This window comes from Tursiops truncatus, chromosome 1, assembly GCF_011762595.2.
Source record: "Tursiops truncatus isolate mTurTru1 chromosome 1, mTurTru1.mat.Y, whole genome shotgun sequence".
NCBI classification, from domain to species: domain Eukaryota; kingdom Metazoa; phylum Chordata; class Mammalia; order Artiodactyla; family Delphinidae; genus Tursiops; species Tursiops truncatus.
The window spans coordinates 155297875-155353937 of record NC_047034.1 but is presented as its reverse complement, the minus strand read 5'-3'; the positions used below and the strand labels follow the sequence as shown (position 1 = coordinate 155353937).

The window sequence follows — 56063 nt, the reverse complement described above, 5'->3', positions numbered from 1 at the left end:
TCTGGATCAGTGGGGTCTGCAATCCCGATCTTTCTCCGGGCACTTGTGTATTGGAATTCTCTGGGAGGACAGCATGTAGACCCCCCCAGAGCCCTTCGCCGGGGAAGGCCTCCCTGGGCTACAGGGCAGTGCGGGCGGGCGGGCGCGCCCCCGACACGTCCTCTGGGCGCTGCCCCCTCAGGGCGCGCGCGCCCACCCCCGCCCACCCCGCCTCTGCCCCACGCCGGGCCGGGTGGACCCGGCTTCCGGGGCTGTGCACGCCCCCTCCGTGAGCCGGGACCCCTGGCCGCGCGCGCCCCGCGCCCTCTCCCCGCCCGACGGGCGCGCGCGCTGGCTCCCGCTCCCGCTCCCGCTGGCGGCGGCGGCGGGGATTGTTTTTGTTGTCGCTGAGGCCGGAAGAGCCGCGGGAGCCGGGTCCCTGTCCCCGGGCCGGGCGCCGCCGCCGCCCCTTGCTCAGCGCCCGCGTCTCCGCGGCGCCCCCATAGCGCCAATATTCCGGAGATCAAGCGTTACGCCGCGGCGGCGGCGGCGGCGGCGGCGGCGGCGGCGGGGCCCGGAGCGGGAGGCGCCGGGGACCGCGGCGAGGCGGCCCCCGCCGCCGCCATGGAGGCTCTGGGACCCGGTGAGGAGGACGCTCGGGCCGGGACCAGGACCGTACCCGGGGACGGGTGGGCGGGCGGACGGGCTGGCAGCTCCCCGTGGCCCCCATCGGCTTGTGCGTACCTGGGTTGGGCCGTCAGGCCTGGGGGAGGGGGACCCCATTGCACAAGGCGGAGGGAGCTGACCCTGGCCTCGGCCGGGGGGGGGGGGTTCCGCGCCCCAGCCTGGAGATCTGAGCCAGTTCCCGAGGTCTAAGGAAGGAACGAGGTCACGGAGGAAGGTGACCCGCGTCCCCAGGTCTCAGGGAGACCTGACCCAACCTCAGGGAGGTGGTTTGTGCTCCAGGGTGGAGGCGAGGCCAGTTTGGGCTTCAGAAGGGACGCGATCTGTGCCAGGTGCGCAGTGGAGGCCTGGCCCTGACCGGACCAGACCAGCAAGGACTCCACCATCTACTACCAGGGGTATTCTTGGCTTGGGGCCGCACCCCTATTTTTCTTTGCACTGAAAGACAGTCCAGAGCCCTCAGATAAGGAAGAAAGAGAACTTCCCCTAAACACTTCTCATTAGCCCCGAAGGCCAAGGGGCAAAGTGTCCACCCTTTCTCAAAGGCCCTGACGTGTCGGGGAATGTGGCCTTCGGCCTCTACCTGTCAGTCTGTGCGAGAGACCCAGAGTGGTCTGTCGTGGCTCCTCAGTGACAGGCGAGTTACCAGCCAGAGGCTCCAGCTCCGGCTTTAATACTCTGAGTATCTTCTAATTGGGTTAGAAGTAGTTGTGAGGATCAAATGAAGGAGAAAGTGCTTTGGAAACTGTATTATGAATGGCCTCTGGTTATCTCCTCGACTCTGCCCAAACAAGAAGAACCATTCCAAGTTGTAACAAATGCCCTGCAGATTGGAGTCTGCTGCTCCCACCTGGAACCCCAACAAGTTTCTGATGTCTTGGCTAAGTAGGGCAGGGTTTAGGGGCTGTGTTAGAATTAACTTTAATATCATACCTTATCTACATAGTAGTCTTAGTTGTAGAGCATTTCATTTTTTTAGTGCATAGAAAACTCAGTCTACCGTTTGAGTTTGGAAACTTTTCAAGCTTGTTTACTTGAAACTTGTTTACATAGATGAATTATTCAACTCCACTTTAATTTGCTGCTTGGAGTATTTTTTTTTAAGTCTTTATTGAATTTATTACAGTATTGCTTTTGTTTTATGTTTTGGTTTTTTTGGCCATGAGGCATGTGGGATCTTAGCTCCTGGACCAGGGATCCAACCCCCCACCCTCTGCACTGGAAGGCGAAGTCTTAACCACTGGACCGCCCGGGAAGTCCCTAGAGTTTTGGGATTCTTTTTAATTAATTTATTTATTTTGGCTGCTTTGGTTCTTCGTTGCTGTGCATGGCTTTCTCTAGTTGCAGCGAGCAGGGGCTACTCTTCGTTGTGGTGTGTAGGCTTCTCGTTGCGGTGGCTTCTCTTGTTGCGGAACATGGGCTCTAGGCACTCGGGCTTCAGTAGTTGTGGCCCGTGGGCTCTAGAGCACAGGCTCAGTAGTCATGGCGCACGGGCTTAGTTGCTCCGAGGCATGTAGGATCTTACCGTACCAGGGCTCGAACCCGTGTCCCCTGCATTGGCAGGCGGATTCTTAACCACTGCGCCACCAGGGAAGCCCCTTAGAGTATTTTTTAAAGGACTTCGTAGTCAAATTTCATATGCCTTTTAAAAATAAATTGGTTTTGTCACATTAATATTATTTGATAAACCTCAGTGTATTACACAGGGTTACTTCAGCTATGTCCCCCGGCTAAAGGCATGATCAGGTCTTTAGGAATGTAACAGACTTCTGTTCAAATCCAATCTAGTAATTTAATAGTTGTATAACCTTGGGCAAATTACTTAATTCCTTTGAACTTTCATTTCCGCATCTATAAAAAAGGGTAATAATAATTATGTGCTGCAAGATTGTTGTGAGAATGAAATAAGGTAATGTATGTGGGAAGTCTTGTTGTAGATAGCAGTGCATTGGAGATACTCAACAATTATGTTTCTTCCCTCCCTCCCCTGCTAGAAAGTCATAATTGAATCAACTGTTGCATTTATGAGCTGATATTGAAAGAGACTCTGTAACTGTGTATACAAACCAAATTTCATGGAAAAGATCAACCTGGTGGTGTTAGGAACATCCCAGGGACTCTCTTTTTGGTTTGATTTTAGATTTTGCAGGACTTATCATTTCACCCAGGATTGAGGAAAATTAATTCTCACTAACCACATTCATAATACACTAATGAATAAGCCACGATGTCACGTAGATCTTTTCCGTTGACTGGAATATTTTCTTGCTTGCTGTCTAGCAGACTCCTTTTCTGGTGTCACAGTACCTTGGAAACCCAGTTAAAAACAAGAAGCTGCTTGCTGAGCATGGAATTAGAGCAAAGGGAGTTGATAGTCTTGTGGAATGTTTCATCCAGGCTAAGAACCTAGAGAAGCTTTCCTGCTTCTTTGTTAAAGCACATGGATCTAGTGCTCTGTTCTCTCCTAGCTTGAACAATCATTGAAGCATGTTTAGTCTTGCTCTGCTCTCCCTCACGCAATTTCGATTTCTGACAACAATAACTTGGAAATAAATATATTTAATTATATTACCATTTATTTTGCTTATATTAATAGTAATATTGATTTTTACAGTGCTTTACAGTTTGGAAAGTGCTTTCTTAGCTGTTAGCTCATTTAATTCTCTGTGAGGTAGGCAAGGCAGGTATGATCCCCATTTTACAGATGAGAAAATAGGATCAGAGAGCTTAAGTGACTTTATCAAGGTCTCAAGGCTGAGTGGTGAGGATGAGTCCGGGTCACCTGACTCCTCGTCTAATGCCCTCCTCTTCTATTAAGCTGACTTCATCTACTCTGTATTGAGTCATATTTGTTACCTTTTTGGAAGATGTCATTCTCTGACTTTGTCACTAAATTTTGGAGATGCTCCCCACATGAAGACCTTTGAGCAATAACTATAACATTTATGCAAGCTCAGTCATAATAGCTAACATTTATCGAGTGCTTCCCATTGTGAGGCACCGTGTTAAGCCTTTTATATACATTGTCTCATGAGATCCTCACAGTAGCCTTATGAGATGGATGCTATTATTATCATACCTCCTCCATGTTATAGATAAGGAAACTGATGCACAGATTGGCTAAGAAACTGGCCCTACGTCATGCAGTTAGGGAGTGGTAAAACCAGGAGTTCCAGAGCCTCAGCCACTGTGATTTATTTCTTCGTAAGTCGTTTGATAAATTCAAAGAAACCAGCTTTGGGGATGAACAATTTTAGAATATATCTTTCTGAGTAAGACTTCTAAACTTATTAAAAGGAATGATCACTCACCTTCTAACTTTTCTCTCTTGCCATGGAAAAGACACACACTCTGCTTTTCTCCACTTCTTAGTCCCTTTCCTTCATTTCTTCTGCCTCTGCCTCTTTAAAGGGCATCAAGTACTTTAGAGAGGTATAGATGCCATAGGATTGTGAAGTAAATTGGAGAAGAAAAAGCCCTGAACTGGGAGTAAGGAGACCTAGTCTAGTCATACGTCCTTGGGCAAGTCACTTGATCCAAATTTCTGTTTGCAAATTTCTGTCATAAAGCTGGATTTGCGATACAAAGATTGCTTAAGCATATCTTGGAATATGCAGGGCTGACTTTTTTATGTGATTTAATTGGGTTAATTCAGTATGCCTGTCTACCTCTGATATTATTTATTATCTACTTCTTACCTTGTTTATAAATGCCGTATCGCACCAAGAGTAGATCCCCTTGTTCACCAGAAGTGGAACTCAACTCCAAGGAATAATAATATTTTTAGTATAAATTAAGTGCTTTTTTGTTTTAATGAAAAGATAATCGTCAATTCTTTTGTTTTAGAAATGACTAGGTTTCTATTTAGTTTCTACCTGGATCTGCTACAGGGATTATTGGTACTGTTCTGTTCAACATTTATTGAATTCCTACAATGTGCTCATCATTGAATTAGGTATTGAGATAACAACGAACTGGAAGTCCATTTCTTCTAAGAGTTTACAGTCTAGTGAAGGAGACAGTAATTTAACAAGCTAGGTACTTGTCCTAAGTGCTCCCTTATACAGAAGTTCTTGGGAACACAGAACATGCATCCTCCAGCCTGGGAGATTCTGGAAAGGCTTTCCAAGGAGGTTGCACTCAACCTGAGTTTTGAAGGATGAGTATAATTTAGGGGAAGAAGGAACAGTGAATTTAATACGTGAAAAGATTTTCAGTACTTTAAGAATTAGTATGTAGTGATCTGTCAACACAAATTTCATTAAAGTGTTTGCTTTGATTTTCCTAAGTGATATTGGACCAAAACAGCTTCTTGCTGCAAAGTTTTCTCTCCTTACTGAATTGTCTTTGTTCTTGGTGAAATACCATTGCAACAAGAAAACCTGTTGTAACTTTCCTTTGTAAACACAGCTCACTTTACTCAACACATATGCACAGCAGAAAAGATGTTTATTTTTTAGACCAGTGTCCATTTGACATTATAATCAAAAAGGAGTAAGATTTTCTGTAGACAGATATTTCCCAGACTGTGTTTCCCTAAATCCTTATCTACTGAGTATTGATAGATGTTTGATTTTAAAAACAGAGAGAGGGACTTCCCTGGTGGTCCAGTGGTTAAGACTTCGCCTTCCAGTGCAGGGGGTGCGGCATTGATCCCTGGTCGGGAGCTAGGATCCCACATGCCTAGCGGCCAAAAAACCAAAACATAAAACAGAAGCAATATTGTAACAAATTCAATAAAGACTTAAAAAATGGCCCACATCAGGGGCTTCCCTGGTGGCGCAGTGGTTAAGCATCCACCTGCCAATGCAGGGGACACGGGTTCGAGCCCTGGTCGAGGAAGATCCTACATGCCGTGGAGCAACTAAGCCCATGTGCCACAACTACTAAGCCTGCGCTCTAGAGCTCGCGAGCCACAACTACTGAAGCCTGCGCACCTACAGCCTGTGATCCGCAACAAGAGAAGCTGCCACAACGAAAAGCCTGTGCACCGCAACGAAGAGTAGCCCCTGCTTGCTGCAACTAGAGAAAGCCTGCGCACAGCAATGAAGACCCAACACAACCACAAATAAATAAATTAAATAAATAAATTTATATTTAAAAAATGGCCCACATCAAAAAAAAATTTAAATAAATAAATAAAAACAGAGAGAGAAAGAGTGTGTGTGTGCGGGTGTGTTCTAGGGAAAAACAAGTTAGGTAAATGATGAGTTAAAGTTTAACAGGTTTATTTATTACATGACTTCTTAGAGAATTTAACACGATAATATACATTGGAATTTTAAGCAGGGGAGGGAATATGCAGTTTCTTTAGCTTATGGAATCCTTTCTTTTTATGGAATATCTTGTGAACCATCAGTGGAATAATTTGGAATGACTGCCGTATCTAGACCAAGGTTTCTCAGCCTCAGTACTGTTTTTTTTTTTTATTTTATTTTTTTAAAATTTATTTATTTTTGGCTGTGTTGGGTCTTCTTTGCTGCGCACGGGCTTTCTCTACTTGTGGCGAGCGGGGGCTACTCTTCATTGGGGTGTGCAGGCTACTTATTGTGGTGGCTTCTCTTGTTGCAGAGCACGGGCTCTAGGCATGCGGGCTTCAGTAGTTGTGGCACATGGGCTCTAGAGTGCAGGCTCAGTTGTGGTGCACGGGCTTAGTTGCTCCACTGCATGTGGGATCTTCCCGGACCAGGGCTCCAACCTGTGTCCCCTGCATTGGCAGGCGGATTCTTAATCACCACGCCACCAGGGAAGTCCGAGATGGTTTTATTTTAAAATGCATATAATTTTGTAAGCCTAGCTGTAGATCTACTGATGCTGATAAAAGGTTTTAGACAGTAGATTGCCTCTGAGGGTTCATCATACTGTGTCTAATGTTGACATCCCCCATATTCAGAATAATAGCAACATGGCAAAATATTTAGAAATCTAGAGAGTCTTAGGTCAAAAAACTTTTGATCTTTGTATATCAGAGTATGTTCAGTGAATAATAAGATCTCAATAATTGTAACTATTTTTATTTTGTTTTGGTCGTGCCACGTGGCTTGTGGGAATTTAGTTCCTGGACCAGGGATTGAACCCGGGTTCTTGGCAGTAAGAGTGCAGAGTCCTAATCACTGGACCACCAGGGAATTTCCAATTGTAGCTATTATCATCATCATCATGATCATGAAGGGAATATTATCCTTCACAAACAAATAGCACATCAAATATCTTTCATTCTCTTCAGGACCTCCAACCAGCCTGTTTCAGCCGCCTCGTCGTCCTGGCCTTGGAACTGTTGGAAAACCAATTCGACTGTTAGCCAATCATTTTCAGGTTCAGATTCCTAAAATAGATGTGTATCACTATGATGTGGATATTAAACCAGAAAAACGGCCTCGTAGAGTCAACAGGTAAGGATTAGAAAGAGTAGGCTTCTTATACATTAATATTGTTTTTTACATCTTTATTGGAGTATAATTGCTTTACAATGGTGTGTTAGTTTCCACTTTATAACAAAGTGAATCAGTTTTACATATACATATGTTCCCATATCTCTTCCCTCTTGCATCTCCCTCCCTCCCACCCTCCCTATCCCACCCCTCCAGGCGGTCACAAAGCACCGACCTGATCTCCCTGTGCTATGCAGCTGCTTCCCACTAGTTATCTACCTTACATTTGGTAGTGTATATATGTCCTTGCAACTCTCTCACTTTGTCACAGCTTACCCTTCCCCCTCCCCATATCCTCAAGTCCATTCTCTAGTAGATCTGCGTCTTTATTCCTGTCTTACCCCTAGGTTCTTCATGACATTTTTTCCCCTTAAATTCCATATATATGTGTTAGCATATGGTATTTGTCTTTCTCTTTCTGACTTACTTCACTCTGTATGACAGACTCTAGGTCTACACACCTCATTACAAATAGCTCAATTTCGGGTTTTTTTTATGGCTGAGTAATATTCCATTGTATATATGTGCCACATCTTCTTTATCCATTCATCTGATGATGGACACTTAGGTTGTTTCCATCTCCGGGCTATTGTAAATAGAGCTGCAATGAACATTTTGGTACATGACTCTTTTTGAATTATGGTTTTCTCAGGGTATATGCCCAGTAGTGGGATTGCTGGGTCATATGGTAGTTCTATTTGTAGTTTTTTATGGAACCTCCGTACTGTTCTCCATAGTGGCTGCACCAATTCACATTCCCACCAGCAGTGCAAGAGGGTTCCCTTTTCTCCACACCCTCTCCAGCATTTATTGTTGCTAGATTTTTTGATGATGGCCATTCTGACTGGTGTGAGGTGATATCTCATTGTAGTTTTGATTTGCATTTCTCTAATGATTAATGATGTTGAGCATTCTTTCATGTGTTTGTTGGCAGTCTGTATATCTTCTTTGGAGAAATGTCTATTTAGGTCTTCTGCCCATTTTTGGATTGGGTTGCATGAGCTGCTTATAAATTTTGGAGATTAATCCTTTGTCAGTTGCTTCATTTGCAATTATTTTCTCCCATTCTGAGGGTTGTCTTTTGGTCTTGTTTATGGTCTCCTTTGCTGTGCAAAAGCTTTGAAGTTTCATTAGGTCCCATTTGTTTATTTTTGTTTTTATTTCCATTTCTCTAGGAGGTGGGTCAAAAAGGATCTTGCTGTGATTTATGTCATAGAGTGTTCTGCCTTTGTTTTCCTCTAAGAGTTTGATAGTTTCTGGCCTTACATTTAGGTCTTTAATCCATTTTGAGCTTATTTTTGTGTATGGTGTTAGGAAGTGATCTATCTCACACTTTTACATGTACCTGTCCAGTTTTCCCAGCACCACTTATTGAAGAGGCTGTCCTTTCTCCACTGTACATTCCTGCCTCCTTTATCAAAGATAAGGTGACCATATGTGCGTGGGTTTATCTCTGGGCTTTCTATCCTGTTCCATTGATCTATCTTTCTGTTTTTGTGCCAGTACCATACTGTCTTGATTACTGTAGCTTTGTAGTATAGTCTGAAGTCAGGGAGCCTGATTCCTCCAGCTCCGTTTTTTGTTCTCAAGATTGCTTTGGCTATTCGGGGTCTTTTGTGTTTCCATACAAATTGTGAAATTTTTTGTTCTAGTTCTGTGAAAAATGCCATGGTAGTTTGATAGGGATTGCATTGAATCTGTAGATTGCTTTGGGTAGTAGAGTCATTTTCACAATGTTGATTCTTCCAGTCCAAGAACATGGTATATCTCTCCATCTATTTGTATCATCTTTAATTTTTTTCATCAGTATCTTATAATTTTCTGCATACAGGTCTTTTGTATCCTTAGGTAGGTTTATTCCTAGATATTTTATTTTTTTTGTTGCAGTGGTAAATGGGAGTGTTTTCTTGATTTCATTTTCAGATTTTTTCATCATTAGTGTATAGGAATGCCAGAGATTTCTGTGCATTAATTTTGTATCCTGCTACTTTACCAAATTCATTGATTAGCTCTAGTAGTTTTCTGGCAGCATCTTTAGGATTCTCTATGTATAGTATCATGTCATCTGCAAATAGTGACAGCTTACTTCTTCTTTTCCGATTTGGATTCTTTTTATTTCCTTTTGTTCTCTGATTGCTGTGGCTCAAACTTCCAAAACTATGTTGAATAAGAGTGGTGAGAGTGGGCAACCTTGTCTTGTTCCTGATCTTAATGGAAATGCTTTCAGTTTTTCACCATTGAGGACAATGTTGGCTGTGTGTTTGTCATATATGGCCTTTATTATGTTGAGGAAAGTTCCCTCTATGCCTACTTTCTGCAGGGTTTTTATCATAAATGGGTGTTGAATTTTGCCGAAAGCTTTCTCTGCATCTATTGAGATGATCATATGGTTTTTCTCCTTCAATTTGTTAATATGGTGTATCACGTTGATTGATTTGCGTATATTGAAGAATCCTTGCATTCCTGGAATAAACCCCATTTGATCATGGTGTATGATCCTTTTAATGTGCTGTTGGATTCTGTTTGCTAGTATTTTGTTGAGGATTTTTGCATCTATGTTCATTAGTGATATTGGCCTGTAGTTTTCTTTCTTTGTGACATCCTTGCCTGGTTTAGGTATCAGGGTGATGGCGGCCTCGTAGAATGAGTTTGGGAGTGTTCCTCCCTCTGCTATATTTTGGAAGAGTTTGAGAAGGATACGTGTTAGCTCTTCTCTAAATGTTTGATAGAATTCGCCTGTGAAGCTATCTGGTCCTGGGCTTTTGTTTGTTGGAAGATTTTTAATCACAGTTTCAATTTCAGTGCTTGTGATTGGTCTGTTCATATTTTCTATTTCTTCCTGATTCAGTCTTGGCAGGTTGTGCATTTCTAAGAATTTGTCCATTTCTTCCAGGTTGTCCATTTTATTGGCATAGAGTTGCTTGTAGTAATCTCTCATGATCTTTTGTATTTCTGCAGTGTCAGTTGTTACTTCTCCTTTTTCATTTCTAATTCTATTGATTTGAGTCTTCTCCCTTTTTTTCTTGATGAGTCTGGATAATGGTTTATCAATTTTGTTTATCTTCTCAAAGAACCAGCTTTTAGTTTTATTGATCTTTGCTATCATTTCCTTCATTTCTTTTTCATTTATTTCTGATCTGATTTTTATGATTTCTTTCCTTCTGCTAACTTTGGGGTTTTTTTTTTTTTGTTCTTCTTTCTCTAATTCCTTTAGGTGCAAGGTTAGGTTGTTTATTCGAGATGTTTCCTGTTTCTTAAGGTAGGATTGTATTGCTATAAACTTGCCTCTTAGAACTGCTTTTGCTGCATCCCATAGGTTTTGGGTCGTCATGTCTCCATTGTCATTTGTTTCTAGGTATTTTTTTATTTCCTCTTTGATTTCTTCAGTGATCACTTCGTTATTAAGTAGTGTATTGTTTAGCCTCCACGTGTTGTATTTTTTACAGATCTTTTCCTGTAATTGATATCTAGTCACATAGCATTGTGGTCGGAAAAGATACTTGATACAATTTCAATTGTCTTAAATTTACCAAGGCTTGATTTGTGACCCAAGATATGATCTATCCTGGAGAATGTTCCATGAGCACTTGAGAAAAATGTGTATTCTGTTGTTTTTGGATGGAATGTCCTATAAATATCAATTAAGTCCATCTTGTTTAATGTATCATTTAAAGCTTGTGTTTCCTTATTTATTTTCATTTTGGATGATCTGTCCATTGGTGAAAGTGGGGTGTTAAAGTCCCCTACTATGAATGTGTTACTGTTGATTTCCCCTTTTATGGCTGTTAGTATTTGCCTTATGTATTGAGGTGCTCCTATGTTGGGTGCATAAATATTTACAATTGTTATATATTCTTCTTGGATCGATCCCTTGATTATTATGTAGTGTCCTTCTTTGTCTCTTCTAATAGTCTTTATTTTAAAGTCTATTTTGTCTGATATGAGAATTGCTACTCCAGCTTTCTTTTGGTTTCCATTTGCATGGAATATCTTTTTCCATCCCCTTACTTTCAGTCTGTATGTGTCTCTAGGTCCGAAGTGGGTCTCTTGTAGACAGCATATATATTGGGCTTGTTTTTGTATCCATTCAGCCAATCTGTGTCTTTTGGTGGGAGCATTTAGTCCATTTACATTTAAGGTAATTATCGATATGTATGTTCCTATTCCCATTTTCTTAATTGTTTTGGGTTTGTTATTGTAGGTCTTTTCCTTCTCTTGTGTTTCTTGCCTAGAGAAGTTCCTTTAGCATTTGTTGTAAAGCTGGTTTGGTGGTGCTGAACTCTCTCAGCTTTTGCTTGTCTGTAAAGGTTTTAATTTCTCCATCAAATCTGAATGAGATCCTTGCTGGGTAGAGTAATCTTGGTTGCAGGTTTTTCTCCTTCATCACTTTAAATATGTCCTGCCAGTCCCTTCTGGCTTGCAGAGTTTCTGCTGAAAGATCAGCTGTTAACCTTATGGGGATTCCCTTGTGTGTTATTTGTTGTTTTACCCTTGCTGCTTTTAATATGTTTTCTTTGTATTTAATTTTTGACAGTTTGATTAACATGTGTCTTGGCATATTTCTCCTTGGATTTGTCCTGTATGGGACTCTCTGTGCTTCCTGGACTTGATTAACTATTTCCTTTCCCATATTAGGGAAGTTTTCAACTATAATCTCTTCAAATATTTTCTCAGTCCCTTTCTTTTTCTCTTCTTCTTCTGGAACCCCTATAATTCGAATGTTGGTGTGTTTAATGTTGTCCCAGAGGTCTCTGAGACTGTCCTCAGTTCTTTTCATTCTTTTTTCTTTATTCTGCTCTGCAGTAGTTATTTCCACTATTTTATCTTCCAGGTCACTTATCCGTTCTTCTGCCTCAGTTATTCTGCTACTGATCCCATCTAGAGTCTTTTTAATTTCATTCATTGTGTTGTTCATCGTTGTTTGTTTCATCTTTAGTTCTTCTAGGTCCTTGTTAAATGTTTCTTGCATTTTGTCTATTCTATTTCCAAGATTTTGGATCATGTTTATTATCATTATTCTGAATTCTTTTTCAGGTAGACTGCCTATTTCCTCTTCATTTGTTAGGTCTGGTGGGTTTTTATCTTGCTCCTTCATCTGCTGTGTGTTTTTCTGTCTTCTCATTTTGCTTATCTTACTGTGTTTGGGGTCTCCTTTTTGCAGGCTGCAGGTTCGTAGTTCCCATTGTTTTTGGTGTCTGTCCCCAGTGGCTAAAGTTGGTTCAGTGGGTTGTGTAGGCTTCCTGGTGGAGGGGACTAGTGCCTGTGCTCTGGTGGATGAGGCTGGACAAAGATCTTGTCTTTCTGGTGGGCAGGTCCACGTCTGGTGGTGTTTTGGGGTGTTGTGGACTTATTATGATTTTAGGCAGCCTCTCTGCTAATGGGTGGGGTTGTGTTCCTGTCTTGCTAGCTGTTTGGCATAGGGTGTCCAGCACTGTAGCTTGCTGGTCGTTGAGTGAAGCTGGGTGCTGGTGTTGAGATGGAGATCTCTGGGAGATTTTCGCCATTTGATATTATGTGGAGCTGGGAGGTCTCTTGTGGACCAGTGTCCTGAAGTTGGCTCTCCCACCTCAGAGGCACAGCACTGACTCCTGGCTGTAGCACCAAGAGCCTTTCGTCCACATGACTCAGAATAAAAGGGAGAAAAAGTAGAAAGAAAGAATTAGTAGAAGTATGAAGAAAGAAAGAAAGAAGAAAGAAAGAAAGAAAGGAGGGAAGGAAGGAAGGAAGGAAGGAAGAAAGAAAGAAAGAAGAAAAGAAGGAAAGAAGGCAAGAAGGAAAGAAAGGAGGGAGGGAGGAAGGAAGGAAGGAGGGAAGGAAGGAAAAAAGACAGAAAGAAGATACAGTAAAATAAAATAAAGTATAATAAAGTTATTGAATTAAAAAATAATTATTTAGAAAAAACAAAGGGACGGATAGTACCTTAGGACAAATGTTAGAAGCAAAGCTATACAGACAAAATCTTACACAGAAGCATACACATACACCCTCACAAAAAGAGGTAAAGGGGAAAAAAATCATAAATCTTGCACTCAAAGTCCACCTCCTCAATTTGGGATGATTCGTTGTCTAAAGGAGGGAAGGAAGGAAAGAAAGAAAGAAAGAAAAAGAATGAAGGTAAAGTATAATAAAGTTATTAAAATTAAAATTAATTATTAAGAAAAAAATAAACAATGGACGGATAGAACCCTAGGACAAATGGTGGAAGCAAAGCTATACAGACAAGATCTCACACAGAAGCATACACATACACATTCACAAAAAGAGGAAAAGGGGAAAAAAATCATAGATTTTGCTCTCGAAGTCCACCTCGTCAATTTTGGGATGATTCGTTGTCTATTCAGGTATTCCACAGATGCAGGGTACGTCAAGTTGATTGTGGAGCTTTAATCCGCTGCTTCTGAGGCTGCTGGGAGAGATTTCCCTTTCTCTTTGTTCTCACAGCTCCCAGGGGCTCAGCTTTGGATTTGGCCCTGCCTCTGCGTGTAGGTCGCTGGAGGGCGTCTGTTTTTTGCTCAGACAGGACAGGGTTAAAGGAGCCGCTGATTCGGGGGCTCTGGCTCACTCAGGCCGGGGGTGGGGGGGGAGGGAGGGGCACGGAGTGCGGGGTGAGCCTGCGGCGGCAGAGGCCGGCGTGATGTTGCACCAGCCTGAGGCGCGCCGTGCGTTCTCCCGGGGAAGTTGTCCCTGGATCCCGGGACCCTGGCGGTGGCGGGCTGCACAGGCTCCCCGGAAGCGGGGTGTGGATAGTGACCTGTGCTCGCACACAGGCTTCTTGGTGGCGGCAGCAGCAGCGTTAGCGTCTCATGCCCGTCTCTGGGGTCCGCGCTTTTAGCCGCGGCTCGCGCCCGTCTCTGGAGCTCCTTTAAGCAGCGCTCTTAATCCCCTCTCCTCACGAACCAGGAAACAAAGAGGGAAGAAAAAGTCTCTTGCCTCTTCGGCAGGTCCAGACTTTTTCCGGACTCCCTCCCAGCCAGCGGTGGTGCACTAACCCCCTGCAGGCTGTGTTCACTCCGCCAACCCCAGTCCTCTCCCTGCGCTCCTACCGAAGCCCGAGCCTCAGCTCGCAGCCCCGCCCGCCCTGGCGGGTGAGCAGACAAGCCTCTCGGGCTGGTGAGTGCCGGTCGGCACCGAACCTCTGTGCGGGAATCTCTCCGCTTTGCCCTCCGCACCCCAGTGGCTGCGTTCTCCTCCGCGACTCCGAAGCTCCCCCCCTCCGCCACCCGCAGTCTCCACCCGCGAAGGGGCTTCCTAGTGTGTGGAAACCTTTCCTCCTTCACAGCTCCCTCCCACTGGTGCAGGACCCGTCCCTATCCTTTTGTCTCTGTTTTTTCTTTTGCCCTACCCAGGTACGTGGGGGAGTTTCTTGCCTTTGGGGAGGTCTGAGGTCTTCTGCTAGCGTTCAGTAGGTGTTCTGTAGGAGTTGTTCCACGTGTAGATGTATTTCTGGTGTATCTGTTGGGAGGAAGGTGATCTCCGCGTCTTACTCTTGCGCCATCTTCCCCTCGTCCTCTCTTATACATTTAAATACGTGTAATTTATTTATCATGAATCGTATTGTTCTCTAAACTCTTTTAACATGTAGGCTTTTTTTTTTTTTCTCTAAGATGTTAAGTTTCTTGATAGCAGGTTTGCTGTCTCATACTTGGTTGTCCTCCACAGATTCTAGCGGAATGCAGGATACATCACTGTTTAGTCAGTAAATACTTAATGAATGAAGAAGAAAGGTCACTCTTTCACTGTCCAAAGGTAGCAGAAATTTGTAAAAATAGGTGAAGCCACTGGTGTCTATGGAAAATAGAACTATGTGGAAATTCAAATTTTATTATCATGTGTTGGTATTGGACATGAGAAAAATATAAGTGTAAAGACAGAAGAATCATCTTGGGGTATTGAAGAACATAAACTGAGAAGCTCTGTTTAATTCTAGCATTATCCAGGAGGGGTCTAGATAAGATGATTTAAGCATTGTTGTCTGTATGACAGGAATTTACCAATAGTGAATATAGCCCTATAGCAGATATTTTTACAGTGTGCTGAGATCACCCACTTTACTTTTCTCTGTTTTCACGCTGTGATATTCAGGCAGTCCTTAATATTATAGTTCTTGCCTTTCCAAGGATGCTTTTGCTGTAAAGTGAAGTATTTCTTTGTGGCTTGGTTTTTTTTTCTCATTATAGATCAATTATTTGGCTTTCTGGTATAGTTCAGTCTCATGCAAGCCCTTAATGGTTTGGCTGTTGTATAACTGAAATCAATAATAACAGAGGCGGTGGCAATGGCTAATATTGATCCATTTGACATATATTCTGTTGGGTGCTCATTGTGTATCAGGTATTGTTCTATGTTCTGGGAATACAACATGAACAAACAGGCAAAAGCTCCTACCCTTGAGGAACTTATATTCTAATGGGGGAAAAGTCCAAAAATAAATGAATAAGCAAAGAAAACATATTATTTGTTAGTTGATGATAACTGTTGTGAAGAAAAATAAAACAGGGATGGAAGATAGGGATGGAGGATGGGTCACTGATTTTACATATATATATATATATATATATATATACACACACACACACACATACATATAGTATATATAGTATTTATGTATACTGTAAATACGTATATATTTTGTATATATGTTACATATATATTACGTAAGATGTTTGTGTGAACGCACGTGTGTGTATATATATGGGTACGCGCACACACATAATGTAATATTTTAATAGTATAGTTAGGGAAGAGCTCACTGAAAGGTGACATTTGAGGAGAAACCTAGAGGAGGTGAGGGATATCTACATGACGAGAGTCCCAGGCAGAGGCAGCAGCTTGCATGGTATATTCAAGGAATAGCAGATAAAGCCTGTATTGCTGGAGTGAGTGAGGGGGAGAGTGATAGAGAAACTCCAAAGGGCCCTATCATGCAGAGTCTTGTAGGTGGTCATAGAACTTTAGTGTTTACTCTGATTAGATGGGGTTTGAGTAGACATTTGGTATGATTAACTTAGATTTTTAATGGATCATTTTGGCTGCTGTGTTGAAAACGAACCCTAGCAGGTAAGGGTGAAAAGCAGGGAAATCAATTAGGAGGCATGTGTAATGATTCAGGTGAAAAATGATGGTGGCTTGAACTTGGGTAGTAAAAGTGATAGTGATAAAAACTGGTCAGAGGGCTTCCCTGGTGGCGCAGTGGTTGAGAGTCCGCCTGCCGATGCAGGGGACACGGGTTCGTGCCCCGGTCCGGGAAGATCCCACATGCCGCAGAACGGCTGGGCCCGCGAGCCATGGCCGCTGAGCCTGCGCGTCCGGAGCCTGTGCTCCGCAACGGGAGAGGCCACACAGTGAGAGGCCCGCGTACCGCCAAAAAAAAAAAACAAAAAAAAAAACTGGTCAGATACTACAAATATTTTAAAGGTAGTGTCAGCAAGATTTGTTGATGGATTGAACAGGAGGTATGAAAGAAATGAATCATCATTGATTCCAGGGTTTTTGTCCTGAGTGGATGGAAAGATGGAGTTGCCATTTATCGGGATGGGGAAAACTATGGGAGAAGCCAACAGGGTTGACAGATCAAGAGATCTGTTTTTTCGCCATGTTAGGATTGAGATGTCTATTGGACATCCCAGTGAAGATGTTGAGCAGGAAGTTGGATACATGAGGTTGGACTCAGCAGAAAGGTCCAGGCTGGAGACAAACATTTGAAAGTCATCAGCATATTGGTGGTAAAGCCATGAGACTGGGTGAGATCATGTAGGAAGTGAGTGTGATTAAAGAAAATAAGATTTCAAGACTGAGTCCTAAGGTAACTCAATACTTACAAATGGGGAGATGAGGAAGAATCAGCAAGGAGACTGGCATGGAGAGGCCACTGGGATGAGAGATAACCAGGGCAGAGTGAGGAGGCAAGGGAAGAAGATGTTTTAAGCTGAAAGAATTGATCATCTAATGTTCGAGGAGCATTGAATTTCGCAATGTGGAGCTCACTGGGGACCTTGATAAGAGTAGCTTTGGTGGAGGAAAAGCCTCATTAGAGAAGATTGAAGAGAGAAAGGAGAAGAGCAATTAGAGACAGCTCTGTCAAGGGATTTTGATGCAATGGGGAGCAGAGAAATGGAATGTTCAGACGAGGAGGAAATGGGATCAGGAAATTTCAAATTTTTTTTAAGATGAAGAAATTATAGCATATTTATTTGCTGAAGGCAGTAATTCAGTATAGTGGAAAAATTTGATGATTCAGGAGAGAGGAAGATTCCTGGAGTGTTATCCTTGAGCATACCAGAGTTAAGCAGGCTAGTTAGCAGCCATTTAGTCTTGTCCAGAGCATCCACAAGACATTTGGTCTAAGTCAAAAGGTCCCTGAAATTTGGTCCTATTCAAAACGTCCATGAGCATATTTGGCCCATGCCAAATTTTTGTTTTGGACAGAAGTGAATATCAAGGACCTTTTGGTGTGGACCAAATGTCCCTATGGACATTTTGGACAGGACCAAATATGACCAAATATCACCAAATATCGAGGACCTTTTAGGATGGACCAAATGTCTTATGAATGTTTTGGACAGGACCAAATGTCCTGCAAGCAGTAGGCTTATTGCATGACAAGCACTGTTCTAAATATTCTGTGTCTATTTATTCACTTAATATGACAACTTTTGTGGTGGGTGTTATGATTACCATAATTTTACAAATGAAGAAACAGATGTGAGAGATTAAGTAACTTGTCCAACGTCATACAGCTCTGCCACTTAATCATTGTGTGACCAGGGGCAGTTTACTTGCCCATTCTGAATTCAATAATTATTGCCCTGCTTGTCTCACAAGGTTGTTTTGAAGGTTAAGTGAGAATAGAGGTGAAAATATGTTTTTTACTGTAAAACTTTATGGTTACATTTTAAGAAAGTAAGATAAGAAATTACCCTTCCAGTCTGAAAATATACTGTTCTTTTTTTTTTTAATAAATAAGCACAAGCCTCTTGTGAGTTAACAACAGCCCGTATTTATTTATTAAATATTTATTTATTTATTATTTTTGGCTGTATTGGGTCTTCGTTTCTGTGCGAGGGCTTTCTCTAGTTGCGGCAAGTGTGGGCCACTCTTCATCGCGGTGCACGGGCCTCTCACTGTCGCAGCCTCTCTTGTTGTGGACCATAGGCTCCAGACGCGCAGGCTCAGTAGTTGTGGCTCACGGGTCCAGTTGCTTCGCGGCATGTGGGATCTTCCCAGACCAGGGCTCGAACCCATGTCCCCTACATTGGCAGGCAGATTCTCAACCACTGCGCCATCAGGGAAGCCCCAAATATACTGTTCTTAAGTCAGCTTTTTAAAATTGGGAATGTATGAGACTATATTTCTCCATCAGTTTTTTTCAGTTGCATGATTTGGTTTGAAAACATATGACTTTCCCACAGATTTCATTTGTAGTAATATTAATGCCTTAGCGAGTTGTGATGTATTTTTTTTTTGATAGAAACATGGATATATTTATTTGATAAAGAACTTTGTTGTGATGTATTTTAAGGTACAGTTCCCCTACATGGGGCTCAGTAATGTTGGTAAGACATAGCACCTGACTTTTCATTGACGCTAGCATTCCAAAATCGCACAGACCCAGATCTGTCCATCTTAAACTGTAGACTCTGGTTCCCCCACAGCTGCATTTGTTTCAGAGCCTGCATACAGTGTGATCCGGCGTATATGAAGAAACATTTAAATAAAGCTATTCATGCTCTATTGAGAGAAAGGCTTTCTTTCTAAACAGAAAGAAACTACATTGGTAATCTTTACAGAATGAGGACATTTTACGACATTCCCTTTTCTCTACTGCTTGGAAGCAGTTTGGAATATAACAAGACAGTATGAAGAATAATAAATTTCTAGCATTATCAAAGGGGTTGACTTAGTCCTTTGATTTTGATGCATCTTAGATTTATTGATCCCCAGATTTCTGAATTCTGCTCACTCTTTTCCAAAACCAGTATACTTGAATAAGGATGTTTATTTGATAACACACTTATCATTGTTCAGTTATGAACATGCCAAACTTAGATACCTAAGACAGGTTATTCTTATAAGCCTCTATTTATCATAGGAGAGGATTTTGGAAAGCAAGAATTTGAGAGGATGCTATAAAGTTTATTCTCTTTTTCCTTTTATTCCCTCCTTTTTGTTGTCATCTCATGATTGCTTTTGTTCACTTGCCTACCTTTCTTTAGTTAACTATTTTTCTAATTACTTGAGTCAGTTGTAACTTTAACTCTTATTTTTTCCAAGGAGTTTTGAACTGAATTTAGTTGATTAAGGTATGGTGATAGTTTCCTTACTGTTCACCACCGCTTCTCAGAGCTAACCTACACTATCTCCATTACTGTTAAGGGACGTAGTAGATACAATGGTGCGGCACTTCAAGATGCAGGTATTTGGTGATCGGCAGCCTGGCTATGATGGCAAAAGAAACATGTACACAGCACATCCACTGCCAATTGGACGGGAGAGGGTAAGTGTTAACGGCAAGAAATATTGATTAGACTTATGTCATTTAGTGGTAATTACATAGGACAACAGTGTTTCCCTTTCTAATAACAATTCAACACTTAAAGTTGTTTGTCATGCTGATGATAGATTTGTTATTCTGTCCATATTCTCTTGTCCCTTAGTTAACCAATAACTGAGCATTAGAATTTAGGTTGGTTATGTCATCTTTACATATATTCCAGATTTCTCACAGTGTTAAAGTGCCACCTGAATCTGAAGAGTGGAATTTTTATAACTTGTCGAATTTGCCTGCCAACTTGTAGAATATTATATAACACCCACTTATGAAAATATTTTTAATACCACAATAACCTAAGACATTTGTTTTAAAAATTTAAAAGCAATACATAAATATATACTCATTATAACCTTATTCAGACAATCTAGAAATGCTATGGTTTCCCGCCTCCCAACTTGCCTGTACCCTCAATCCCATTTTCACTTTCCGAGGAAACTGCTATAATAGTTCAGTATATATCCTTTCATATTTTTTTTATGCCTTAGCTATTTATGCATATTTATATATATTCTTTTTTTTAAAAAAAAATTATTTGTTTATTTATGTTTTTGGCTGTGCGCGGGCTTTCTCTAGTTGCAGTGAGCTGGGGCTACTCTTCGTTTTGGTGCGTGGGCTTCTCATTGTGGTGGCTTCTCTTGTTGCAGAGCATGGGCTCTAGGCATGTGGGCTTCAGTAGTTGTGGCACTCGGGCTCAGTAGTTGTGGCTTGCGGGCTCTAGAGTGCAGGCTCAGTAGTTGTGGTGCATGGGCTTGGTTGCTCCATGGCATGTGGGGTCTTCCCGGACCAGGGCTCGAACCCATGTCCCCTGCATTGGCAGGCGGATTCTTAACCACTGCGCCACCAGGGAAGTCCCCTATATATATTCTTATTTGTTTGATATTGTTCTATGATTTATTTTTTCATTTAACAATATGTCTGGGAGATCTTTCCATTTCTGTACATTTAAGTCTACCTTATTTTTTATTTTTTATTTTTTTTGCGTTACGCGGGCCTCTCGCTGTTGTGGCCTCTCCCATTGCGGAGCACAGACTCCGGACGCGCAGGCTCAGCGGCCATGGCTCACGGGCCTAGCCGCTCCGCGGCATGTGGGATCTTCCCGGACCGGGGCGTGAACCTGTGTCCCCTGCATCGGCAGGCGGACTCTCAACAACTGAGCCACCAGGGAAGCCCTACCTTATTTTTTTAATTCAATTTTTTTATTGTGGTAAAATATATATAACATAAAATTTACTATTTTAACCATTTTTAAGTGTACAATTCAATGGCATTAAATATATTCACATTGTTATGCAACTGTGACCACTAGCCATCTCTAGAACTTTTCATCATCCCAAACTCAAACTCTGTGCCCATTAAACAATTACTCCCCATTTTCTCCTCCCCTATCCCTGGTAACCACTATTCTACTTTCTGTATTTATGAATTTAACTATTCTAGGTACCTCATATAAGTGGAATCATATAGTATTTGTCATTTTATGTCTGGCTATTTATTTCACTTAGCATAATGTTTTCAAGGTTCATCCATGTTGTAGCATCTACCTTATTTTTAACTATTACATAATATTCAATATTAAATTATTCCCCTACTGATGGAACATAGGTTGTTTCCAGTGTTTGGCAATTATAGAAAGTGTTAAACATCCTTATGCATATACCATATGAATATTCCTGGGATGTCTCAGCCTTTGTAAATATGTATGTGTATGTATTTTATGTATTTTTCCTTAGGTTGATATGGAAGTGACCCTTCCAGGTGAGGGTAAAGACCAGACCTTTAAAGTGTCTGTTCAGTGGGTATCAGTTGTGAGCCTTCAGTTGCTTTTAGAAGCTTTGGCCGGGCACTTGAATGAAGTCCCAGATGACTCAGTTCAAGCACTTGATGTTATCACAAGACACCTTCCCTCCATGAGGTTAGTTTGAATTCCTTGCCACAAATGTCAGACTTTTTTTGCTAGGTTGCATTGGAGACATTGAAAGGTTTCTGCACAAGTCATAGTTCAAACTTGGTTTCAGTTTACAAAATTGAGAGTGAAATGAAAGACTCAAGTTTTTACTGTGAAACATGCAAACTCTTGTTTCTTCAGGTACACTCCAGTGGGTCGCTCCTTTTTCTCACCTCCTGAAGGTTACTATCACCCTCTGGGAGGGGGAAGGGAGGTTTGGTTTGGCTTTCATCAGTCTGTGAGACCTGCCATGTGGAATATGATGCTGAATATTGATGGTAAGGTGGAACTCTCTTTACCCTTTACTCTTTTGGCTGGTTTTTTGGTCTTTCCTCTTTCCCTGAAGCTAAGTATCCTTCTCTGTTTGTTAGTGTCTGCAACTGCTTTCTACCGGGCTCAGCCTATCATTGAGTTCATGTGTGAGGTTTTAGACATTCAGAACATCAATGAACAGACCAAACCCCTAACAGACTCCCAGCGTGTCAAGTTTACCAAAGAAATCAGAGGTAGGTATTTGCATTACTGTGGTCTTGGAGAGGCAGCTCAGCATGGTGCAAGGAGCACGGTCTTGCAGTCAGACACACCTGGGCTTCCATCCCATTCCTGCCAGTTCTATCATTGGGACTTTGGGCAAGTTATTTAACCACTGTGAGCCTTAGTTTATTCATCTCTAAGATAAAGATAATGTGTATCTTGTAAGATTGTTGTGAGAATTAAATGCAACTAAGTGTATAAAGCTTCTTTATACAGTAGCACAGTACCTGGTACATGTCAGGAACTTAGTAACTGTTACTTTTACTTACTTGAAAACTTCCATTTTAATAAAATAACACAAGTTCATTTATTATCAGAATTTCTTTGCTTCTTTACCTGTTGTTAGCTATCTTCTCTCATTATACCATAAGCTTCATTAGGGCTATCTCCAGACCCAAGAATAAGCACCAAAACGTAGTTGATGCTTGATAGATACTTATTGAATGAAGTAATACATCAAAGTAGGTTGCAAGTCTTAAGTCATCTGGGTTCTAATTTTTTCTGCTTGGCTGAGGCTTTTTTGCCTATGCATGATGAAATTGTTCCCATATCCTTGCAACTTTTGTCCTGTACAATGCTATGCCTTTCTGAAGACAACCTTCGAGTATTTTCTTGTCACTGTGATTTTAATTAATACTGCTCTTTTGACTGTTTTGACTTCAGGTCTTAAAGTTGAGGTGACCCACTGTGGACAGATGAAACGAAAATATCGAGTGTGTAATGTGACTAGGCGGCCAGCCAGTCATCAGACGTATGTTAACCACATCTAAAATTGTACCATTATATTTTTTGTAACAAAGGAAGCTACTATAATAATTTGAGAAATTGGTATCCCATATTGTAATTTAAAAAAATCACCTAGATCTTCACTTTAAAGCACCGAAGCTTTAAAGATGTTTTAAGGGACTTCCCTGGTGGTCCATTGGTTAAGACTCCACACTTCCACTGCAGGGGTCTCAGGTTCAATCTCTGGTCAAGGAACTAAGAGCCTGCATGCCACATGCCACACACAGCGCGGTCAATAAAATAAAAAATAAAAAAAATGGAAAATGTTTTAAATATTTTTGATAGAAATATTTATAAAACATATTTCATGCCTTTAATTCATTTCACCTCTTTTTTTTTTTTTTGTAAATGTAATTATGATCCAGCCAGTTTTTCTTTCTTTTTTTTAAAAAATATTTATTTCTCTATTTGGTTGCACCGGGTCTTAGTTGCAGCTCGCCGGCTTCTTTAGTTGTGGCACACGGGCTCCTTAGTTGTGGCCTGTGAACTCTTAGTTGTGGCATGCATGTGGGATCTAGTTCCCTAACCAAGGATCGAACCTGGATCCCCTGCATTGGGAGCACAGAGTCTTATCCACTGTGCCACCAGGGAAGTCATTTCACCTATTAAACAGAGTATGCTAAACATAGATCAACTTTTATATAATGATGCAGAGTCATCATTATGAACATCATTTATTATAGTGTTGTAATTCTCAATGCATGGCCTGAAGGATCTATTAAGGCCTGTAAGTCATAAAAGCTGTCATGGGAAGATACATATTGCCTTGTGCTTTATGTGGATTTTTCACCCCCCTTTTGTAGCTAGCTGTCACTTCTTCCAGCTGTCAGTGTGTATGGTATGCCTCCAGCAGCACATTTATTTATGCTTACGCAATCTCAGTTTTCTAATCACCCAGCTTGTAGTCCACTGTGAGCTATACCTAATGAGAAAATATATATTAAAGTACTTTTTAAATTACCATATATGTAAGTTTTAATCTTGTAATCAAGATCATTAAACTCATGTCTGACATAAATATGAATATTGGCTTTTCTAAGTAAAGAGCATAAACTTAACTGTATTAACTACATTATTTTCCTCACTCAGAAGACTTTTTCAAACAAGTGTACATCAAAATCACCTGGAGCGCTTTGTTCTAGATAACTGAAAATTTGGGGTGGCCTCTGGATAAATGTAGTATATAAATTCAGTCTGATTTGAAAAAATTCTTCAGTATGAACTCATGTACACATCACATGAATTTCTTGACTTGTAAAGTGGTGTTCCATATACTCTTCATGTTATAGCATTGACTTCATTCTCTAAGGAAAAAAATGAAGTCACTGTTGAGAATTATAGCATTTGTTTCAAAAAGACCTGTCTTTCTCATTATTTAATTACTTCACAGTACCCTGTAAGAATAACTATACTTATAGAACTATATAATCTTTGCATGAAAATTAAAAGCACATAGATTTAAATATCACATGCGTGATCCTCACTGCATTATTACTTTGTGGGCCATTAACAGCTAAGAAAGCAAGATTAAAGTAATTATTGTGCCAAGTGTTTGAGATAATTTGTCCGCTGGAAGAGCGAAATCAGGAGAGTCTCTTAAATCATGCTCCCCAGTCTATACCAAATATCTTGACACAGTCTCAAGTTCATGTATCTGGTCTTGTGGCCTCCAAATCCACATGTGTTTGTCCTGGTTTGGGGATCTGAAGATGTGGCCCCAGTAACTGTGCTACATTCATTTTATCAAAAGTTATCTTAAGTTATCATCTGTGGATGACCCAGGACCTTATTTGAATTTACTCATCTCTAAGAAGCCAGCAAGAGATTGTATTTGTATCTGTAGGTGTTAACTGACCTCTCTAGTAAGTCTGTGTATTTTCTGGTTCTGCGGCTTCTTCTTGATTTAAATTCTTTTTCCATTTTAATTAAAAATTTTCTTATCTTAGCTTCAACAAACAAACATGTAAAATTCCAACAAAATCGCTCTCCTGATTAAACCCTTAAGTGAAAATGGCCAAATAAAGATTGACCTTTTTTTTTAAGTGGCTGGTCAAGGTAGAAAATGTTAGTAGGCTTTTGTTTGTTTGCTTATTTGAAAAAAAAAACACAAAGAACTTGAAGAAATTTCTAAAAAGACATTCTCTTTTATAGTTTTCCCTTACAGCTAGAAAATGGGCAAGCAATGGAATGTACAGTAGCTCAATATTTTAAGCAAAAGTATAGTCTGCAACTGAAATACCCCCATCTTCCCTGTCTCCAGGTGGGACAAGAACAAAAGCATACATACTTGCCACTTGAGGTAAGCTAAACTAAATTTTCTTTTGCCAATCTGCCAATCTCTTGAATGTGTTTTTTAAAAAAGAAATGTTCTAAACTGGTGATAGAATTTAATATTAATCTCTAAAATACTTTGGACAGATAACTTCACCATATAACAGAATTTTCATTTTTTTGGAAATGGAAGATGTAAGGTACAGTTCAGCAAAGGCTTAAGATGTCGAAGCCCATTACACAAACTAATTCCTCTTTGCCTCTTGGTAGGTTTGTAATATAGTGGCAGGACAACGATGTATCAAGAAGCTCACAGACAATCAGACTTCCACGATGATCAAAGCCACAGCAAGATCTGCTCCTGACAGACAAGAAGAAATCAGTAGACTGGTCAGTAAGGCATGGTCTTTAAGATAAGCTAGCTTTCAGATGGGAAAAAAACAAAAAACAAAACAAAAACAATAGAAAATGCCTGATGGGACACAGTTACTCTTTGGTTTTTATATATGCAGGCTTTCCTGTTCTTTAGGTGAAGAGTAACAGCATGGTGGGCGGACCTGATCCATATCTTAAAGAATTTGGTATTGTTGTCCACAATGAAATGACTGAGCTCACAGGCAGGGTACTTCCAGCACCAATGCTGCAATACGGAGGCCGGGTAAGCTTTTTATTTTATTCAGCAAGCTTCTTCCAACAACCAATCAAAAAGGGATGAATCCAGGGTTTTTCCACTACACCACACTGAATTTACTCATAGCTTTGCTCATTACTGCTTTTTGTCTTTTGGCTAATATCAAATAGAGTTTTGTTTATCCCCTCATCAACTTTAAAATGGCCTTAGATTGTAATGTCTTTTCTCTTTTCTTTTGTTTCTTTTTTTGTGTTTTTTTTTTTTAAAGAATAAAACGGTAGCCACACCCAACCAGGGTGTCTGGGACATGCGAGGAAAGCAGTTTTATGCTGGCATTGAAATTAAAGTTTGGGCAGTTGCTTGTTTTGCGCCTCAGAAACAATGTAGGGAAGATTTACTAAAGTGAGTATCTTCATATTTTCAGCTTAGTAATATCCCTTCCAGATATGAAAATATCATCTTTATGTGAATGTGCTGTGTACACTGGCACTGAATCCCAGACTCCTATAGTGACACCATCTGGCTATAGGAAAAAGACCTTGTTCTTATAGTAAATCGCAGACTTGGGAATTATGTTAAGAATCTGACTCAGCTTCCTACATTTAGAGCAGAAATTTGTGACTAACAAGGCTGAAGCAGTGCCGATTGGCAAATTCTTGAGTTCTTAGAGAAGCTTCCTTTGGGGTTAATTGTATCTTTTCAGCTAAGATAAAAACTAGTTCATTTTTAATCATTACAGTGTACTAGAGAGCTTGTTTTACTGCAGGGTCACTGACTAAGATCATTTGTTCACATCTTACAGATGCAGTTATCTATATACAGGAAGTTAGTGAAAAGGGTGGAAAAATCACGACGGGAAAAGGGAACTGGGGTGAAAGAAAGGAATCCTACAAAACATTGGCAAATGCAGAAAACAAATCATTCTGAAAGCTTCCTACAAATCCAAAATTTAAAACTTGACCATGAGTTTTGCTTTTTCTTAAAGTGATGATTTCTTTTGACATTGTTATTGAATCAAATCTATTACAAGTTTGAATGTCATCCTAAATATGGTGATTTTGTGACAGTGTGTTTCTGTGTTCTCAGTTGAACACAAGCTTACCCAACTATTCTTGTACCTGGCTTACCAAAATACACGTTACCTGAAATTTTGACCTTGCTTTTTTCTTCAGTCTGGAATTACTGACTTGAATGTTTAAAAAAATCTTTGAACAGGAATGCTATTCTAGGCCCTGAGGCCCAGCTGAGGCACAATTATTTAAAAATTCAAAATGATAATCTGATAGTTTAATAATACAGAGTCTTCTGCCTTATAATTACAGTGATACAACTTCCAGGCTATTTTTGGCAACCAGTTAAAGATGGGGTTTTTTTGTTTGTTTGTTTATTTGTTTCTAAATTTGGCTAAGAATTTACCGAACTGAAAGAAATATCTTAGAGGGAAATAAATGCTAAGAATGTGCCCTGAAATGAAAGCACTGTGCCACCGGTTCTATTTTAACAGGAGTTTCACTGACCAGCTCCGTAAAATCTCTAAGGATGCAGGAATGCCCATCCAGGGTCAGCCATGTTTTTGCAAGTATGCACAAGGTGCAGACAGCGTGGAGCCCATGTTTAAACACCTGAAAATGACATATGTGGGCCTACAGCTAATAGTGGTTATCTTGCCTGGGAAGACGCCAGTATATGGTATGGACCCCTTTAATGTTGAATGAGGGATGATTTCAAGTAGTAGTTGTAGCAGTCAGGATAAACTAGGTTATGCTGCAGTCACAAACAATCCCGAACTCTCAGTGGCTCAAAGCAACAAAGTTTTATTTTTTGCTTTTGCTATGTGTCCATTGAGGGTGGACTGCAGCCTCTGCTCCATGTCATCATATCATTTTCACTCTGGAACCCAGTCACTATTTGGGATGTTGCTGGCTCCACGGCAGAGAGAAAAGAGAGCCTGGAGGGTTCTTAACTTCTGCAATTTCTTGGTCACAGCCAGCTATATGGCCCACCCAACCTATGTGGGGGAAGTGGGATGGTGGGCAGGAAATGCTGTGGTAATGAGGGTAGTGCCATTTTACCGTCGTCCCCAAAACGGGGAGAACTGGAATGCCTGGTGAAAAGCATTTAGGAATATCAGAGTGGGGGGAGCCTACCACTTCCAGAATAGGAGCTGCTTAGTTTGTATCTCTTATAAGAAGAATGATACAAAGTTGTTTTGGCTATCATCTAAGTGAAGGATTTGGAAACTATGTAGACCAACCATTTGAACTTTGTAAAATGCCTTCAAGCCTCTCTATATTTGTTTCTTTTGTTAGCTTCTCTTTATCTGTAGTGTTTGGGGGAGGAGGGGAAGGAAGGAAAAAAAAATCCCTTAGAATTCAGAGGGCTGGTGTGTGTACTGAGAGGGAGGAGCTGGGGAGATTGATTTCTTTGCCAGACCAGTCCTGTGGGAAAAGGAACCTCAAGGGACTTGAGTGAGTGGTGAGTGGCGGCAGGCTGCATGCTAGAATAAAGGAAGTGGACTGGCTTCAAAGCCTGCAGGAGGGAAGAAAAGGGTAGGGAGAGAGCCTTCCAAACAAAAAAATTGCCCTGGGGGTTTAGCAGATGAAAGGACCACACAGGAAAAGCATCTAGCACAACGTTCAGTATATAGTTGGCACTCTGTGAATGTTAATGTGTGTGGGGGGGTGTTTCCCTCTACTTTTAGTAATCAGGAGAATATATCAACATTTTTAAATTAATTAATAAACTTATTTTTGTAGCGGAGGTGAAACGTGTTGGAGATACCCTCCTGGGTATGGCTACACAGTGTGTCCAGGTAAAAAATGTAGTGAAGACCTCACCTCAAACCCTTTCCAACCTTTGCCTGAAGATAAATGCAAAGCTCGGAGGAATTAACAACGTGCTTGTACCTCATCAAAGGTAAGATCCTGAACTCTTTTTCCATTTGTTTCTTAAGCTCTAACTTACATAATTTACAATAAAGCACACAAATCTCAAATATACATCTTGGTTACTTTTTCTTATATATGTATGCACTCATGTAACCACCACCCAGGTTAAATATAGAACACATCCAGCACCTCATCAGGCTTCCTCGTGGCCCTTCCCAATAGATAACCCCCAAAGGTTCTGACTGTTCTGACTTCCAGCATCATAGATTAGTTTTGCCTGTTTTTCTTCTGGCTACACCCCGCGGCTTGTGGGATCTTAGTTCCCCCGAGCAGGGATTGAACCTGCGCCCTTGGCAGTGAAAGCTCAGAGTCCTAACCACTGGACCGCCAGGGAGTTCCCTAGTTTTGCCTGTTTTTGAACTTCATATAAATGGAACCATACAGTATGTACTATTTTGTGTCTGTCTTCTTTTGCTGAATATCATGTCTATGAGATTCATTCCTGTTGCTATTTTAAGTAGAAGTTTATTTTTTGTTGTGTATTATTTCATTTTATGAATATACTACAAAATTTTAGATATTCTTATACATTTATTATACAAGTCTTCTACATTTTTGGTGGAATTAAGTACTCTTTCTCTTGCAAGAGTGGAATTGCTGACTTATAGAAAATATATGTATTTAGCATTGATAGATACTATCAAATACAGTAGTCCCCCCTTATCTGCAGTTTCACTTTCCCTGGTTTCAGTTACCTGCAGTCAACCTCTGTCCGAAAATATTAAGTGGAAAAATTCCATAAATAAACAATTCTTCAGTTTTAATTAATTAATTAATTTATTTATTTATTTATTTATTTATGGCTGAGTTGGGTCTTTGTTGCTGAGCATGGGCTTTCTCTAGTTGCGGCGAGCAGGGGCTACTCTTCATTGTGGTGTGTGGGCTTCTCATTGCAGTGACTTCTCTTGTGGAACACGAGGTCTAGGTGCATGGGCTTCAGTAGTTGTGGCACGTGGGCTCAGTAGTTGTGGCACGTGGGCTCCGTAGTTGTGGCTCGTGGGCTCTAGAGCACAGGCTCAGTAGTTGTGGCACGTGGGCTTGGTTGCTCCACGGCATGTGGGATCTTCCTGGACCAGGGTTCAAACCCGTGTCCCCTGCATTCGCAGGTGGATTCTTAACCACTGCACCACCAGGGAAGTCCCAATTCTTAAGTTTTAAATTGCATGCCATTCTGCGTAGCCCGATGAAATCTCGAACTCTCCCTCTCCATCCAGCCCTGGACATGAATTATCCCTTTGTCCAGTGTATTTAGGCTGTTTATGCTACCCATCCATTAGTATAGAAAAGAAAACCAGTAGATATAGGATTTGGTATATCCACTGGGCATCTTGGAACACATACTCTGCAGATAAGGGGGGACTACTGTAGTTTTCCAAAGTGGTTATACCAATTTATATTTCCACTGAGAGTTCTAGTTCTCATATTCTTGCCAACACTTGGTGGTATCAGTCCTTTTAATTTTAGCCATTTTGGCCGGGGGTAATAGTATCTCATGATGATTTTAATTTGCAATCCTCTGATGACTAATCATGTTAAGCACATTTTCATATGTTTATTGGCTAAGTGGACATCCTCTTTTGTGATGGGCCTGTTCAGTCCTTTGCCCATTTCTTAGATTGGGCGGCTCCTTGTTAATTTGTAGTTTCCTTGTCTGTTGAGATAATATCTGACTTGTCTACTCTACGATGTTTTTATGTGAAAACCTGTATGTGGAAGTGATTTGGGAAGTTAAATTTTGTCTGTGATATTAGTCATTTTCATACTTGAGAAGAAGGTGAATTTGAGTGCTTTACTCTTATACAGTTGTATCACAGTTCTCATTTTTGTCCTTGAATGAAACTTCTAGGTAAATAAATCCTTCCTGCAACATTGGTAGATGAGGTATACAGACCATGGGGGAAGTTAACCTAAAGCATGATTTAATTTTACCCCAAACAATGTAGCATAGTGGCATAGAGTACAGACCTTTTTGTCTGGCTTCCTGGGTTTGGATTCCAGCTTTATCACTTCCTAACTGTGTAATCTTGAGCAAGTTCCTTATCCTCTTATATCTCATTTTTTAAACCTGGAAATCTGAGATAATAATTGTACTACCCTCATAGAATTGTTGTGAGGACTAAATGAATTCATACGTGTAAAGTCCTTAGCACAGTGGTTGGTACATAATATATGTAAGCTGTTATTATGTTCTGTGTATGTACCTTATGTATATACACTTGCTCTTATACCTACTATGCCAAACCCATGTTGTATGATGATATATAGAGAGAGAAATACAACCCAGGCTCTGCCCACATGGAACCTCATCTTTAGTACCTATTACATGAGATTGTCAGATTTGGGATGCCTCCTAGATATACTTTAAAAATCAGGCTTCCTTGGTGGCGCAGTGGTTGAGAGTCCGCCTGCCGATGCAGGGGACACGGGTTCGTGCCCCGATCCGGGAAGATCCCACATGCCGCGGAGCGGCTGGGCCCAGGAGCCATGACCGCTGAGCCTGCGCGTCAGAGCCTGTGCTCCGCAACGGGAGAGGCCACAACAGTGAGAGGCCTGCGTACCGCAAAAAAAAAAAAAAAAAAAAAATAATTTACCAGAGAAGTAATATATGCATGATATTTTTCTCCTTAATTCCATAGATAAATTAGTACCAAATAAACGAATTCATTATTTTAGCAAATATTAGTTGAGTGCCAACTGTGAGCAAGGCAGTGTTTTAGGCACCAGGGATACAGCAGTGAACAAGACAAAGCAAAACAAAATTCCTGCCTTCATGGAGCTTACATTTGTGTGTGTGTGTGTGTGTGTGTGTGTGTGTACACAATAAATAAAATAAATAAGTAAAATATGTGGTAAAAGTGATAAATACATGGAGAAAATAAAATAGGGAAGGAGATAGACTTTATTCTCTTCCCTAAGTCTCATATATTGGGGGGTTTGTCCCAGTTCCATGTACATTGTGCAATTCAGTATCCATTGTAGAAATCCCAGGATCCCGAGAAAGCCTGTTCTGGGAAAGTTTTCCCTTTACACATAGAGATTTTGTTAAATTTGGGTTGGGTCCTCTTCTTGACTCTACCCTTCCCACTATTGCAGAAGAACCATGTTGGCTTCTTTAGTCAGTTCAGATTCGTTGTACTGGGTGGCACAGATACTCAGTGGGCATTAGAGTTCTCTCCCAATGGGCACGTCTTTATTCTCATAAGATTATGCCTGTGATTATGTCTGGTGATCTTGCTAAACAAAAACATTTTCATCCATATGTCTGAGTGGCAATGTCTCCTTAAATCTGAGCAGGCCCTCGGTGTTCCAGCAGCCTGTCATCTTCCTGGGAGCGGATGTCACGCACCCCCCAGCAGGGGATGGGAAGAAGCCTTCCATTGCTGCTGTCGTTGGCAGTATGGACGGCCACCCCAGCCGGTACTGTGCCACTGTGCGGGTGCAGACGTCCCGCCAGGAGATCTCCCAGGAGCTCCTCTATAGTCAGGAGGTAATCCAGGACCTTACTAACATGGTTCGAGAGCTGCTGATCCAGTTCTACAAATCCACACGCTTCAAACCCACTCGGATCATCTATTACCGTGGAGGGGTATCCGAGGGACAGATGAAACAGGTACTCTCTTAATCCCATAGTTGCCTTCTGGGGCTTCTAGGTATCTGATGGAGTTTCCTCCCATCTGCCACTCCAAGTAAATCAGATCTGAGAGATGCCTGAGAGATTGGCAAGTTCTCAATTAAACATCATTTTATTTCTAACTCCTAGGTAGCTTGGCCAGAACTAATAGCAATTCGAAAGGCATGTATTAGTTTGGAAGAAGATTACCGGCCAGGAATAACCTATATTGTGGTGCAGAAAAGACATCACACACGACTCTTCTGTGCAGATAAAACAGAGAGGGTAAGAACACATAGGATAAGCTTTATTATCTGATGCAAGTGAATATGTTTTCGGTTTTTTAAAAATATTTATTTATTTATTTTGGCTGTGCCGGGTCTTTGTTGCGGCATGCAGGATCTTCATTGCAGCATGCGAACTCTTAGTTGCACATGCATGCAGGATCTAGTTCCCCGTCCAGGGATTGAACCCAGCCCCCCTGCATTGGGAGCGCAGAGTCTTACTGACTGGACCACCAGGGAAGTCCTGTGAATGTGTTTTTGAGTAGGCATACATATAGTTTTTTTTTTTTAAAGCAGAAGTGCCTAATAATAATTTAATAAGCATACTAACTCCAGTTGAGCTTAGATGAGCAATTTTGAATGATACAGGTTTCAAGACTGAATATTTCTCTTATGTGACAGCAATACTGGTTTCTGGAGTTTTTAGAGGGAGAAGTTAAAAAAAGCTATGTACACTATGGTGATACAGGAAACCTCCAAAGGGAAGGTTTACTACTTGGACTTTATTGCCATTTGCTATTTTTTGCTACCAGCGCCTAAGGCATGGTTCTAGGGTATAAAGAAAATTTCTCTTCCAAATGATTTTACATCAGTGCAGGGGATTCTTAGGGTACACACTTTGAATGCCTGTGATGTCACATTTACTAACCATGGGCAGGTTAACTTCTCTAAGCCGTAATGTTCTAACTGTAAAGTGTGGTAAGAACAATACCTATTTCACAGGGTTGTTGTTAAGGATTAACTTAGTAAATGAATGTTAATTTTGGGTACAATTTCCAGCATTTGATAAAAGGCATTTTGTGTAACCTTTTTATAATCTGTTATTAATGTGTAAACTAGGTAAATTTTAGGTACACAGTGTTGGATGACTTTACTTCTATGATCTTTTCTATGACATTACTTCAACTTTTTCAGGCCCTCCCTGATCCACTCCCAGAGAGACCAGTTCTTTCTGTTTCCTGATCTTGTCGCCTTGTGGGTCACTCCCACTGTTTTCTAGTACACGCTTAGTTTGTTTTATTTTTTTAAGGATTAGATTTTTCTTTTTAATTAATTACTTTTTGGCTGCGTTGGGTCTTTGTTGCTGCACGCGGGTTTTCTCTAGTTGCGGTGAGTGGGGGCTTCTCTTCGTGGCAGTGTGTGGGCTTCTCATTGCAGTGGCTTCTCTTGTTGTGGAACACGAGGTCTAGGTGCGCGGACTTCAGTAGTTGTGGCGCACAGGCTTAGTTGCTCCGCGGCATGTGGGATCTTCCTGGACTAGGGCTCAAACCTGTGTCCCCTGCATTGGCAGGCGGATTCTTAACCACTGCACCACCAGGGAAGTTCCACATGCTCCCACATTAGAGTTTCTGTCTCTAATCCAAGGCTGAGCTGTTTCTTCTTGTTTTCTGAATCATTAGAGAACTAAGGTTTTACCCTTGGGCCACAGGTCCACCAATCAGCTCAGATTCAAAATACTGTCTTCCAAATTGCCAAACTCTGACTTGGTAATACTTCTTAAATTCTGCTAATTCAAATTCTCTGAGTTCTTGACCGAGCTCTGGGCACAAAACATCCTGCCATCCCCTCCTTAACTGCATAGTCATACCCCATCCCGCTGTTGACTTGCTATCATGTAACTTTAGGACCTGGACTCTCTTTCTAAACCCCCAAGCTATCTCATAGCTTTGTTCTTGACCATCCAGTGTCACTCCTGACCTTTGAAGATTGACAGTCCCAATCCTTGGTCTACTTTGCACCCCTGACACCAGCATCTTCAATTCTCTAAACATGCCTCTTGCCAGTCTCCAACTCTGAATTAGTGTACTTGCCCATTTCTTTTGCTGCTAGTCTTAGGCTGATTGAGGTTGCTGAGGAAAAAAGTCATTTATTTAATAATGAACCATAATACAAGTGCTTGACAGCAAATCTCAGCCAGGCCTTTGATGCTGCAATTTCTTTTCATTTATCGTATTCCCCATAACATCTGTTCTAAACCTTTATACTCTTCTCAAGTCCCCAACCCCATCCATGAAGCATTCGTTGCCAACAATTTACATTGCCAACAATAGAATAACCTTCTGTTTCCTCCAGAAAACAAAATGGAGAAGGCATGAATTTTCCTGGCTTCCTCCCCTTTACTTTCAAATTTAGCTAAATCTGTGTTTTCTTATTTTCTTCCTTGAATCTCAGAGGCTAATCTCTCCACCTATGCTTTTTTTCCCTCCACCTATGCTTTTGTTTTTAATGCTTTCTGCCTTCTTTAGAGCCTCACTTCATCAATTATCCTTTTTTTTTCAAAATTTCAGTTTTCCCCATTCCGTTGCTTCCCTCTCCTCACCTTTTAAAGTTTCTCAACTCTTCCTCAGTCTCTCTCAAAACTTCCCTTCTCCCTCAATCTACCTGCCATTTTTTCTTTCCTCCCTTTCATGACCAAACTTATAGGAAAAAAAGATTTGATTTTCTTTTTGTATCTTCTCACATAATACTTCAGTTCTCTGTTGCCTGACTTTTATTTCACTGACTCCACTGAGGTCGTTCTCTCAATGACTTGCTCATTTTGAATCCAGCGATATCTTGTCAAATTCCCACACTGACCTCTTTGAAGCACTTATGGATGTTTGCCTTCTTTGGCCTTAGCAATATGATTTTCCAGGCTCACTACCTACCTCTGTAATTAGGCTTTCTTTGACTCCTCTTCTTCCTCTGTCCATTAAACATTGATGCTTCCTGGCATTTCATATTTCTCTCTTCTCTTCTCAATTTCAACTCCCTTAGTCTCACCGACTTTTCCAGATTCACGTACTTGCTTATAGATTCCTAAATCTGTATTTCCAGCCCCAGATTTTCTATGCAGCTCCTGATCTGCACTTCTGTCTACCAGTTTACTTAGATGCTCTGTAGGCATTGTATCAGTCAAGATAGGCTAGGCTATGCTGTGGTAACAAAAGACTCCAAAGTCTTAGTGGCTTACTAAGATTTATTTCTTGTTCACATTACACATTCATTGTGGCACTGCTACGGCTGGGACCTCGCTGTCCACCCTCTGGAACCTAGGCTGACAGAGAGGAAGCATCTGTCTGGAACTTCACCAGTCATTGTAGTAGAGGGGAAAAAAGATACATGACAAGCCATATGCTGGCTGTTAAAGCTTCTGCCCAGAAGTAGCACATTTCACATCACATTTTATTAGCCAAAGGAAGTTACATGGCCACTTCTGAGTTAATTGGGTAGGGATGTATAATCCTCACCCAGGGAGGGGCATGGGAATATTTGGCACCAGTGATACAATCTACCACAGGCATTTCAAGCAAAGCACATCTAAACCTTCTCCTTATTGTTTTATCCACATCTAAAAGCTATTCCTCCCCCAATTTTACTATTCTTCTATTGCTTGGCATCACTATATATTAGTCAGCCAAGTGAGAAACTTCAGAGTTGTCTTTAAATTCTTCTCCTCTCTTCCTGTCCCCGCTTCCCATGTTCAGTGGGTCAAACAATTCTCTGTGTTCTGCCCTGAAATCTCTTGGCTCAACTCTTCCTCTTGTGTGTTCCATCTGCCCTAGGCAGAACTCTTCAGCACTGCAGGAGACTCCTCGCAGTCTCCCTGTCTCCATTCCTCCTTCACAAATGCATCCTCCACCTACTGTCAGGGCTAGGTTTTTTTGGTTTGTTTGTTTGTTTGTTTTAAATTAGATCTTTCTTTTTTTTTTTTTCCCTCTTGCGTCTCCCTCCCTCCCACCCTTCCTATCCCACCCCTCCAGGCAGTCACAAAGCACCGACCTGATCTCCCTGTGCTATGCAGCTGCTTCCCACTAGCTATCTACCTTACGTTTGGTAGTGTATATATGTCCATGCCTCTCTCTCGCTTTGTCACAGCTTACCCTTCCCCCTCCCCATATCCTCAAGTCCATTCTCTAGTAGGTCTGTGTCTTTATTCCTGTCTTACCCCTAGGTTCTTCATGACATTTTTTTTCCTTAAATTCCATATATATGTGTTAGCATACGGTATTTGTCTTTCTCTTTCTGACTTACTTCACTCTGTATGACAGACTCTAGGTCTATCCACCATATTATAAATAGCTCAATTTCGTTTCTTTTTATGGCTGAGTAATAGTCCATTGTATATATGTGCCACATCTTCTTTATCCATTCATCCAATAATGGACACTTAGGTTGTTTCCATCTCCGGGCTATTGTAAATAGAACTGCAATGAACATTGTGGTACATGTGTCTTTTTGAATTATCGTTTTCTCAGAGTATATGCCCAGTAGTGGGATTCCTGGGTCGTATGGTAGTTCTATTTGTAGTTTTTAAAGGAACCTCCATACTGTTCTCCACAGTGGCTGTATCAATTTACATTCCCACCAACAGTACAAGAGTGTTCCCTTTTCTCCACACCCTCTCCAGCATTTATTGTTTCTAGATTTTTTGACGATGGCCATTCTGAGGGCTAAGTTTTTAAAATACAGATCTTATCCTGCCACTCCACTGCTCAAAAATCTTCATGTTACCCCTGTTGCCTACCAGATGCTTCCTTATGGTGCTCGGTGTTTTCCCACGGTAGCCAAAACACATTTAGTTTGATCTTTCACCATGCCCCCATACACCTTCCATTAGCAATGTGACTATTTCCATTTCCCATATACATTGTGTATTTTTATCCCTGGAATGACCACATCCATCCCACCTTTTTTTCCCCATTATTTTTATAATAAGATATAATATAGACACAGTAAAATTCACTATTTTTAGCATACTGTTCTGCATGTCTTGACAAATGCATACAGTTGTGTAAAACTACCACCTTAATATATAGAATGATTCTGTCACACATAAAAACTCTCTTATGCCCTTTTGTAGTCAACCCTTTCCCTTACCTACAGCCCCTGACAACCACTGATGTATATTCCGTCCCTATAGTTTTGTTTTTCCCAGTATGTCATATGAAAAGAAGTCATAGCCTTTGGTCTGGCTTCTTTTACTTAGCATAATGCATTTGGGATTCATCCACGTTATTGTGTGTATCAGTAGTTTGTTCCTTTTTTATTGCTGAGTAGTATTTTGTGATGTAGATGAACCACAGTTTGTTTATCCATTCCTGACTGCAAGGGGTATTGGAATGTTTCCATTTTCATTCTATCCCCTCCATCCAACCTGTACTTATCCTATAAGGCATGGCTCAACCATTTCCTCCCACCAGCTTTTCCCAGTGCCTTCCATAAGGCCCTTATTACATTGCATTGCAGTGCATTGCCTGTGACTTTCATGAAGAGCAGGAGGGCAGGTTCTTTAGTTCTCTCTGTGACTCTGTCTCTCATCCCCAACATCTGTTGCAGAGCCTTGCACGTGGTGCTCAAGCAATAATTATTGAAATGAACATGCCTGGACCCCCTTTTCCCCAGGGCAGCACCTCTTTAGGTTCTCATCTGTAGATTCCAAGAGATTTTTAAAAAGGGATTCTATGGTCAAATAAGTTTGGGAAGTGCTGTATACTCCATCTCCCTCTTAAAGATTATACGTTACTAGATAAAGGTTCTGAGAAGTCATACAATAGAAAAACCTTTCAACTGTGGTTTAACCCCATATCACTCAAATTTATTTGACCATGAAACACCTAAACACATCCTGCAGAACTAATATTTCTAAAGCATACACTTTGGGAAACAATACTAGAATGATTGTAGCTCAGTTACATTTCCTCTTGTCCAGCTAAGTACCCCAGGTCACATATGAATTTCATGGAATGAGACTTTTCTATACTCATGTGTGTTGTTATTATATGCATTGGTGCATGGTCTTCATCTGAAGTTAACAATAGTTAGAATGGAGCCAAATAAATTCCCATCAAATCTGTGCCAATATGCTAAATGTACTACCTCGTGTGGAACCCATGTGTACAGCAGAAGTGGATGAAAACTGACCAAATAGCAAGATTTAATTCCTTTCCTTGAAGTTCTCCTCTCTGCTTTTCTAGAAGTTTGATTTTAGAATTTGGCTCTAGAAGAACTTTAGAATTTTAAAAGTATCAGAAATCATCACCTAACTTTATGGATGATTAGATTGAGGCTTTGTTCAAGGTATGTAGTTACAAGGCTGGGCTTAGAACAGAAACTGTGGCTTTCCTAATTCTCATTTCAATGCACTCTTCCTGACAATACATGTGCCAGTGAATTCTTTTATTGATCCTGTAAAAGTATTAATTTTGTTGAACCTGGTGAACAGTTCACAGATTCCTTCATCTTAACTTTTTTTTTTTTTTTTTTTTTGGTACGCGGGCCTCTCACTGTTGTGGCCTCTCCCGTGGCGGACGCGCAGGCTCAGCGGCCATGGCTCATGGGCCCAGCCGCTCCGCAGCATGTGGGATCCTCCCGGACTGGGGCACGAACCCGTGTCCCCTGCATCGGCAGGCGGACTCTCAACCACTGCGCCACCAGGGAAGCCCCTTCATCTTAACTTTTACTGAAAGTTGTAGGTTGTTTTTTTTTTTACTCCAAATAAGGAATAAAACTGATTTTTTTCCCCCTCAGGAAGCTTATCCATCTTAAATGTCTTCTTTTCCCCCTCTGTGAACACACCGAAGTGTCATCTGTAAAATAGATGACAATAATGTAGCCCAAAGCCACAGGTAAAATAATTCTTTGTCTGGATTCCCTTAGAGAAGCAGTGGAGTATATTTGAGAAAATATCTAAGGTTGAAATAGTTGGGCTAACGGAAAGTTACAGAAAATTCAACATCTTGAATTAAACTGATTTTCAAGAGTTCCCTTAAGAGCAGTATACTAACTTCTTACTAATGGCTTGAGCTCAATTTAGCACTTTGATGACTAATGACACTTTTTTTTTTTTTTTTTTTTTTAAGGTGGGGAAAAGTGGCAATGTACCAGCAGGCACTACCGTGGATAGCACCATCACACATCCATCTGAGTTTGACTTTTACCTCTGTAGTCATGCAGGAATTCAGGTAATTTGGAAGCTAGTCCAGGTCTTTGATTTGATAGGGAGGTGTTTGCAAATTCAGCAACTAGCTTGAGTAGACTTGTTATTAAACACTGTACATAACTTTGTTAATGCTTGTATCCTAGAACTGTTATCTTTTGGTCTAGGTATCTGCTTGTAGGTGTGCTAGGCAGGAATATTTCTGAATTTAAGTAGGTTTCAATTCTCTCAGGTCATCAACCCATGTCAGAGACATTAATCATAAAACTCTTTCTCCAGGGAACCAGCCGTCCTTCACATTACCAGGTCTTGTGGGATGACAACTGCTTCACCGCAGATGAGCTCCAGTTACTAACTTACCAGCTATGTCATACCTATGTGCGGTGCACACGCTCAGTCTCTATTCCAGCCCCTGCCTATTATGCCCGCCTTGTAGCATTCAGAGCAAGGTATCATCTGGTGGATAAAGATCATGACAGGCAAGTTTCTCAGGCAAATAAAATCTTTCTGTCTGTGTTTAGCAGCATATTAAAAAAAATGAGCTACTATAGAAAACCTTTAGGAAGAGTTAAACTTCCTTTTAGGGTTTACATTTCAAGGAGCAGATAAAATTGCATATGCCTTTAAGAGCTGATAATGTGACTTTTGGTCCAAAAATTGCCCAGGCTTGTTCATACTTGTATGATGTGTCTAAAGTCTGCCCCAAAAAGCAGTCTCATTTGAAACTGCCTGTGGATTTCCCATAGAGCCAAATGCATTTCAGTTCTGCTCAGGTCCTAAGCAGCCTCAAAAGATGTCCAGCCCAGTGCCCTGGCTCCAGTCAGAGCAGTCACAGGTCTGTGGATTCCACTTCATGCAAGGGGGAAGTCCTGACCAGTTCACTTTACTTTCAGTACAGTCTTGGAGGATGTATCAGAGGGAACCTGGGTTTGTGTCGGGAACAGGTAGGGTACCAGACCATTCTCATCCCCAAATAAGGATCTCAGGAGAATCAGACATATTGACCTGTTATTGAGCTACTATTAAATAACTAAACAAGCTTTCTGCATTAAATTTTTTTTTCCAAATGGCCATCTGTGAAGTGTAGTTGTATCTGGGCTCTTCCCCAAGTCCGAATTCAGCTGCTAAATAGTAGACATTCCACTGCAAGTCTATTTCTGTACGGGTTGAAAGTACGCTATGATGGAAAATGCCCAGCTGTGGCTTTGTACCTTCCATTCTGTAATATACATATTCATTCAACACATTTACTAGGTATTGCCTGTGTGCCCAACACTGTACTAGGTACTAAAAACTGTAAGTTGAGGAAGACATGTTTCCTGGGATTTTATGCTTCAGTATGGGATACAATACACGCAAACGTAAAACTGACAATTAGCCCATAGCAGTATAGATGAAAATGCAATTGGACATCAGAGGAAAGTCTGTTAGAGATTTCATAGCTGGATGGGTAGGATTTGGCTCTACAAAGAAGAGAAAAGAATTTTCCAGGCAGAGGGAATAATGGACACAAAGAAGAGAAGACAAGTGACATGTTTGAACAATAGCAAGTTTTCTTTGGTTGGAGCATTTGAAAGGGGAATAGCAGGCATGAAGCCGGAAGAATATGTTAGAGCAAGATTACCTTTGTTTAACGTAAAAGGCTAATCCTGGGATAAAATAGACATTACTCAACAGTTAATTGGATGTGAGTGACAGAGAAGGGGATGAAGTAAAAAATGACTAAGATTTTGAGCCTAGATGATAAGGGTAATAATAATTTAAGTAGAGAAGTCAGAAGAGGGATGGTGATTTCCTATTTACTAAGCTTTTTATCACATGGTGCCCTTAAAAGGTATGTTCAGAAGTTGTTACTGTTACCCTAAAAGATCAAGTTCAGAGGAGTTGTTACTTGTCCAGGGTCATATAGCTAGTGAGGGGAAGACAAGAAAGGCTGGTGGCATAGTAACATTTGCTGAGTATCTGTTATGTTGCAGCACTGTGCTAAGCACATTCATTCATTCATTCATTCATCCATTCAACAAATGGTTATTGAGGCAATGCTATGTGGCAGGCACTAGGGATTTAGTGGTGAGTAAGACAGACAAAGTTGCTGCTTTCTTGGAGGTTACATCCCAGTAAGGGAAATAAATAATTATCCAAATAATAATCTTTCAAATAAAATAAATGTAGAGGATTCTGTGAAAGTGTATTCCAGGTGGCTCTGACCTGAACTTCAGAATCAGGGAAGATTTCTTTGGGGGAAATGACATTTGACTGAAGCCTAAAGGACAAGTAGGCATTAACCAGACATAGCAGACAAATGGAAGTCCTTGTGTAGGCACTGTTGAAGATTTGGTCTTTGCAGACATTATTCTAATTAATTGCAGCAGCCCATTAAATAAGTTGTATTGCATTTTCAGTTGAGCAAACTGGTGTTTAGAGAGACGTTACAAATTATTTAAGAAGCCACACCTTGAGCCCAAGATCTTGACTCTAGTACTATTCATGCTATTTGAAACATGTGGAGTTTGAAGTGGTCTTTTGTCACTCTTGGTTTTTTTGCTTTCTTTTCTTTACAGTGCGGAAGGCAGTCATGTGTCAGGACAGAGCAATGGCCGAGATCCTCAGGCCTTGGCTAAAGCTGTGCAGATCCACCATGATACCCAGCACACGATGTATTTTGCTTGAGAGTCTCAGAAAAAGAACTCAACCAGTTTGGCACACCATGCAGGCTCAAAATGTTTCAAACGCCTACTGCCTCTAGAGAGAGCCAAGTTGACTTCAGGTGGTCCTCTACCAGCAACTCAGAATAGTTGCACTGAATCTATACTTCACAGCACTGTCTGATGCATCAACAAAATTGAGCCATTTTTTTTAAAGTAATAGATACTCATTGATTATCTTTTCTGATGCACTGGACTGAATTTTTACCTCATCATGCAAAGGCTAATCAGCCTGAACTTTCTAAAGGACTTTATGAGAAAGGTTTCTATGGACTATTTTGCTAGCTGTGGTGTTCACCGCATCCCTCTAGTCTTACAAGAGAAGCTTATTCCTTTTTCCTGTATTCGTCGAGTGGGGTATATGCATAAATGGGAGAGAAAAACCAATCTACTTCAGTTCAGTGTAACTATTTAATTGTGTGGGTCAATAGGCTTTTTAATGGAGATTTCTGACTTTGCCACTGTAAATGCCTTTAACGAGCATTAACTTTTGAAAGTTTTACAGAGTTTTATTAGTTTTACTACTTTATGTATTGATCTCTACAGACTTGTGCTGGTGCAAGTACAGGCTGCCAGGCAATTGCACTATATTTGGCTGCAGATTCAGACAGGCAGTTCTCTTATTTGGTTGACTTTTGTGAATGTGTAACACATGTGATGCATGTCATGGTGACAGATAACACTGCCATGGTAAAAAGTACTCGTGTTTCCCCCTCTTTGAAAAAAATTAGCTTTTAGTATTTTTCAGAGTTTTCAAAAATGCCCATTTTATGCTGCTGTGTGGTTTGTTAGATCTAAATGATTTTTTAACTTTTCTCATAGCAAGTTAACTTTGGCAATAAACATTTTTTAAAGTCCCTCCTCTTCCTCCCCCTGACAGTGTAGTTTTTTAGATGAGATTTCGGTATGATTTTTATCAGCTATTTCTTATAGATCATAATCTGACAATTTTTGAAACTGGTCAGAAAAGGCATATATTTCCATGCCTTTTTTTTTTTTTTTTTTTTTTTTTTTTTTTTGGGTACGCGGGCCTCTCACTGTTGTGGCCTCTCCCGTTGCGGAGCACAGGCTCCGGACGCGCAGGCTCAGCGGCCATGGCTCACGGGCCCAGCCGCTCCGCGGCATGTGGGATCTTCCCAGACCGGGGCACGAACCTGTGTCCCCTGCATTGGCAGGCGGACTCTCAACCACTGCGCTACCAGGGAAGCCCTCCATGCCTTTTTAAAGAATTCTTTTTATCTGTTTTATAGTCACAGTTGGTGTCCTGTCACTTTGTTTTAAACTAAGCTAGAACCAGGATGCTTCCTTATTGAATAGGCTTTGCCAGTCCTTAAGGTACCTTGAGTGATGCTGCAACTTGCAAAAATGTACCAGCATTTAAAACTTTATTCCCTGGGAATCAAGGTTACTCACACAATTACTTGTAATGGAAATTTTTTGCTTCTCTTTCAACCTGAAATGTACTTGGTGGGGTTTCCTTCCTTTTATTAAACTAAAACTGCATAGAAAAGGTTGCTTTTTCTTAATAGATTCTGGATTGCGTTCACAGGGAGAGAGGATTCCTTTCTTGTCCAAACAAAGGGAGTTGATCTAAAGCAAGCATCAGTTAAAATGTGGGGGAAAAGGTATTTTGTATTTAGTGTAGATAATACTTTGTGAATGGACAACAGTTACATAGAGTCTTGATAGTTCCAGCCAGTGTTTCCCAGCCCAAATTTTACTGACTTGGAATTCTCTGTCCTGGAACCTCAGGAGTGAGAGCTGAAAGGAGGGATAAAAGGCCCAGAGCCACTCCACATGGCTGAGGAAGGTGCTGGGGAGATAGATGCAGTGTGGTAAAACGGTTTTGCCACCTCTGTCTGGAAACTGCTGGTGGGGGAAACACTGGATCTAATGGTGAAGGATGTTGCTTGAACTCATTAGCTGGTCCAAATCTCTTAAACTAGCCTTCTCAAAATCCCAGCAATATAAAGCACTGTTTTTCTTCAGTCTTGTAAACAAGCTTGTAAATAACGTTAAAGTTTACATTTCCATGTGCTGTTGATCAGCAGCGCCACCAGTGTTTGCTGAGACTGGTCTCTGAGAGTTTTATAATGTATATGGAGTCCTAAAGCTCATTAAGATACAAGTGCAGACGTCCTTGTTCTCTTCATAGAGTGGGATGAAAGCAAGCTCTGTAATTGAGGCACAACATAGGCAGGAGTGAAGAAGATGGCAGATGTTAATTTCTTAAGATTTTCCTTTTTTGCAAATACCTCACTTGGACACACAAATCAGGACACGTTGGTGAGGGGCTGGCTGCTGCTTTTTATTCACACTTGTTCAGGGAGAGCACAGAAAATACCCTTCAGCTTGGCCACCCTGGATACAAGAGGAGGAAAAACGGAAGTTTCCTCTAGGAAAAGGATGACTTGCTGGAGTCCAGGATGTGAAGAACTCTTGGTGGCTGGCTGGCTGGCCAGTGGGCACCCCATCTGCACTTGAGTGCCTCGGACTTGCTTGTTAACAATGCACAGAAGAAGCGTCACTTCTCACCATCTCCTGGCATGTATGGAGCAGGGAGCAAGGCGGAGTGCCAGGAAGCCCTGACGTGCTTGCAGACGGGCTATACACTCGACCTTGAACTGTAGTTTGTAAGACCTCAGTCAGTCCTAGTACACTGGGGCAAATCAGTGTAGTGGTGGAGGAAAAGCCGGGAGGCCTATTTTTATAGGAAAACAGTACCTTTGAGGGTTTAATGCTGCCGTTTTGGACAAAAGGAAAGAAATATAGAAGAATTAGGATTGTTGGAAAAAACTTGCTGAGCGGTGAATCTTTAAGAGGTAATTACTGCAGAATCCGAGTTGCAGCAATACTCATTGCAAGCAGGTCTGAATGCATAGTTTTAATTCGGCTTGACAATTTGAACACGTTAACCCCTTGGGACTGACTGAATCATTATGCATGTGTCAATCAATGGGAGGTGTGCATTCTCTAGAAGTAGGTGTAGGCTGTTTGGTTTTTTTTTAATGCAGCCTGTTCAGGCACTGTCATGTGGTGTGAAAGATTTAAATGTAGCAATGCTAAAGAGTTAACAATTTTGGGATAAGGCACGGGGACATTAAAAGAGTGGTGAAAATCCAAATGTTGAACCAATTATGTTTTGTTGTTGTTGTTAGCTGTAGAGTGAACTAGCTGCCCAGCTGTCTGGGCAGGCAGAACATATTCATTCTTACTGTAAATTCTATTTGCTGCTTCCAAAGGTGATGATTTACAAGCAGACATATTCTGTATGGTCTGTATTTTAGGATCTGGTGCCCAGCCTATATCAGAGCTTACCTACCTGGCTCAGCTACCTACCCTTCCTGTGGGAAAAGGTAATCCACTGTTTAACCAGGCTCACCCTCTCCGCCCTGCCCTAGCAACCCTTTGTGGATGTGCTGTAAGATTTTCTTGCTCAATAGCAAGGTGGTAGCTCTGCTTTCATTTTAAGAAAGTGGAGGCTGAGGGCATTGTATCAATACTGCTTCAACTCCAAGGATTTTTCCTTGTAAAATTAAAGGGAAGATCTTGTTATCGATTAACCATTTTCGTACCCCTTGCTATTGACATATTCATGCTCTTTCTATGTCTAGTAGCTGAAAAATGTTTGCATTTGTTCATTTGACTAATGGTGTCATTTTTGTTTCTATATTGTTAGGCCTGTAATGTTCTAAAATGTATTTTATTAAATTTGGACTGGATGTATGTCTCTAGCAATACGAGGTACTTTCTAAACTATTAAGGGAGGGGTGGTAACCCCGAGTTGAGATAAGATGATGGTTGTTTAAATTTTGCAATTTTTTTTTGGCCTGCAGGGATATTTTGTGTTCATGTGTCCATAAAAGAATAAATTGGCATTCTTGTGCCAAACATTGTTTTTCTTGTCGATTGTCTAATAAATATAGCGTATACTGTAATAGCAATACATATGGTTACTTTTTTTTTTTTTTGGCCACACCGCACAGCTTGTGGGATCTTTGTTTCTCAACCAGGAATTGAACCCACACCTTCGGCAGTGAAAGCACAGAGTCCTAACCACTGGGCCGCCGGGGAATTCCCCATGCTTACTTTTTATAAACAGTTTCCTCGGTATAAGAAATTTGAGAAAGAAGAACAATGAGAAAACTTTGTGTTTTTAACTCCTGGGTCTCCCTATTTTTAGAAATTGTTATTTGGGAAATTTAGAAGAGCTTCTTGCAACATTTCACATGTGAAAACTTAAAGCTTCAGCAGAGTTCTGTGTATAGCTCTTAATAGGGAGATCTATTTCAGTGATGTTCTGAGAAAAATCCGTAGTCTTCAGAGGGCAGTATAGCTACGTACTTTATAAGACTGACTTCTTCAGAGGAAGAGCTGCCCAAATTCCCCCATCCTGGGGCTATCCAATCTCAAGTCTTTTAATTCTTACCAGCAAAGCCCTTTTGTTAAGTCATGGCAAGGATAATGCAGAGATTTGCACAATGTGGCCCTTATACTCAGGGAATTTATAGTTTACCAGAGGAGCAAGTCCTACATACAGCCAACTTTACTACAGGTAATTGTTTTTTCCATCAGTACGGTATCCCCCTGTCCATATTTGTCTATTATCAAACATTTATCATGAACCCAATATATGCCAAGCTCTACCTAGGTGCTGGGAATACAGAAGAGTAAAAACTTAATTCTCCAGGGGCTTCCCTGGTGGCGCAGTGGTTGAGAGTCCGCCTGCTGATGCAGGGGACGCGGGTTTGTGCCCCGGTCCGGGAGGATCCCACATGCCACGGAGCGGCTGGGTCCGTGAGCCATGGCTCCGGAGCCTGTGCTCCGCAACAAGAGAGGCCACAACAGTGAGAGGCCCGCGTACCGCAAAAAAAAAAAAAAAAAAAAAAAAAACTTAATTCTCCAAAGAATTCATTCTAATACAGCGTAAGGTGGGGAGGAGGAGGGAGCAAGATTAACATCTGAGTGCCTAATATATGCAGTCACTTTATACTGACATCTTTAATCACAGCCACAGTCCTTTGAGGTTGATGGTGGTATCCCTGTTTTAAAGATGAGGAGTCAAAGTTTGAAGAATTGAAGCCAGGCCTATCTAACTTCATTATACCTGCTACTGAGGGTGAAATTATAGGAACTTAAAAAGGGAAACAATTTTTGTCATGGGGAGTCAGGAAACACTACAGAGTCACGAATTTTGGGATAGATCATGAAGCACGAGTCAGACTTTGCCAGGTGGATAAGTGGGGAACAAGGGGATTCTAGACACACTGTTCCCTCACAGTAGATTAGCTATAATTTTTATCTACTCCAATTCTTTCCTTTATTACTTCTTTGGGTGATAGAATCCCTCTTTCTTACGGGAACCCCATTATTTTGTGTGTTTCAAGTGAGTCCAAATGGCCTTCCTCACACTTCTTCCCCCTCCATTTGTGTCCTGTTCATGTCCGTCCTTGAATCAGTCCCTGGGGGTTGTGTCACATAATGACTCCTGTGTCAGGGAGTGGCTAGCAAGTAGGCAAGTCACAAACAAGGCATGTTCCTCCTCCGTCTCTTTTTCTCTATCTCTTGGCTCTGATTTCCTCTATGTTGACTTTATTCTCCAGAAGCTATTGGCAAATCTTTAAGGAGAAGAGGGACAAAATCAGATGGGAAAACTAGCAACTATATTGCAAATTGACTGGAGAAGGAAAGAAATTATTTTAGTTTAACAAACATTTTTGGAGCTCCTATTATGTGCTAAGAAATATAAAGATGAAAGACACAAGTTCTGGTCATTGAAAGGTTCACTTGTAAACTTGGGGGCCACATATGTAACAAGGTAGCTTTAAGGGTTAAGTATTATGAGAAATATATACACATAACCATGGGACCACTTAGAGAGGCTGCTAACCCAGCTTGGGGAGATCAAGGAAGCCTTCTTAGAAGAAATGATGACTGAGATGTCTTATAAAGAATAAATAAGAGGGCTTCCCTGGTGGCGCAGTGGTTGGGAGTCCGCCTGCCGATGCTAGGGGATGCAGGTTCGTGTCCCAGTCCGGGAAGATCCCACATGCCGCGGAGCGGCTGGGCCCGTGAGCCATGGCCGCTGAGCCTGCGCGTCCGGAGCCTGTGCTCCGCAACGGGAGAGGCCACAACAGTGAGAGGCCTGCGTACCGCAAAAAAAATAAAAATAAAAAAAATAAAAAGAATAAATAAGAGTTTTATAAATGAACAAGGTGGAAGAAGGCATTCTAAGGATTCTTTTCATGGGCAAAGGCACAGAGAGGAAAACAAAGATCATGACTTGTTGGGATAAATTACAAGTAATTTCAGTACTCTTGGATTATAAGGGAAGTGGAAATGATGAGGCTGAACCACAGAGGCAAGCATCAGTTCCTGACAGGACAGGACTTGCATGGCATTCTAAGGAGTTTAGAGTTTGTCCACAGGTACAATAGCACAGTCTGATTTGTGTTACTTAGGCTGTCAGTAGTGTTGTGGGTAGTTTGAAGGTGAAGTTCTGAGAGTTTTACTGTGGAAACTCAAGCTAAAGATGATGAGGCTTGAACTTGAGCAGTGATAGTGCAATTGGAGAGAACGAATGAACACGAGATATTCAGAATTTAGAAGAAGCAGAACTTGGGGAAAGTGCATATAGAGAGTGCAGGGAAGGAAGACTCATTAGGAGGGCTCTCAGATTTCTGGCTTGGGTAGCTGGGTAGGTAATAGTGCCACTGAGAAAATGAACACAGAAGAAGCAGATTTGTGATTTGTGGGAAGTAAGAATGTGGTGAGTTGAATTTTGGATGGATTTGATTTGAGAGTGGTATATATGGACTGGAGAAGGGGATTTGGAAGCCATCAGTATATATATCTATATATCTAACTATAGCTATGTCTATATCCTATTCGTTCTGTTTCTCTGGGGAACACTGACCAGTACAGGCTGCTCTTAGTATCTTCTCTTTGTTTTTGATTTTCAACACTTTAATAGGCCTAGGAATCTTTATATTTATCCTGCTTAGAACTTTGTCTTATTCATCTTTGTGAAACCAGCACGCAGTGTCTGGCATATAATAGATGCTCAATAAATATTAGCTAATATCATTGAGGAAATTCCCCAACACAAAAGTCAGAGAACAAAACAAACAGTAAACATAACTCAAAGAAAATAGAGGCCATGCAAAGGGAGCAGAAGAAAACTTCCCCCCCAAATTGTTTTATTTATTTATCTTTGCGGTACACGGGCCTCTCACTGCTGTGGCCTCTCCTGTTGCGGAGCACAGGCTCCGGACGCGCAGGCTCAGCGGCCATGGCTTATGGGCCTAGCCGCTCCGTGGCATGTGGGATCCTCCCGGACCAGGGCACGAACCCATGTCCCCTGCATCGGCAGGCGGACTCTCAACCACTGCGCCACCAGGGAAGCCCCTTTTTTTTTAATTTTTAAAATTTATTTGGCTACATTGGGTCTTTTAAAAAATATTTATTTAAGATTTTAAATTTTATTTATTTGGCTGCATTGGGTCTTCGTTGCTGTGTGCAGGCTTTCTCTAGTTGCAGCGAGCGGGGGCTACTCTTTGTTGCGGTGTGCGGGCTTCTCCTTGTGGTGGCTTCTCTTGTTGCGGAGAAAGGGCTTTAGGTACGTGGGCTTCAGTAGTTGCGGCATGCATGCTCAGTAGTTGTGGCACATGGACTCTGGTGTGCAGGCTCAGTAGTTGTGGCGCACGGGCTTAGTTGCTCCGCAGCATGTGGGATCTTCCCAGACCAGGGCTCGAACCCGTGTCCCCTGCATTGGCAGGCAGATTCTTATCCACTGCACCACCAGGGAAGTCCCTTAATATTTATTTTATTTATTTACTTATTTGGTTGCTACATGTCTTAGTTGTGGCTTGCGGGCTCCATAGTTGTGGCTCACCGGCTCCTTAGTTGTGGCATGCGAACTCTTAGTTGAGGCATGCATGTGGGATCTAGTTCCCTGGCCAGGCATCAAATCTGGGCCCCCTGCATTGGGAGCTCAGAGTCTTAACCACTGCGCCACGAGAAGTCCCCCAAACTGTATTTTATATTCTCGGAAAGATAAAAGAAGATACTGCATTCATTAAACAAGAGGAGACTATAACAATAGGAACAACTTAATTAAAAGAAAATATTAAAATAGCAAAAATTTTAAAAATCATAAGTGAAACAAATGAAATCCATAGACTCCCACAGATATTTAAGGAAGTCATGCTTGAACTCCCCTCCACCCTAAACTTTGCTCACCAGTGATCCTGTCTCTTCTAATTCTGAACTCCAGTCTCTGTGATCTCTTTCCTTGACCCTGCTCCTGGCCCCTGGACTTGGTTGGCATTTGGACTTGGTTTCTCTCATGTTTAATCCTGCTTTCTCTAACTTCCTTCACGTGGTTGCCCTCAGAGTCTCGGTGTCCCATGTAACATTAACCCCCACCCCGAACCCACATGTGTGTGTGTCGGGGGAGGCAATTCAGACATCAGCAATAGTGAAAAGTTAAGAAAATTCTTGTTAAAAAGATAGCAAACACAATGGCAATTGATTTTACATATCACCTTTCAATGCACGTACATTTTTATATTGTTGTAATCTTAATGCGTACAGGATTTTGTGTTCTGTTATTTCATTAACTATTACATAACGAACAGTTACCCTTTTTCAAGACTGAAGTCATGTCATTTTGTGGTCATAATTCATTAGGCAAGCATTTATTGAATACCTATTGCCTGCTTAACATTGTGTTAAGCATTGGGGCTACAAAGATAAGTATGGGTTTTTCTTCATGCTTTTGAGACTTTTGCATATTTAGAGGGAGGAGGAGGAGGAGGATGGAGAAGGCTATATCAACAAAGGAGAGCAGCTAAGTATTGCCACATGCATCACAGGAAGTGCAAGCAAGGACACATGGGAGGGAATGTCAGGAAGTTGTCATGAACACAGGAAGCAAGTAACTTCACCAGTCTGATGGAGGAGGTGTTGAGGTTTTAGGGGATTAATAAATCATACCCCCTTCCCTACAACAGTTCAGAACCAACTGAAAAATAGCCATAGATATCAGATAGTTGGATGAAGAGCAAGATGTCAGTTTTATTGCTGATAAGACTTAGATAAGAGGACTTGCTTAGAAGTGAGGGCAAATGGGAGTGTAGCATTCCCCTTTACTTAACATGCTTGCCTTCCTAGTCATAGTAAGCACAGGAAAACCTTGGTTTTCCACAAAGGAAAGAGTCTACTTTTCCAAATGTACTGATTAAGCAATTTAGGATAAAATGGAAAAAAAATTAAATCCCATTTAAATAGCATCAAAAATAAAAAGTGTTTAGGAACCAATTTGAAAAAAATGTGCAAGATCTATACATTGAAAACTAGAAAACATTGCTGAAAGAAATTAAAGACCTACATAAATGAAGAGATGCAATATGATCATGGATCAGAAGACTTGATAGTGTTATGGTGTTATTTGTACCCAAATTGATCTATAAATAAATTCCAATAAAAACTTCAGCAAGCTTTTTTCGTAGAAATTTATTGCTAATTCTAAAATTTATTTGGAAATTCAAAGGACCTAGAATAGCCAAAAACAACTTTGAAAAGAAAAACATATTTGGAACTTATCTGTGGAGGATGTAGTCTAAGATGGCCTTATGGTCCCCACATCCTGGTGTTAAGGCATTTGTATAATCCCTCCCCTGTTGAGTGTGGACAGGGCCTGTGACTTGCTTGTAACCAATAAAATACGGCAAACGTGATGGGATGTGATTTTTGTGATTACCTTAATTTATATACGATTCTGTTTGCTAGCAGACTCACTAGAAAGTCCTCCCCACCACCACCACCACCCCGCCCCGTCTCTCTCTCTCTCTCTCTCCCTTTCGGCTGTGTTGGGGATGCCAATGTGGCAAGGAGTTGTGATGTGAGTGGGCTCTAGGACCTGAGGTTGGCCTCCAGCCACCAGTCAACAAAAACAGAAGCTCTTGGTTATACAGTTGCAGTGAACCAAATGACAAACACAGGAGCTGGAAAGTGGATTTTTTTTTCCTAGTCAAGCCTCCAGATGAGAACCCAGCCCAGCCCACACTTTGACTATAGCCTGTGAGATGCTAAGCAGATGATCTAAGACATGCCTGGATCCTTAACCCACAGCAACTATGAGATAATAAATGTATATTGTTTTAAGCCTCCAAATTTGTGGTAATTTGTTATGCAGCAATAGGTAATGAATACACTACCTGATTGAAGACTTATTATAAAGCTACAATAATCAAGACAGTTGGCATCAAGATAGATATATGGAACAGAATAAAGTGTCCAATTGCATAAATGGCTAATTGATTTTCAACACAAGTTCCAGGGCATATTAACTGAAGGAATCTTTTCAAAAACTGGATAGACTTGTGCAAAAAAAAGATGAACCGATGAACCTGACCTTTACCTTTCACCATATATAAAAAGTAGCTTAAAAAGGATGATAGAACTAAATGTAAAAGCTAAAACTGTAAAACTTCTAGAAGAATACACGGAAGAAAATCTCAGTGACCCAGAGTTTTAAAACATAACACAAAAAGCATCAACTACAAAAGAAAAACAATCAATAAATTGGATTTCATGAAAATTGAAAATCTTGCTCTTCATAAGACACTGCTATGAAAATGAACAGGCAAGCCATAACCTAAAAGAAAATATTTGAAAAATGTATATCTGATAAAGGACTTTATGTAGAATATATGAAGAATTCCTACAACTTAAGAAGACAAATAACCCAATTAAAAATGATTGACAGATTTGAACAGACACTTCACCTAAGAAAATATACAAATGAGGATCTCCCTGGTGGTCCAGCGGTTAAGACTCAGCGCTCCCAATGCAGGGGCCCCGGGTTCGATCCCTGGTCAGGGAACTAGATCCCAAATGCCGTGCCGCAACTAAGACCCGGTGCAGCCAAATAAATACATTTTTTAAAAAAAGAAAAGAAAATATGCAAATGGAAAATAAACATAATTTTCCATTAGGAAAGTGTAAATTGAAACCACAATGAGATACCACCGTACTCCCACTGGAATGACTAAAATTAAAAAGATTGTGGGTACCAACTGTTCAGGAGGATGTGGAGCAACTGGAATTCTCATAACACTTGTGAGAATGTAAAGTGAGGCAGTCACTTTGGAAAGCAGGTTGGCTACTTTTTAAAAAGTTCTTTAAGTTCTTTTAAAGTTATGCACCTACCCTAAATCCCAGTCATTTGACTCCTAGGTGTTTACCCAAGCAAATGTCCCAAAGACTTGTAGACAAATGTTTATAGCAGTTTTGTTTGTTTGTTTGTTTTTTTGCGGTACATGGGCCTCTCACTGTTGTGGCTTCTCCCGTTGCGGAGCACGGGCTCCGGACGCGCAGGCTCAGCGGCCATGGCTCACGGGCCCAGCCGCTCCGCGGCATGTGGGATCTTCCCGGACCGGGGCACGAACCCGTGTCCACTGCATCGGCAGGCAGACTCTCAACCATTGCGCCACCAGGGAAGCCCGTTTACAGCAGTTTTATTTGTAATGTTCTCAAACTGAAAACAACACAAATGCCCACCAACATGAGAATGAATAAACAAGTGGTCATATATCCACATAATGGAATACTATTCAGCACTGAAAAGCAATGAACTCTTTCTTTTTTAAATTTTTATTTATCTATCTATCTATTTATTTTTGGCTGCACTGGGTCCTCGTTGCTGTGCACGGGCCCTCTCCAGTTGCAGTGAGCAGGGACTACTCTTCGTTGCGGTGCCCGGGCTTCTCACTGCCGTGGCCTCTCCTGCTGCAGAGTGCGGGCTCTAGTCTTGCAGGCTTCAGTAGTTGTGGCATGCAGGCTCAGCAGTTGTGGCACACGGGCTCAGTTGCTCCGCGGCATGTGGGATCCTCCCGGACCAGGGCTCGAACCCGTGTCCCCTGCATTGGCAGGTGGATTCCTAACCACTGCCTCACCAGGGAAGCCAGCAATGAACTCTTGATACACACAACTACATAGGTGAATCTCAAAATAATTATGGTAAGAGAAAGAAGAAGCAGCAAAAAAAAAAAAAAAAAAAAGAATTTATTCCAGTTATATAAAATACGAGAAAATGAAAACTAATCTTTGATGACAGAAAGAAGATCAGTGGTTGCAGGAAGGGAAGGCAAGGAGTGACAAGAGGTAGGATTACTGAGGGTCAGGAGGAAACTTTTGAGGGTGATGGATACGTTAATTGTCTTTTTTTTTTTTTTTTTTACGGTACACGGGCCTCTCACTGTTGTTGCCTCTCCCGTTGCGGAGCACAGGCTCCGGACGCGCAGGCTCAACGGCCATGGCTCACGGGCCCAGCTGCTCCGTGGCATGTGGGATCTTCTCGGACCGGGGCGTGAACCCGTGTCCCCTGCATCGGCAGGCGGACTCTCAACCACTGCGCCACCAGGGAAGCCCTGTTCATTGTCTTGATTGTAGTGATGGGGTAACGTGTATACTTACGTCAAAACTCATCAGATTGCCCACTTGCAGTTTATTGAATGTCAATTAAACCTCTGCAGAATGGTGAGTGAGCGGTTGCAAAAAGGCCAGCTTTCTGCAACCCTGAGGCTCTGAAATGAGGGGTGGGAGGAGGGGCTAGGTCGCGCATGCTCAGTCCTTCCTCCACGCTCACCAATCAGATCCCGGCTGGGCGACCTGACTAGTTGCAGACGCCGATAGACCTGAGAGGCCGCCATGATGAGAAGGAGCCACGTGAGAGGTGCGCAGCCGGGATGCCTGAGGCCTTCCAGAACTCGGTGAGTTTATATCCTGAGGGCACAGAAGCGCCATGGAAGTACTCTAAGCAGGCAAGTGATTTAAGCAGGTGTTCATTTTGAAACGATATTTTGAAGCTCTGTGGAAAATGGGCTCGAGAGGGTGGGGAACGACGCGTCGGGAGGCTGTGGTAATTTTTTTCTTTCTCTTCGTTGGTCTCCTTATTCAACCACGAACTCTTGGAGGGATAGGACTCTTTTGTACTTATCACCAAAGTACCCCTTCCCCACATGCGCCCCGGCCCCATGGCTGGTGGTCAGTAAGTTTTTGTTGAACGGGTTGAGTAATCCCAGGTCACACAAGCTTGTAAGTAAGAGCCGCGTTCGGCTTTAGCACTTTTGGACTCCAAACCCTGAGGTCTTTCTTTCCAAGCATAATGACAATCTAAAAAAAATTTTGGGTGTTCCTTTTGGGATTCAGTAGTCGAATCAATGAGTGACTTCCCTGAAATGCCTGCCATCAGTAATGAGGGGTTTCCAAGGGTGAGTGGAGAGATTGGTGTATTTTTAAAAATTATGCAAGATTGATTCAACGAATATTATGTACCTACTCTTCTCTGGGCACTGCATTTGGCTCTGGGTATTTCAGTGAGGAGGGTGGGCATAGTCCCTGCCGTCACGTAAAACAGACAAAATAATAAACAAGAAAGTGTGCTAAGTGCTCTAAGATCTCTTTCTTTCTCTGAAATTTTGAAATTTTACTGTGATCTGCTCTTGTGTGAGTTTTTTTTTCTCCTTTTTTTCCCCTCTCAGTGGGTTGAGCACAGAATTGCCCCCTACAGGAAACTAAGCCTTTTAGGTCTGAGAAAGTTTTTTTGTATTAGATCTTTGATAATTTCTTGTCTTCCATTGTTTCCCTCCTCTCTCCTGAATTGGATCTTCTGTTGTTCAGCTGTGGGACCTAATGAGTGGCACCTCTAATTTTATTTCATTCTCTCTTCTATTTTCCATCTCTGCTTTTTGTTCTACTTTATGGGGTCATTTTCTCAACT

General features: G+C 41.4%; 1 protein-coding gene across 5 annotated transcripts; it reads left to right on the top strand.

Moving 5' to 3' along the window:
• Positions 1-307: 307 nt before the first annotated feature.
• LOC101336783 (protein argonaute-4) lies at positions 308-46173 on the top strand. Of its 5 annotated transcripts, none has more exons than XR_012326043.1 (18): positions 308-622; positions 6890-7055; positions 19467-19587; positions 21375-21556; positions 21731-21867; positions 21961-22095; positions 22787-22874; positions 25061-25208; positions 25451-25570; positions 25710-25838; positions 26080-26213; positions 27316-27500; positions 28568-28727; positions 32054-32369; positions 32520-32654; positions 38952-39104; positions 39496-39597; positions 39852-39879. XR_012326043.1 is itself a non-coding variant. In XM_019938131.3 (18 exons), the coding sequence occupies exons 1-18, from the start codon at positions 604-606 to the stop codon at positions 42240-42242; spliced, it is 2586 nt and encodes an 861-aa protein (XP_019793690.1). In that variant the 5' UTR covers positions 337-603; the 3' UTR covers positions 42243-46173. The 5 variants fall into 5 exon arrangements, 4 of the variants coding, with proteins under 4 accessions (XP_019793690.1, XP_019793691.1, XP_073648172.1 ...); XM_019938131.3 differs by lacking the exon at positions 38952-39104 and adding an exon at positions 42134-46173 and having other exon boundaries at positions 337-622; positions 39852-40051; XM_019938132.3 differs by lacking the exons at positions 6890-7055; positions 38952-39104 and adding an exon at positions 42134-46173 and having other exon boundaries at positions 346-622; positions 39852-40051.
• The last annotated feature ends 9890 nt before the right edge of the window (positions 46174-56063 follow it).

Excerpts from the sequence above, each read along its gene's own strand:
- LOC101336783 (XM_019938131.3), top strand. Across the intron at positions 22,096-22,786 it reads GTTTACCAAAGAAATCAGAG|GTCTTAAAGTTGAGGTGACC; the intron begins GTAGGTATTTGC and ends TTTTGACTTCAG. Across the intron at positions 22,875-25,060 it reads CGGCCAGCCAGTCATCAGAC|TTTTCCCTTACAGCTAGAAA; the intron begins GTATGTTAACCA and ends TCTCTTTTATAG.